Below are 72,089 nucleotides of genomic sequence, written 5' to 3'. Positions count from 1 at the left end.
TTTTTAAGATGAAAGTCTTTCCAAGGTCACTCTGAGCCTTCCCTTAGAGCTTCTGTTTGTTCCAAAGAGGGTTTCCAGATACTGAAAGTTTCCACAGGAAACAGCTATATTCCTGCCCCTATCAGTTCTTAACCAAATAGCCTTCAAGAAAACAGCTTCTGGACGACTTCCGGTCCACGAAGGCGACGGACCTGTGTGCCCACCGCTCGTCTCTTTGGTGGGCTCCTTTTAGGAGCACAGGTGGACTTGGAGGGGCTCCCTGCCATAGGACGGCTCGTTGGGACCCCCTGGATTGGCGGCAGCCGCAGAGGGGTCTCCAACCTTGCCCCAGGAGCCAGGGAGCATGGGGGGTGCATGGCGGCGTTTGCTGTCGCTGTGCGCCTTTGCCAAACAGAGCCTGGGAGGAAACAATTAACCAGATGCTACAGCTGAAGTGCGGTGATGTGGGAAGTTTCCCTCAATCTCTTTTAAATCTATCTGATGAGCAGCAGCCTTTCTAAATTGTGGATTCAATCCTTTGAAGTGTTAAGATTGGAGGGGGGATTTTCCACCGCCCCCTCGGAAAAGTGGCACTCGGAATATCTCTCTCTCTCTGAATAATGTTTATAGGCACAGACAAAGGGAGAAACAAAGGGAATTAGAGGAAGAAATTTAAAAAAAAGAGCAGGAGTTAATGTCTAAACCAGATGATAAGAAGACAAAAGAGGTAATTACTTTATTGCGAGGGCAGTTTAACATGTTAATGTCAGACCAGATAGCCACTAATCTTCTATATGCTAAACATAACACTTTTTACAATGCCAATAAACCAGGTCGATGGTTAGCATATATGTTAAGGAAAAAACAAAGATCCCGTAATATAGAGAAAGTAGAATATAAAGGGAAAGAAGTTTTTCAAAAGGATATGATTAAAAAGACTTTTTTAAAATTTTACACCAGATTGTATGCTGGTGACAAAATACAAGGGTCAGACATAGACCGATATTTGGAGGAAGAGAAAATTCCTATACTTACAGATGAGCAAAGGGGAAGATTGAATCAACTTGTAACTACAGAGGAAATCTTCCTGGCAATTAAGCAGTTAAAATTCGGCAAAGCTCGGAGAGACGACTTCCGGTTCCTGAAGGCGACGAACGTGTTGTCTGCTGCTCATCTCCCCGGCTGGCTCTGTAAGGAGCACAGGGGGCCCTGAAGGGGTTTCCCTGCCAAAGGGTGGCTTGCTGAAGCCCCCCGAAAGGCGGCAGCCAGCGGGGGTGTTTTTCAGCTTTGCCTAGGGGCTGGGGAGCGGAGGGGGGGCGAGGGACAGCACTGCACTGCCCGCCTCTTTGCTGAATGGACCCGGAGGAGAGAATGTACTTGGAGAAATGCGGCAGGATCCTGGTGTTGGGGGATCCATCCTGAACCCTCTGATTGATCAAAGGAAAAGCAGCAGACTTTTGTAAGTTTGTGTTCAGCCTATTTGAATGGAGATTAGAGGGGGGTGTTTCTTTCTTCTAACCCCCCCTCGGAATAAGTGGCATTTGAACGATCTCTCTTAAAAGAGAGACAACAAAGGCTGAGCCGTCACTTGAGCTAGCCAATGGTGAAAGATCTTTATCACGATTGTGAACTGTGAACTGTGAACGGCCGCTTTCGGCTTTGTTTTGTACTTTGGAGATCGGCACAGCTGCGCAATCCTCGGACACCATTTCCTTGGAAAAAGACTGACATCTCTGAACTTTAAACAAATGGGGCCAAAGAAGCCTCTGACGGGCAAGTCACTCTCAGCCCCCGCATCTGCCTCCTTCAATTCCAGTATGCAACAGACAAAGATCACATCATTGTTACAGCAGGAAGGGGCAGGAGAGGGATCAAAAGAACTATCTGTTACTCAAATGTTTCAAGAACTGATGAGAGGGCAGAATGACTTGAAAAAAGAAATGACAGAGCTAAAAGAAGAACTCAGAGACGTTAAACATCATATTGCAGAAAATAAACAAAAGATTTTGGTGTTAGAGGAGGGAGCAGCTGGACTGGGGGAAGAAATTAAAACAATCCGGAAGGGAAATGTAGACTTGGAAAACTTTTTGGCAAAAATAGAATTTGAAAGAATGTCCTTTTTTCTTAGATTCCAGAACCTACCAGAGACAGAAAATGAAGACCTTAAGGATATTATGAGTACAATATTAGCAGACTATATTAAGAAAGACAAAAATCAGCTGTGGTGGGATATGGATCTAGTCTATAGGATAAACTCAGCATATGCTAGAAGTCATAATGTTCCAAGGGAGGTACATGTTAAATTTCTCAGGAGGACCACAAGGGATGAGGTACTTGGGACCTAAAGGGAGAGACCACTGAAATATAAAGATGAAGAAATCACCATTCTTAAGCGGATTCCAAAAAAGATAAGAGAGAGAAGGAGGAAGTTTTCCTCCTTAGCAAAGAAATTATATAATAAAGGAATCTGGTTTAAGACCCACCTATTCCAAGCAGCTGGCCTGGCTCAACTTTGATCTAACCATATCGCTCCTGACGGGTTTTTAACCGGGTATTTTAATTATATTTAATTTCTAGGGGTTTTATATTTTGTATTTTAATTGTTTTTATCAATCGACCTCCTCCTTGTGTATGTCTCAGTGTATGTTTTTGCTTTATGTTTGTTTTGTTTACATATTTATTTCGTATGTTTTGTTGTACGCTGCCCCGAGTCCTTCGGGAGAGGGTGCGGCTAAGAAATAAATATATTATTATTATTATTATTATTAAATGGTTATTGCCAGAAGGAATGTTGATCTTTTGGGAGGGAAATAGGATTAGAATCAATACAGTGCAGGAGGCGGAAGCCTTCATCAAAAAAAACATCTCTCCTCCTAGAGGACGAACATAGTGAAGGTGGAGGGAGGGGCAGCATGGTGCAGGATAAGAAGGGGGGGTGAAGGCTCCTCTGGGAACAGAGAGGAAGAAGCAATATCGAAAAGGCTCAGATCGCAAAAATAAAAATATTTGAAATAAACAGCAATTGGTGATATTCTAGAAAGTGACAAAGGAAAATGAATGAACACATGGTTAACATTACAGAATAAGATCTTGTTTTCTGCTTATCTTTTGTATTTTGTTTTTAAGATTGTGAAAACTGGGAGTGCTGGATGGGTTACTAACACCAGTGTGGGAGCTGCCAACATTTTTTTGTATACCCATTTACCTTTCCCCATATATGTGTAAAAACCAATACAATTTTGGGGGGGGGGGGGAAATCGGCAAAGCTCCTGGCACAGATGGCTTGACAGCAGTTTATTATAAAAAGTTACAACTAGAAATGATGGAACCTCTTAGGGAACTATTTAATAAAATCCAAATGGAAGGCAGGGTCCCACCATCCTGGAAACAGATTTTATTTCATTGATTCCAAAAGAAGATCAGGATCCTACCTAGCTAAAAAACTACAGGCCTATTTCATTACTTAATACAGATTATAATTTTTTTTTGCTAAAATATTGGTAAATAGGTTAATGCCAATTGCGCAACAAACGATTCACAATGATCAGTCTGGTTTTATACAGGGGAGACAAATGAAAAGTAATATAAGACAAATCATCAATATAATGGAATACTTGGGAAAGTATAACAAAGTCCCGGCAGTGCTTTTATTCTTAGATGCAGAGAAAGCGTTCGATCAAGTCAATTGGCAATTTTTAATAAAAATATTACAAAAGATGCAGTTCGGAGAGCATTTCATGAAATCTATTAAAGCAATATACCAGAAACAGACAGCACAAATTATAGTTAATAGAGGCTTAACAGAATCTTTTAAAATTGAAAAAGGAACAAGACAGGGGTGTCCCTTGTCTCCATTATTGTTTATTTTAACCCTGGAATTGTTATTGAACAGAATACGTGGGTCTGACGAACTACAAGGAATTAAGATTAGGCACTACGAATACAGAGTAAGAGCATTTGTGGATGACTTGGTTGTAACTTTAACCCAGCTGGGGGAATCAGTTACAGGTTTAATGAATATAATTAATCAATATGGTCAAGTATCTGGGTTCAAAGTAAATTTAGGGAAGACAAAGATGATAGCTAAAAATATGACTACGAACCAAAAAAAAGAATTAGAAAGAGTAACAGGATGTCAGATAGTAAAAAAGGTTAAATATTTAGGAATTTATATTACAACCTCAAATGGGAAATTATATAAGTACAATTAGGAACCATTATGGCATAAAATACAGATAGAAATGAATAAATGGAAAAAACTACAATTGTCTTTGTTGTGAAGGATAGCAGCAGTTAAAATTAATGTTTTGCCCAAGTTTCTATTCTTCTTTCAAATGATACCAATACTTAAAAAAGACGCAAATTTGGAAGAATGGCAGAAAGGTATTAATAACTTTGTTTGGGCAGGAAAGAAACCGAGAATAAAAAAATAATGCAAGATATACGTAAAAGAGGAGGCTTAAAAATGCCCAACTTAAAATTATACTAAGAAGCAGCAGTTTTAACAACAATTAGCAATTGGATTAACCTAACAGAGGATAGAATATTGAATATTGAAGGTTATGATCTGATATATGGCTGGCATGCTTATCTAATATATGACAAGAAGGCCGACAAGACTTTAAAAGTCATATTTTAAGGAATGCTTTACTGCGTGTTTGGAAAAAATATCAATATAGGCTAAAAGATAAGATAACTATGTGGATGGTGCCCAGACACGCTATAGAGAACATAAGTATAGAACAAAAACAAGATGTAACTACATATGCAGAACTTCTTAGTATGGATAGAAGTGTACCACAGTTAAAATCTTTGAATGCATTAAGAGACGAAAGGGTAATTCAAACCTGGTTTCAGTATGATTAGTTACAGGCTAGATGGAAAAAAGATCAGAAATCTGGTATTATCCAAAATGAGGCTAATTTGATAAAACAAATTAGGGACCAGGGTCAAATGCACATAAAAAGGTTGTATAATGTATTGATAGAAATAGACTCAGAAACAGAATTAGTTAAAGATTGTATGATAAAATGGGCACAAAATTTTGAAGAACCAATAGTGATGGAAACATGGGAAGAGATTTGGGTAAGAAATGTAAAGTTTACACAAGCTCAGAACTTGAGAGAGAATTTTTACAAGATGTTGTACAGATGGCATTTAGATCCAAAAAGGCTAGCCTGTATGTATCGGAATCTACAATCTAAATGTTGGAGATGTGACTGTGTTGGTGCCACGTATTACCGTATTTGATGGTATGTAAAAAAGTTAAAGCATTTTGGATAAAAATATGGTGGGTTATTCAAAATATTTTGAAAAAGAGGATAAAGTTCATACCCCAGTTGTTTTTGTAAGGTATAGTTTCAGATTGTACTGTTATAGAGACTAATTTGATTTCGAACCTAACAACGGCAGCAAGATTGTTGGTGGCGCAATATTGGAAGAAGGAAGAGTTGCCCACTATCCAAGAATGGACGTTAAAAGTAGTAAACTTAGCAGAGATGGCCAAAATTTCAGCGTATCTGAAGGACCACTCAGATGAGAAGTACAAGCTGGACTGGAGAAGATGGATTGACTATATTCAAAACAAATACTGGACTAAAAAATTTCAGTTAGTTTATGAATGAAGGCATAAGGAATGCTACAATTTATTCAAAGCTAGTTTAATAAAGGGGGAGTTGAAGCACAAGAATAGTAACATGTTAAAATTAGTTAGCTTATGTTAGCATATGGTTGTTAAATGTTTATACCCTGTATTTTCCTCTGGGAGGTCAGGGGGAGGGAGGGAGGGAAGAGGGGTAGGGATGGGGGAAGAGGGAAGGGTAAGGGGGGTAATAATTGTAAAACTTATTTAAAATTTTAAGAATAAAAAAAAGAACTATCTGTTACCCAAATGTTTCAAGAAATAATGAGGGGTCAAAATGATTTGAAAAAAGAGGTGACAGATCTCAAAGATGAACTCAGAGATGTTAAACATCATATTTCAGAAAACAAACAGAGAATTGTGGGAGGAGGGAGCAGTTGGGCTGGGTTAAGGCAATCCGGAAGGGAAATGTAGACCTAGAAAACTTTATGGCAAAAATAGAATTTGAAAGAATGTCCTTTTTTTCTCAGATTCCAGAACCTACCAGAGACAGAAAATGAAGACTTTAAGGATATTATGAGTACAATTTTAGCAGAATACATTAAGAGAGACAAGGAACAGCTGTGGTGGGATATGGATCTGGTTTACAGGATTAATTCAGCATATGCTAGAAGTCATAATGTTCCAAGGGAGGTACATGTTAAATTTCTCAGGAGGACCACAAGGGATGAGGTGCTTGGGGCTCAAAGGGAGGGACCACTAAAATATAAAGATGAAGAAATCACCATTCTTAAGCAAATTCTGAAAAAGATAAGAGAAAGAAGTTCCTCCTTCCTCTTTATTTTATACTTTAAGTATTCCTCTTTGTCAAAGAAATTATACAATAAAGGAGTTTGGTTTAGATGGCTATTGCCAGAGGGAATGTTGATTTTTTGGGAGGGAAATAGAATTAGAATTAATACAGTGCAGGAGGCTGAAGCCTTCATTAAAAAACACTTTTCTCTCCTAGAGGACGAACATAGGGAAGGTAGTGAAAAGGGTAGCAAGGTACAAGATATGAAGGAGTGGGGGGCTGTGGCCCCACCTGGGGACAGGGAAGAAGGAGCAATATCGAAAAGGCTGAGGCAGATGGTTGGCATATAAATAAACCTGGCAGATGGTTGGCATATAAATTGAAAAAAGAGAGAGAGGCAAAGAAAATACTCCAACTAAGAGACGAGCAAGGACAAATTCATTATGGAAATGCGGAGAAAAAGAAAATTATACAAGACTACTATGCTAAGCTGTATCAACAAGAGGAAATGGAAGAGGGGGGAGTTAAAAAATATTTACAGGATGCTAATCTTCCCCAGATACCAGATGAAACTAGAATAATGCTGGAAAGTAAAATAACAATGATGGAGCTAACGGAAGCACTCAAAAAACAAAATAATGGAAAAGCCCCAGGTTCGGATGGATTTCCGGTGGAATTCTACAAAACATTTGAAGAAAAGTTTTTTTTAATCAAAGAGACAAATTAAAGATAATATGAGAATGATTTTGAACACTTTGGAATATTATGAGGCCCATCCTGAAAAACAAATGGCTTTGATGTTCCTTGATGCACAGAAGGCCTTTGACAATGTGAATTGGCAATTCATGTTTTCACAATTGGAACAGATGAATTTTGGTAAGAAATTTATCCAAACTATACAAATGATATATCACAAACAAACCGCAAAGATAATGGTAAATGGAGAATTGACAGATTCTATTGAAATAAAGAAAGGTACGAGACAAGGTTGCCCATTATCACCGTTACTTTTTGTCTTAACATTAGAAGTCTTAAATAGAAAGATTGGAGAAGAAGAAGAAGAAAAAGGAATGAAAATTAAAGAAGAAGAAGAATACAAGCTACAAGCATTTGCAGATGATTTGGTATTTATTCTTGAAGAACCATTTGAGACAGCACCCAAATTGTTGGAAAGAAAAACTGGGATTGTATATGTAATTGAAAATACGGATGCAAAAGCACTTGTAACCAAACGACATGCTGTATGTAATGGATGAAAATTTTTAGCTGGGCCCTATGGAAGGCAAGATGGCAGATGTGTTGCCCATTGAAGGGTATACCTCTGGCTTGAACTGTGGAGTCCTAGATGCTCTCTGAGCTTGGTGGTTCTGTCACTTAGCCTTGTGACATTGTGGTGCCTGCATGGAAACAACCAAGTTCAGGGAGCAGCAAGGGCTCCACTTGCTGGATTGTTGAGTCTCTGAGCTCCTCTGTGAAAATGGCTGCTGACTTCTGAGCTCCGTACTACTACGGAGCTCTTTGATGGGGGAAGGGGCGCCCCCAGCCCTCTTTCCATCGTGAGGGTCGGGAATTAAGAGCAGCAACCACCCTGGCTTTCCATGGAGTCTTAATTGGCCCTCCAGGGTGGTCGAACAGCCAGGAGAGATGAGGAAATAGCCCCAGCTGGAGCCGAAATGAGAGTTGGAGGTGGAGTCGGTATTGGAGCTTCAGCTGGAGGTCAGCGATAGCGGCGGCGGCGACTGCGGAGATAGGGGCAGAGGCAGGATGAACGGGTGGCGGCGACGGCATCCCAGCGGCATCCCAGCGACCCGGGCGGCACAACGACAGTATCGGCGATGCTAGCAAGGCCGAATTGGAGGGTGAGGACCGCAGAAAGGCCGTTCAGGGGTTTGCATGAGGCTCGAGACGCTGGAGGCCGAAGAAGGCCTGCGGGAGAGCCGTAGGCCGGCCGGAGCAGCGCTCGGGCCAGGACTAACAGCGGGGGGGCCACTGAAGCTGGCGGAGGCAGGCTACGATGGGGCTAGCCCTTAAAGAGCTATGCTGGAGCCTGGCAGAAGGAGGAAGCCCTGTGGCACCAAGGGCAGGACGGGTCTGTGCCCAGGAGATTGGCAGGAGGCTTCCATTGGCAGGAGGTTTAGTGCCAGGAAGAGAAAGGATTTATCAACCCCTGCCATTTGCCATCTACCTGCCATGGCTAACCTGCCCACTTGTCACTTGTTACTTGTTATTTTGACTATCTATAACCATTGACTACTGTGTGTGCCTGCGGGACTACCCCCCACCATCTTTTACCAGCTTTCACCCGCTTACCATCAAATTTACCATCAATTTTACCATCAAACTCCATCAAATATCTACTTAGACTGCCTGCCCACCCACACCACAGATTGCCTCCTGGCCTCCACCATTTACCATCTACTTTCCACCTATTCACCATCTATCTACCATCCACTTATCATCCACGTACTGACTTACCATCTGATGTGGAACCTGGCTTGCTGACTTAATTAACATCTACAGCACCCTGGCCCTTGCTGCTGCTCCCCCTAGTATATACTCGAGGTCAGACTTGCTCCTGCTGCGGGAGTCCCCCCTCTCGCAGACATGGCCCTCTGCCCTTTCGAGGGCCCACCTTAATGACGGGTTTGCTAACCCCGAGAGGTGGAGGAAGCGGAGACTTAGGGGGTTTTTAGTTAAATGTTTTTTAAATTCTTTTAGGGGTTCAGGGGTTGGGGGGTGGGTGGGTCAGATCAGGAGCGATGACAGAGCCAGGTCACCAGGTGGGGTCTTGAGCAGAAGGAGCAGAGAGGAGGAGGGGGGAGAGGATATCATTCCTATACAGGGCTCCTTGATTCCAACAGTCGTAGGGAGGGGCAGATACGAGGACAGATTAACAACTCGCAGTCGGTTGGGAGACCGTGGGTGCTGGTTACACCTGGTCGCTTGTACCAACCCCCGCGTTCTAGGTGGTCAGGATCTGCAGGCCCAGGGCCTGAGGCTGTTGTTATGCAATGCGAGGTCCGTTGTCAATAAGGCCCCCCTCATTCATGATCTAATTTTGGAGGGGGAGCCGGACCTCGCGGGAAAAACGGAAACCTGGTTGGGCCACGAGGGAGGGTTACCCCTCGTGGAAATGTGCCCACCAGGTTACCAAGCATTTCACCAGCCCCGGGCCCGGGGAAGGGGCGGTGGGGTAGCAGTGATTATCCGGGAGGATTTAGAGCCGAGGGAGTCCACTGTGCCACAGACGTCCGGATGTGAATCCCTTGTTGTGAAATGGGGCCCTGGGAGGCAGTTGGGCCTGCTGATAGTGTACCTGGCTCCCCGCCATACATCAGCGACCCTGCCTGAGCTCCTCGAGCTGATCTCATCGGTGGCGGTTGAGACCCCCAAACTTTTAGTGATGGGGGATTTTAACCTGCCGTCGGTGGGAGAAGCATCAGAGGGGGTTCGGGAGTTCATGGCTTCCATGATAGCCATGGACCTGACTCAAATGATTCAGGGCCCGACACACGAGGGAGGTCACACCTTGGACCTTGTTTTTGTCTCTCGCCAGTGGTTGAGTGATCTGGGAGGAGTGAATTTAACCATCACTCCTCTGTCATGGTCAGATCACTCACTCCTCCGACTTGACTTCCCTGGTGCTACCCCTCGCTGTGGGGAGGCGGAACCGGAAAACACTAGATGGTTCCGCCCCAGGCGCTTGATGGAACCAGACAGGTTCCAGACGGAGCTTGGGCCACCTCCTGCAGCCCTGACCCGCCCTCGGGTAGAGGACCTGGTGGCCGCGTGGAATAATGCGACTACCGGGGCCTTGAACTGGGTGGCGCCTTTGCGGCCTCTCCGGCGGCAACGATCCACCCTGGCTCCTTGGTTCACCGAGGAGCTAAGGGTGATGAAGCGCCGCAAGAGATGCCTAGAGAGTCATTGGAGATCCTCCCGATCCGAATTTGACCGAGCACAGGTACGAGCCCATTTAAGGACGTACCTAGTGGCATTGAGAACGGCCAAACGTCAATATTGTGCCGCTCTCATTGCATCCGCAGTGAACCGCCCTGCCGCCCTGTTTCGGGTGTCCCGCTCTCTCCTGTTTCAGAGGCCGCGGGAGGCCCCTCTCCAGGGTAGGGCAGAGGAGTTTGGGAAATATCTGCAGGATAAAGTCGCTCAAATCCGGAAGGATTGGGTCCCCTTCAGTGGCCCAGTCGAGACGCCAGTGGCGAGTCTTGAGAAACCTTTTTGGGAGGAGTTTGACTTGGTTGTCATCGAGGATTTGGACAGATTGCGTGGACGACTGCGACCTACCACATGTTTGCTGGACCCGTGTCCCTCCTGGCTTGTACTGGCTTCCTGGGAGGTTACACGTGACTGGCTCCTGGGCCTAGTGAACGCTTCGTTGGGTGAGGGGTCTCTCCCGGCCACTTTGAAAGAGGCTGTGGTGAGACCCTTGCTCAAGAAGCCTTCCCTGGACCCTACGGAGCTGGCCAATTATCGTCCTGTCTCCAACCTTCCCTTTTTGGCGAAGGTTGTAGAGAGTGTGGTGGCTTCTCAGTTTCCACAACATCTGGAGGAGAATGATTATCTAGACCCGCGCCAGTCCGGCTTTCGCTCTGGGCACAGCACAGAGACGGCCTTGGTCGCGTTGGTAGATGATCTCTGGAGGGCCGGAGATAGGGGTTGTTCCTCTATCCTGGTCCTATTAGACCTCTCGGCGGCTTTTGATACCATCGACCATGGTATCCTGTTGCACTGACTGGAGGGGTTGGGGGCCCTGGGCACCGTTTTGCGGTGGTTCGGCTCCTACCTCTCCGGCCGGACGCAACGTGTGTTGGCAGGGGAGCAGAGGTCGACCCTAAGCCCCCTTACTTGTGGGGTGCCACAGGGGTCGGTCCTCTCGCCACTCCTGTTCAACACATACATGAAGCCGCTGGGTGAGATCATCCGTGGTTTCGGGGTGGGATATCATCTGTACGCTGATGATACTCAGCTGTACATCTCCACCCCGAACCACCCCAACGAGGCCGTTGAAGTGATGTCCCGGTGTGTGGAAGCCATACGGGTCTGGATGGATGACAACCGACTCAGGCTCAACCCTTCCAAGACAGAGTGGCTGTGGGTTCCGGCTCCCCGATTCAACCAGATAATTCCATCTCTGGCCATTGGGGGCATTCAACTCGCCCCCGTGGAGCGGGTGCGCAATTTGGGCGTCCTCCTGGATGCCAGGCTGTCCATGGATGAACATGTGACAGCCGTGGCCAGGGGGGCGTTCCACCAGGTTCGCCTGGTGCGCCAATTGCACCCCCTATTGGACCGGGACGCCTTACGCACAGTCACCCATGCGCTGGTGACGTCTCGCCTGGACTACTGTAACGCTCTCTACATGGGGCTTCCCTTGAAATGCACTCGGAGACTGCAGTTGGTCTAGAATGCGGCCGCGCGGATGATTATGGGGAGTACTAAGTACTCCCATGTGACACCTCTCCTGCGCGAGCTGCACTGGCTTCCTGTGGTCTATCGAGTGCGTTTCAAGGTCTTGATTACGATCTTTAAAGCGCTCCATGGCTCAGGACCTAGTTACCTGCGGGATCGTATTCTGCCCCATACATCCCTACGATCCATCCGCTCGCACAGAGAGGGACTTCTCCAGGTGCCGTCCACCAGACAGTGCCATGGGGCGGCGCCTAGGAGCAGAGCCTTCTCTGTGGCGGGCCCAGCCCTGTGGAATGACCTCCCCCCGGATATTAGGACCACTACTGACCTCCGCTCCTTCCGTGTCAAGCTCAAGACCCACCTTTTCCAAATAGCTGGCCTGGCTCAACCATAACTTCGTAACGCTCCTGATGGGTTTTTTAATTTAGTAATTTTATTTAAGGGGATTTTAAATTGTGTTTTTAATTGTCTTTCACTTATAAGTCAACTCTCCTCCATGCACATATGTATATGTCTCTGTTCTTTTTGTATATATGTTTGTCTTATGTGTATTTTTATCCGTTTTGATTGTATGCCGCCCCGAGTCCTTCGGGAGAGGGTTGCGGCTAATCAAATAAAATTATTATTATTATTATTATTAAAAAGGAGGAATCCCCACATCTGAACTCGGTCCCAGGTGACCCCAGACATGCTGTTGTCTTGTGAAGATGACACAGGCGGTTTCCCACCTTCAGAGACTTTTGCACTTCCTGGTCAAGCTCAGCTTTGAGGCAATTCTTTGCGATGCTCTGGAGTGCCATTAGAATGGTACATGCAGTCCATCTTCCTTTAAGTTCTCTAGGAGAGGCATAGAGGGGTTGGGTTATGCTTTGTCCCCTAGTAAGGGCGTTTACATGACCCCCCCCTCTCTGTTTTTGCACAGTGTACAACCTGTGTGAGGTTTTTGTTTCCATTTATCACCAGGAGAAGTTGAATGGTAAAGGCCATTCTGAAGGAACTGCAATGCACAACTCCCTGGAATACCACTGAGCACCAGGACTCAGTGGTCCTAAATCGAATGTACTTTACATAAAGTAGTCTTGTTAAGTGTGAAGGCCTGTGACTCTGTCCGTCCGTCCGTCCATCCATCCATCTATATATCTATCTATCATCTATCTACCTGTCTTACCTATCATCCATCCATCCATCCATAGATACACACAGTCATCATCTTAAATGCAAAAGTCTATAAGTTCAGTTCCCAGCAGAGGTTGGAATCTTGACAACTATCCCTCTCTGAGGAGTCCCAATAAGGACAAACTGGTCACACAGGGATTCCTGGGGATCAATAGATCAGATGACCTGAAAGGTGCATGGAGGAGGAGTGATGAGGATCAGGGAATAATTCCCTCAGTAGATACAAAGGTCTCCCTTTTAACCAAAGAACAAACAGAGGAAAGCTAGCGATGCCTCCTAGGAGATCATTTATTTGGAGATAAATTGACATTTCGTGGGAGCATTGATTTCCCCCCCCCCCCATGAAAGGTGTGGCTTCTCTACTTGGGGCCGTAGGCCTCCAGTTCACAGATGGTCAAGTAGTTCTCCCCAGGTAAGTGGACACTGATGTAGCGGCCTTGCTTCCCGTTGCAGTAGATGGTGGTGATGGAGCCTGGGCTGGTGTTCAGGATAATCCCACACCTGTGGGGCACGAGAGGTCACGTTAGGAGAGAGGTCCTTCTGGCCACCACCTGCTGGTCACCCCAAGCTCACCCTGAGGACACAGCCCCCCTCAACTCTTGTGGGCATGAAGGGACACGAGACTGATGACGTGTTTGACCCCTCCCTTCCTCAGGCTCAGCCTGGTCATCTCCTACAGCTACGGACATTTTTTTGGTCCTGCTGTGAAGAATGCTACAGTGGTCATCAAGGGCCACATGGATTTACCCAACCCAGTTTTCTCCCTGACCTGGATGGCTGCCTTGGCCAAATCCATCCATTGCCCCTGGGCAGCTAATCAGTTCAAATAAAGAAACCTATCAATAAAATCCCAGATCTAACAAGAGAGAGAAGGGAAACCTGAGCAATGTATTCCCCCACAACTGAAAATCTCTCTTTTGCTCCCTTATACAACAATTCCTCTAAGTGCAACCAAATGATCGAGTCCACCTGGATTTGCTGTTCTTTTCTCCTGATTTATTGTTTTTGTTCTAAGTCTGGCCCAAAATACAGTTCCCAGTTCAGAGGGAACCCACGTTCTAGATTTGCAACATAAATGATAGCAAAAATGACCAATCAGGTGGAGTTCGCACAGTCCCCACAACAATTGAGACCACAACTTAGCCAGTTGGTATCAGGTCTTTCCCTGTCTCTTGGGGGAGCAAGGAGGGAGGTGATCTCACAATCTCCACACCAATGGACTCAGGACACTTTGGTCCCCAGGACAAAGTTGGCATCTCATACTCAACAGCACCCCAAAATCACCTGCTCTGGCTGTGGATTCTGTCCCTTCCGTCAATGCCCCAATTGCATGGAGGACCCCAGTTGGGGATGACTCAAAGTGACTTACAGAGGGTTGGCTCTTCCATGGTCCTCCAGAGAGTCTCCTAAGTGGACCTCCGCTTCAAACAGCCTTTCACCACAGCAGTCCTGCCGGTTTGTCACCAGCACCACGGAGATTTTATGAGACTCCCCCAGGTCCACCAACCACCAGGGGTTTCTCTCTAGGTTAGTGTGGGTACAGGAGGCATGGGTCCACATCCCGTTGCAGTCCCCATCCACAGCTTTCTCTGGTGTTCCACCATACCCATTGGAGGACTGGGAGGTCGGCTTCCCTAAGGCCAAATTATTTGGCTTTGAATCTGCAGGAAAGAATGGAGGAGACCTTTCAAGCAGAGAATAGTTGGGAGAAGAAGAAGAAGGAGAAGGAGTAGGAGAAGAAGGAGGAAGTGGAGGAGAAGGAGATGGAGGAAGAGGCGGAGGAGGTGGAGAAGAAGGAGGAGGAGGAGGAAGTGAAGGGGGAGGAGGGGGAGGAGGAAGAGGAAGAGAAGGAGGAGGAGAAGGAAGAGGAGGAGGAAGAGGAGGTGGTGGAAGAGAAGGAGGAGGAAGGATGAAGGAGGAGGAGGGGAAGGAGGAAGAGGAGGAGGAGGAGGAAGAGGAGGAGGAAGAGAGGAGGAGGAAGAGGAGAAGGGGGAGGGAAGGTGCAAAGCCACAAGGGCAATGTTTTGGGGACACAAAGGGTAAGTTTTGAAGACTGCCAAATGGGTTGAAAGAAGTGAGCTAAGGGCAATGCTACGTTCCTTTGCTATTGGGGGAGGGAACCCCTTGGCCTCCTTTTCTTCCACTCCCAGAGAAGATCCGGACCTCATCACAGTAGATTCAATGAGATCTCCAACAAATGCCCTTTTACCATTTGATGTTAGAACCTGAGTGATGGGTTCATAGCCACTGGACAGATTAGGAGAGCAAATATCCGGCTGGCCTGAAGTGCTGGGGGCAATTACACCCCTTCCCCAGTTTATCTTCTATTGGCTTGTTCCCCTGCAAGTGCCTCCAGGGGGCACCCAGATGCTCTGAAATGTGGGCATGGGTTAGAGATGGGTTAGAGAAACAGAGAACACACATCATGAGAACAAAATGCCAAGGGCCCAGTTTGTTGGGAAACATACACGCTGAAGTCCCTGCTCCCAAGGACATCTCACAATGGCTGTGCAACAGACCACTGAAGTTCTGGGATCTCGTGGCCCTTGTTCCCTTCGGGCATTAACCATGGGATGTGTTGCAGGCAGTGTGGTGGTATCTGAAGGTGCTACAAGATTAAGAGGAGAGACTGGGAGAGGATGACTGGATGTTGAGATGGCCAAGATCACACCAATATCCACACACACAAACACACAAAGGTCTTTACGCGGTTCTTACCTCTAGGTGGAGGCCTGCAACTCTGAGCTGCTGCAGGGCCTGCCAGGAGAGTCAAGGCCAGCAAAGCCCCCCAAATGATGAGCTTCATCCTGCAAGTGAGGAGGGGAGAGATCAGGAAAGATATGGCAGGGCCACGTAGGGACAATGATGGCTTCTTCTACTCAACACCCCTGAGTATCAGGACTGGCCATGGAGACCCAGAGGAAGGTTAGAGTACTTCAAGGTTCTGCCATTCTCCCAAAGGATCATCAAGAGCGTTCCAGAAATTATACAATAATATAATGATACAATAGCAGAGTTGGAAGGGACCTTAGAGGTCTTCTAGTCCAACCCCCTGTCTAGGCAGGAGACCCTATGCCGTTTCAGACAAATGGCTATCCAACATCTTCTTAAAGACTTCCAGTGTTGGGGCATTCACAACTTCCGGAGGTAACTTCTGTTCCACTGATTAATTGTTCTAACTGTCAGGAAGTTTCTCCTCAGTTCTAAGTTGCTTCTCTCCTTGATTAGTTTCCACCCATTGCTTCTTATTCTACCCTCAGGTGCTTTGGAGAATAGCTTGACTCCCTCTTCTTTGTGGCAACCCCTGAGATATTGGAAGACTGCTATCCTGTCTCCCCTAGTCCTTCTTTTCAATAATAAACTAGACATACCCAGTTCCTGCAACTCTTATTTATCTGTTTTATTCTCCAGTCCCCCTAAATTGCTCCTCTGCCTCTTCCCTCACCTGGCCTTTCCTACACGCTGATGATGTCAATCCCATTGAAAAAATCAGAGTGGGTTTATTGGAGTCTCTTTCACTTTCTCGGGCCATCCCATAATTTCACCCACCCCTCCTTCAAGAGCTCGCTCGGTGGTTCCTTCTTCCTTCTTTCCCCGCCACTCACCTCCTTCGGTCTCTTGGTGATGCCCAGAGGGCTGGAAGTCCTTCCTGGAGGGTGAACAAGGAGAGCTTCTTTCCACGCGCAGGTGCTTCAGGTGAGTGCGGACCTCCCTCTGACCAGCCTCGGTTTTATCCCCTTCCTCCCAGGTAGGACTGACCTGACTCACAAAGTCCAAGCCAATCAGGAGGGCAGAGCTAAGGTTGGCCCCTTTCCCAACTCAGGTGGACCTTTTGGTTTGCTTTGCTACAAGATCTCTCACCAACTTAGCAAACACGATCTTCTCTCCAGTATTCTCAGCCCCGTGACCATGACCCATCTCCAGCAGGGGTTGGCTCTCTCCCATAGCCAAAGACGAAACGCTGGCTTTTAGCAGGAAGCTCTGCTTTCCCTTCCAGCTCACAACAAGCTCTCAGCAAACACTAAAACCAGCACTGAATTTCACAAGGGGGGCAGTTTGCTTAGTTTTACAAGCAGATCAAAATCAAGGTTTTTATTTTTAAAAAAATCATGGCTTCATCAACTAAGCCAACTTTTTATTATTTTCCCCATAATTCTCTTCTGCAACCCCATTTCCTTCTCCACATAAATAGAAAGATTGGCTATCGCCTCTGTGGTTATTGCCTCTGTTGAAGACCCAAGGGTGAGGAGCAACGTTCTCCAGCAGGTTCTGGTCTCCTGCAGGATCCAGGATCCTCAACGATTGGACCCTTCCAGAAGAGGACCCTCAAGGTCCCTTGAGCCCCGCCCCATCATCTTCAGAAGATGCCAAAGCAACAGAGCCACAGCTACAGAGCTTCAAAGTACCTGGGTCAAGCTCTGCTCCAGCAATGTCCATCAAAGTGGGGACTCCCTGTTCATAGGAGACCAGGAGGAAGGTTCTGGTCTGAGGCATTGTCTCCACAGACTTTCTCACCTGGAGTCTGCCACCAACCAAATGAATTTTCACAGCCGCTCCTCTTCAAACTGCGATTTCTGCAAAAAATTGAACTTCTTCTGTAGCAGATATTTTTCACTCCCTTCCTGGTGGGGCAGCTCTTCCTTCAACCAGCCAGTGGAAAGCGGCAGAGCTCCTGCTGAAAACCAGGGACCCAACCAAGACCGGGTTTCCCCCCTACTTCCTGGGTGTTGGCAGCGGGGGGAGAGGACACGTTACACAGTCCTCGTCCACCTGATCCCCCCTCCTCTTTCCACGCGTTCAGGGATTCTTCTGGACAGGAACATAATAGTCTTCCTGGCCAGATGCCAACTGGTTTCCACATCAGAACCTCATCAGAGTCTGTCAGCAAAGAGCAACATGGATATTGTTTTTGCAAGAACCAACCATGCTCACACCTCCAAAGTCAACAAAATTTCTGGTAGCTGAAAGAACCAGATGGCTTCCTCTGAATCCTGAAAGGAGCTATTACGTAAGAAGTGATTGCAGTCTCTTTCGGAGTATAAGAAGCACCAAGATTTTGAAGAGGCAAACTTAAAAAAAAAGTTTTTGCACTCTGCAGACCTCCCAAAAATGGCCTGTTTTTTTGCGAAAACGGGCTTGGTTTTTGTTTTTTTTAAAGGGCATGCATAACCTTTAGCTTGTAGAGTGCTCCTGGGGGCTGGGGGCCCCCATCAACGAGGGGGAAAGGGTCTGTTTTTCACTCATTTTTGCCATCCTCAGCCCCCTGGAGCACTTTTGACAATCTCAACCTTACAAGGGAAAAGACCCGAATGCAACAAAACCAGCATATATATATATATATATATATATATATATATATATATATATATATATATATATATATATATATATATATATATGTGTGTGTGTGTGTGTGTGTGTGTGTGTGTGTGTGTGTGTGTGTGTGTGTGTGTGTGTGTGTGTGTATGTGTGTGTGTGTGTTTTCGTAGATTTTCACGGGTGTAGGTATGCTGGTTTTGTTATATTCGGGTCTTTTCCTGTGTAAGGTTGAGATTGTCTTTGCAACGTTTCGGCAGGATCTCACCTGCCATCTTCAAGCGTGGGCTTAAAATGGGAACGGAGCTGCCGTCTTTCTGTAAGTCTTGGTGGGAGGGGATGGGGTGCTGGCTTTGTTTCAGTAAGTGGAATGATTGGTTGTGTGGTTGTATCATGATTGGTAGATTGGTGCTGATTGGTGCTGGCTGTAAACAACAATGCACACACAGCCAGCACCAATGTATTTGTGTTACAACCCCTGGTATGCCTAAATATGGGAGGAAGGTCACTGCTCCCTCTTTCTGTCCTTCGGCTTATCACAGAAGACCATGCAGACAGAAAACCATATTTTTATTTTTAATGTTGCCTTTTTATATTTGTGTTGTATTTGTACTGATAAATAAATAAAGGGAGACTAGTATAGATCTATTTCGAGCTAATTATATATATCAGTGACGTGCAGTCAGGGGAGGCAGGGGAGGCGGAGCCTCACAGCTCTCATCATGAAAATAAAAAAGAATTACTCCAGGAAGCCGTGAAAGTGGCTGGGAGAGGCGCACGGCTTGGTTTAGCCTCCCTGGACATCCCAGCAGCAGCCCCAAGTGTGCCGATCTCGCCATTTTTTTACATCGGGCGAGCCCAGGATCCTTGCAAGGGGAATGGGACGTGTGCAGGAGGCTCCTCAGCTCCAGCCTCAATCAGCGCAGCCGCAGTCCCCTTCATGTTGGCTCAGGAAGGAGGGGAATGGGACCAGGTGTGCAGGGGAAGGGGATCGCGGCTCTGCTAATCTGAGGCTGTGCGCTGAGGAGCCGCCTGCACACGTGGTCCCATTCCCCTTGCAAGGATCCCGGGCCAAGTTACAGGAGCCGGGGGGGGGAGCGCTCACATTGCTTGCCGCCTTCGGTATACTGCTAGGTTGGGGAGTGGCGTTCTGTCTGGCCAGAGGGGAGAGTTGCCGGGCGACTGCTCCCTTGTGAACTGGCTCCCGAAGAGCCGGGCACAGCCTCAGGGGCGAAGCAGCCATGAGGTAACCATGCTCACAAGCAGCCGCCCGGCAAATCCCCTCTCCAGCCGGGAAAAGCGCCATTCACTGACCTAGGGGGTATCCCTAAGGTGCCAAGCCATGTGGTGCTCTGCCCACCCCCCCAGCTCCTGCAGCTTGGCACATTCGGGATACTCCCTAGGTCAGTGCATGGAGCTCTGCCCGGCTGGAGAAGGGGGTTGTGCGAGCACCTGTTTCACCCGCAGCTTCACCAAGCCCTTGCGCAGCTCTCCCAGGCCACCGCCGCCGGCCGCTGGCTGCTGGCCGCTGCTGCCCGCCGCCGACCGCCGCCCCCCCCCGCTCCGAGCATAACTTTCAAACTCCAAAACTCGGGGCCAAGTCTTCCAGCATCGGCCGCTCTAGGAGTGCTCTCTATGGTGGGCCGGCTGCCGTACAGAGAGTTTTCCGGACAGAGTCTTGGCCCACCAGCCCCAAAACGATAAGCCCTCCCTGATAATAAGCCCAAGGGCATATTTCGTGGGGCAAAAGAAAATAAGCCCCAGTCGTATTTTCCAGGAAACACGGTAACATCATCAGTGCTAGGAAGGGGGGGGGAGGAGGAGAAAGGAGAAGTTTCTCTTCTCAGAAATGTCTTCTCAGTGGAACTGCGGCAGCCTGCCTGCCTCTTTCTGACATTTCTGAGAAAAGAAACTTCTCCGTTTGGGCTGCGCCCGTGCGATCGCAGCAACCACGCGGTTTGATGACATCACCAGCCTCACCAGTCATAAACCTCACCGCACGTCACACACACACACACACACACACACACACACACACACATATATATATATATATATATATAATGTTGTATTTGTACTGATAAATAAATAAAGGGAGACTATATATATATATGTTTTCGTAGATTTTCACGGGTGTAGGTAAGTCTTGGTGGGAGGGGATGGGGTGCTGGCTTTGTTTCAGTAAGTGGAATGATTGGTTGTGTGGTTGTATCATGATTGGTAGATTGATGCTGATTGGTGCAGGCTGTGTGTGCATTGTTGTTTTGTATTGTAACGGCTTGGGTGGTGGGTGGTGTTCGTTTGTTGGCTAGGGCTGGTTTCCAGATGTTTGGTAGGCGGGAGGTATCATCACGTTTATTCATGTTGTGGGGGTGTTTCTCTATTTCGATGGCTTCCATAATTATTCTCTTGTGGAGGTGTTCTGTTTTGGAGATTAACCTGGCTCCTTCAAAGTTGATTTCATGTCCTGTAGCTTTAGGGTGCTGGAAAAGGGAGGAAGTTTTTGCTTTTTTTTCTTACTGTGTTCTTGTGTTCTGTGATGCGTGCATTTATCCTCCTGTTTGTTTGTCCTATGTATATTGCCGGGCAGATTTTGCATGGTATTTCGTAGACTCCTTGGTTTTCTAGCTGGGTTTTGTCTTTGGGGTTTCTTAAGATGTTGGCTATTTTTTGGTCAGTGGTGAAGGCTGTCCTGATATTGTGCTTGTGGAGAATTTTGCTGATCTTATCTGTGGTGCCTTTGATGTAAAGGAGGAGGGCAATGCCATTGTCCTGTTCTGTGTCTTGGTTTTTGGGGGGAGTCTCCTTTTGGATTAGGTTGGTGATTGTTTTTCTTTGGAATCCATTGGAGATTAATACATTTGTGAGTTTGTGTAATTCAGTTTTCAGGTGGTCTTTGTCGGCTAGGCGTTTGGTTCTGGAGATGAGGGTCTTGGCTACAGAGTTGATCTGTGCAGGGTGGTGATGGGATTGTGCATTTAAGTAGCGGTTGGTGTGTTTTTTTTTCTGGTAGATGGTGTGTCCTAGGGAGCCATTGGGTTTTTTGTAGATTAGGACATCCAGAAAGGGAAGTTGGTTGTTTGCTTCTATTTCCATGGTGAATTGTATTTTGGGGTGTAGGCTGTTGAGATGTGTGAGGAAGTTGTCCAGTTTTTCTTTTCCGTGTGGCCAAATCATGAAAGTGTCATCAACATATCTAAGCCAGAGTTTGGGTTTGTGTTCAGATTTGTCTAAGGCGTTGGTTTCAAAATGTTCCATGTATAAGTTTGCAATGACAGGTGAGAGGGGTGATCCCATGGGTGCTCCTTCTATCTGTTTGTATCTTTGTCCATTATGGATGAAGTATGTGTTGGTTAGGCAGTGGTTGGTCAGGTCCAGGATGTGTTTAGGTGGGTTGTGTTTTTTCTGGATGGCTGTCAAGGCTTCTTTAATAGGCACTTGGGTGAAGAGGGATATGACATCGAAACTCACAAGTAAGTCGCTGGGTTGTAAGTTTTGTTTCTTTATTGTTTCTATGAAGTGGAGTGAGTTTTGTACGTGTGAGGTGATGGATTCTGCGTAGGGTTGGAGTTGTTTGGTGAGGAATTTGGCAAGATTCTGTAGAGGTGAGCCTATGGAGCTGACTATGGGCCTGAGTGGTATTCCTTCTTTGTGTATCTTGGGGAGGCCATAGAGCTTGGGGCATCTGGAAGATTTCTCTCTGGGGATGATTCTTTGCTGGATCTCTTCACTGATGGCAGAGGCTTTTATTTTGGATTTGGTGGTTTTTTCCAGGTAGGTGGTGGGGTCTGTGTTTATAGGTTTGTAAGCAGGGTCTTGGAGTAGGTTGGATAGTTTGGCTTGGTAGTCAGATGTGTTCATCACCACTGTGGCATTTCCTTTGTCCGCTGGGAGAATGATTATGTTGCTGTCTTTCCTCAGGTTGGAGAATGCTTTTTCTTCTTGTTGCTGTAAGTTGCTTCTGGGTGGATTGCTGGAGCAAAGGACGTTGCTGACTGCAAGTCTGATTTTATTGGCTTCATTGGGTTGATTTTGATGAGTGTAGCTTCAACTCTGCATATGATGTCTTCAGTGGGGATGCGTTTAGGGGCAACTGCAAAGTTGAATCCTCTGGAAAGGACATTGGTTTCAGCTGTGGTGAGGGTTCTGTCTGATATGTTGTGTACTGTTTGTTTCATGAGCTGCTGAGGAGGGGGGTTGGGCTTCTGTCGTTTTTCTAGTCTGTAGAGTTTGTTGGAGTGTTTTTCTGTCTTATAGGAGGTTTCTGTTTCTGCTCTCCAGAGGGCTAGTTGTTTGAATTTGTCCCAGAGTGCTGGGTGGATTTTTTTTGCTGAGTTTGAGGTGAAGAGTGAGTAGGTCCCGGTTGGTTTGGTCTAGTAGGAATCTTTTCCTGTGGAGTTCGTTTCTGATTAGGGCTAATTCAGTTCTTTTCAGGATCCTTTCGGTGGCTGAGGTTTTAGAATGGAATTTTAGTTGGAAGCATGTGGGGATGAGGCTTTTGTCTCGGCAGTTGCGTAGGAATGTTAGGTCACATAAGATGGTGGCTCTTCGGACTTCAAGCCTTTTGTAGGATCTGGTGAGCAAGAAGGTTTCCTCCCCGTAGAGGTAAGATATTTGTTTTCGTAGATTTTCCACGGGTGTATGTATGCTGGTTTTGTTGTATTCGGGTCTTTTCCCGTGTAAGGTTGAGATTGTCTTTGCAACGTTTCGGCAGGATCTCACCTGCCATCTTCAAGCTTGGGCTTAAAATGGGAATGGAGCTACCGTCTTTAAGTCTTGGTGGGAGGGGATGGGGTGCTGGCTTTGTTTCAGTAAGTGGAATGATTGGTTGTGTGGTTGTATCATGATTGGTAGATTGATGCTGATTGGTGCAGGCTGTGTGTGCATTGTTGTTTTGTATTGTAACGGCTTGGGTGGTGGGTGGTGTTCGTTTGTTGGCTAGGGCTGGTTTCCAGATGTTTGGTAGGCGGGAGGTATCATCACGTTTATTCATGTTGTGGGGGTGTTTCTCTATTTCGATGGCTTCCATAATTATTCTCTTGTGGAGGTGTTCTGTTTTGGAGATTAACCTGGCTCCTTCAAAGTTGATTTCATGTCCTGTAGCTTTAGGGTGCTGGAAAAGGGAGGAAGTTTTTGCTTTTTTTTCTTACTGTGTTCTTGTGTTCTGTGATGCGTGCATTTATCCTCCTGTTTGTTTGTCCTATGTATATTGCCGGGCAGATTTTGCATGGTATTTCGTAGACTCCTTGGTTTTCTAGCTGGGTTTTGTCTTTGGGGTTTCTTAAGATGTTGGCTATTTTTTGGTCAGTGGTGAAGGCTGTCCTGATATTGTGCTTGTGGAGAATTTTGCTGATCTTATCTGTGGTGCCTTTGATGTAAAGGAGGAGGGCAATGCCATTGTCCTGTTCTGTGTCTTGGTTTTTGGGGGGAGTCTCCTTTTGGATTAGGTTGGTGATTGTTTTTCTTTGGAATCCATTGGAGATTAATACATTTGTGAGTTTGTGTAATTCAGTTTTCAGGTGGTCTTTGTCGGCTAGGCGTTTGGTTCTGGAGATGAGGGTCTTGGCTACAGAGTTGATCTGTGCAGGGTGGTGATGGGATTGTGCATTTAAGTAGCGGTTGGTGTGTTTTTTTTTCTGGTAGATGGTGTGTCCTAGGGAGCCATTGGGTTTTTTGTAGATTAGGACATCCAGAAAGGGAAGTTGGTTGTTTGCTTCTATTTCCATGGTGAATTGTATTTTGGGGTGTAGGCTGTTGAGATGTGTGAGGAAGTTGTCCAGTTTTTCTTTTCCGTGTGGCCAAATCATGAAAGTGTCATCAACATATCTAAGCCAGAGTTTGGGTTTGTGTTCAGATTTGTCTAAGGCGTTGGTTTCAAAATGTTCCATGTATAAGTTTGCAATGACAGGTGAGAGGGGTGATCCCATGGGTGCTCCTTCTATCTGTTTGTATCTTTGTCCATTATGGATGAAGTATGTGTTGGTTAGGCAGTGGTTGGTCAGGTCCAGGATGTGTTTAGGTGGGTTGTGTTTTTTCTGGATGGCTGTCAAGGCTTCTTTAATAGGCACTTGGGTGAAGAGGGATATGACATCGAAACTCACAAGTAAGTCGCTGGGTTGTAAGTTTTGTTTCTTTATTGTTTCTATGAAGTGGAGTGAGTTTTGTACGTGTGAGGTGATGGATTCTGCGTAGGGTTGGAGTTGTTTGGTGAGGAATTTGGCAAGATTCTGTAGAGGTGAGCCTATGGAGCTGACTATGGGCCTGAGTGGTATTCCTTCTTTGTGTATCTTGGGGAGGCCATAGAGCTTGGGGCATCTGGAAGATTTCTCTCTGGGGATGATTCTTTGCTGGATCTCTTCACTGATGGCAGAGGCTTTTATTTTGGATTTGGTGGTTTTTTCCAGGTAGGTGGTGGGGTCTGTGTTTATAGGTTTGTAAGCAGGGTCTTGGAGTAGGTTGGATAGTTTGGCTTGGTAGTCAGATGTGTTCATCACCACTGTGGCATTTCCTTTGTCCGCTGGGAGAATGATTATGTTGCTGTCTTTCCTCAGGTTGGAGAATGCTTTTTCTTCTTGTTGCTGTAAGTTGCTTCTGGGTGGATTGCTGGAGCAAAGGACGTTGCTGACTGCAAGTCTGATTTTATTGGCTTCATTGGGTTGATTTTGATGAGTGTAGCTTCAACTCTGCATATGATGTCTTCAGTGGGGATGCGTTTAGGGGCAACTGCAAAGTTGAATCCTCTGGAAAGGACATTGGTTTCAGCTGTGGTGAGGGTTCTGTCTGATATGTTGTGTACTGTTTGTTTCATGAGCTGCTGAGGAGGGGGGTTGGGCTTCTGTCGTTTTTCTAGTCTGTAGAGTTTGTTGGAGTGTTTTTCTGTCTTATAGGAGGTTTCTGTTTCTGCTCTCCAGAGGGCTAGTTGTTTGAATTTGTCCCAGAGTGCTGGGTGGATTTTTTTTGCTGAGTTTGAGGTGAAGAGTGAGTAGGTCCCGGTTGGTTTGGTCTAGTAGGAATCTTTTCCTGTGGAGTTCGTTTCTGATTAGGGCTAATTCAGTTCTTTTCAGGATCCTTTCGGTGGCTGAGGTTTTAGAATGGAATTTTAGTTGGAAGCATGTGGGGATGAGGCTTTTGTCTCGGCAGTTGCGTAGGAATGTTAGGTCACATAAGATGGTGGCTCTTCGGACTTCAAGCCTTTTGTAGGATCTGGTGAGCAAGAAGGTTTCCTCCCCGTAGAGGTAAGATATTTGTTTTCGTAGATTTTCCACGGGTGTATGTATGCTGGTTTTGTTGTATTCGGGTCTTTTCCCGTGTAAGGTTGAGATTGTCTTTGCAACGTTTCGGCAGGATCTCACCTGCCATCTTCAAGCTTGGGCTTAAAATGGGAATGGAGCTACCGTCTTTAAGTCTTGGTGGGAGGGGATGGGGTGCTGGCTTTGTTTCAGTAAGTGGAATGATTGGTTGTGTGGTTGTATCATGATTGGTAGATTGATGCTGATTGGTGCAGGCTGTGTGTGCATTGTTGTTTTGTATTGTAACGGCTTGGGTGGTGGGTGGTGTTCGTTTGTTGGCTAGGGCTGGTTTCCAGATGTTTGGTAGGCGGGAGGTATCATCACGTTTATTCATGTTGTGGGGGTGTTTCTCTATTTCGATGGCTTCCATAATTATTCTCTTGTGGAGGTGTTCTGTTTTGGAGATTAACCTGGCTCCTTCAAAGTTGATTTCATGTCCTGTAGCTTTAGGGTGCTGGAAAAGGGAGGAAGTTTTTGCTTTTTTTTCTTACTGTGTTCTTGTGTTCTGTGATGCGTGCATTTATCCTCCTGTTTGTTTGTCCTATGTATATTGCCGGGCAGATTTTGCATGGTATTTCGTAGACTCCTTGGTTTTCTAGCTGGGTTTTGTCTTTGGGGTTTCTTAAGATGTTGGCTATTTTTTGGTCAGTGGTGAAGGCTGTCCTGATATTGTGCTTGTGGAGAATTTTGCTGATCTTATCTGTGGTGCCTTTGATGTAAGGGAGGAGGGCGATGCCATTGTCCTGTTCTGTGTCTTGTTTTTTTGGGGGAGTCTCCTTTTGGATTAAGTTGGTGATTGTTTTTCTTTGGAATCCATTGGAGATTAATACATTTGTGAGTTTGTTTAATTCAGTTTTCAGGTGGTCTTTGTCGGCTAGGCATTTGGTTTTGCTTGACAGCAGGACTGATAATCTTACCCGCACAAACATCTCAAGAAGCTTGGGAAATTTTGAAAAATGAGATTACAAAAGCCCAGTCTAGCACAATACCAATGAAGAAGAAAAATAACAGCTCCCAAAAGAAACCAGCATGTCTGCATAAAGAACTCTCTGACAAATTGAAAGACAAAAAAGTTAAGTATAAAAAGTGGAAAGAGGGGGACATAACCAAGGCAGAATGTCAGCAAATAGCCCGAGCCTGTAAAGATGAAGTAAGGAAAGCCAAGGCTCACAAAGGCTTGCCACAAAAGTAAAAAATAACAAAAAAAGCTTCTTCCAACATGTTAAAAACAAGAAAAAGGTTAAGGAAACAATTGGTCCATTGCTGGGGGAATGTGGCAAGAAGGTGACAAGCAGCAGAGAGAAAGCAAAACTATTTAACTCATGTTTTGCATCTGTCTTTACACAAAGGGCTAAAACAGTCCAACCTATCAAAAACAGCACCACAAAAATCAGTTTATGAACACAAATTGAAATAGGGAAGAAAATGGTAAGTGAGCAACTGTCTACCCTAGACGAGTTCAAATCACTGGATGGATTACACCCCAGGGTTCTGAAGGAACTGGCAGATGAGATCTCAGAACTACTGAACTATATCTTTCAGAGATCCTGGAGCACCAGGGAACTGCCAGAGGACTGGAAAAGAGCTGACGTGGTTCCCATCTTCAAAAAAGGAAAAAAAATGATCCAGGAAACTACAGACTTATCAGCCTGACCTCAATACCAGGAAAGATTCTGGAAAAGATAATCAAGCAACGAATTGGCGAACACCTAGAAGTAAACAAAGTAATAGCCAAAAGTCAACATGGGTTTGTCAAAAACAGATCATGCCAGACTAATCTTATTGCATTCTTTGACAAAGTAACAAAATTAGTGGACCAGAGAAATGCTGTCGATATAGTTTACTTGGATTTCATTAAGGCATTTGATAAGGTAGACCATAACCTACTACTAGATAAAGTAGAAGAATGTGGGTTAGACAGCATCACCACCAGATGGATTCGTAACTGGCTGACCAACCGCACTCAACGTGTAGTCCTCAATGGAACTGCATCTACATGGAGGGAAGTATGCACTGGAGTACCCCAAGGCTCTGTTTTAGGCCCAGTACTCTTCAACATCTTCATGAATGATTTGGATGAGGGAATAAATGGGGAACTCATCAAATTTGCAGATGACACCAAGCTGGCAGGAATAGCCAACACTCCAGAAGATAGGCTTAAGATACAGAAGGATCTTGACAAACTTGAACATTGGGCACTATCTAATGAAATGAAATTCAAGGGTGAAAAGAGTAAGGTTCTACATTTAGGCAACAAAAATGGAATGCACAGGTACAGTATAGGTGGTACCTTGCTCAGTAGTAGTAACTGTGAAAGGGATCTTGGAGTCCTAGTGGACAACCATTTAAATATGAGCCAGCAGTGTGCAGCAGCTGCCAAAAAACCCAACACAGTCCTAGGCTGCATCAACAGAGGGATAGAATCAAGATCACGTGAAGGGTTAATACCACTTTATAAGGCCTTGGTAAGGCCACACTTGGAATACTGCATTCAGTTCTGGTCGCCCCGATGTAAAAAAGATGTGGAGACTCTAGAAAGAGTGCAGAGAAGAGCAACAAAGATGATTAGGGGACTGGAGACTAAAACATATGAAGAACGGTTGCAGGAACTGGGTATGTTTAGCTTAAGAGAAAGAAGGACTAGGGGAGACATGATAGCAGTGTTCCAATATCTCAGGGGTTGCCACAAAGAAGAGGGAGTCAAACTATTCTCCAAGGCACCTGAGGGTAGAACAAGAAGCAATGGGTAGAAACTAATCAAGGAGAGAAGCAACTTAGAACTGAGGGGAAATTTCCTGACAGAACAATTAATCAGTGGAACAGCTTGCCTCCAGAAGTTGTGAATGCCCCAACACTGGAAGTCTTTAAGAAGATGTTGGATAGCCATTTGTCTGAAACGGTATAGGGTTTCCTGCCTAGGCAGGGGGTTGGACTAGAAGACCTCCAAGGCCTTATAAAATGGTATTAACACTTCACGTGATCTTGTGAAGGAAAGATTCCTTTCACAGTTACTACTACTGAGCAAGGTACCACCTATACTGTACCTGTGCATTCCATTTTTGTTGCCTAAATGAAGAACCTTACTCTTACTTGGAAGGTTTGTCTTTTCTTTGTATTTCTTTTCCTTGTATCATCTATTATCAAGCCTCTGACATAAGCCTTCATTGTGTCCCAAAGGTTCTGCGTTGGTGTGTCTTCTTTTCTATTTTCTTTGAAAAAGAAAGCAAGTTCTTTCTCCATTTTCTGTACAAAGTCCTTCTCTTTTAGTATAGCATTGTTTAACGTCCATCTAGATCTTCTCCTTTGTCCTTTCCATTTGTCATTGGATTGTGATCTGCCCAAGTACCTGCTTCTATATCAATTTCTTGTATGTTACAGATCAATTCCGTTGTAAACCATGTCATATCAATTCTGGACCATGATGAATGTCTATTTGAGTAGAAGGTGTATTGCTTATTTGTGGGATTTCTTTCTCTCCATACATCTTTTAAGTCTATTTCATCAATCATTTTAAAGAAGGGTTTTGGAAGAATCTTTCTATTTAGTTTTGTTGTTTTTTGTGTTTTATAGTCCACGTTCTGGTCTACAATTCCATTAAAGTCTCCCATCATGCAGATATTAACATAGTCCAATTCAATTATTTTCATGTGCAATTTCCTATAAAATTCATCTTGATTGTTATTTGGAGCATAAATTGCTATTAAAAGTATTTTCTTATTGTTATCAATAATTTCCACCATCAAAATTCTTCCATCATCATCTGTATAAATTTGTTCTGCTGGGATTGTATCTTTAATGTAAAAAACCCCTCCTCTTTTCTTACATCTTGCCAATGATGTAAATATTTTCCCAACTTTGGCTGAACCAATATTTATTCATATTGCTTTTGGATATGTACTTCTTGTAAGAAAATTATGTCCAATTTTAATTTCTGTAATTTATGAAATATTTTCCTTCTTTAAATAGCTGAATTAAGTCCATTTATATTAATTGTAATCCATTTTTTTCTTTTTCTTTTATATATTTTATAAGCAGGATTTATTGCTCTAGTGGATCTCAGTTTTCGTTCTCTCATGTCAATGCCTCCTTCTGCCCCTTCTTCTTTCTCAGTCACCACTGTACACTCCTCTTACAATTAAATTAATAATTCTTCTTTTCCTGTCTCCTCATCTTTTCCCTTCAGATGTTCTGCATAGAATTGTTCTGCTCTCTCAAATGAATTTATTCTGTATCTTTGTCCTTGCCATGCAAACATAAGACCTTCTGGTATCAGCCATCTATAATTCACACCTTTTTGAGTAGAATTTTAGTCAAAAATTTGTATTCTCTTCTCATCTTTCGCACTCTTCTTGGTACTTGTTTCAAAACTACAATCTCTTTGCCCTTATACTCCAGTTTCTTGTCTCTTGCCTTTTGTAATATTTGTATCTTAAATGCTTCCTTAGTAAATCTTATATGAACTTCTCTAGGAAGACCATTTCTCACTGCATAACTTGTATAGACTCGAAACACCTCGCCTATACCATCCATCACCTTCTCTTTGGTTATCTCCAGGGCATCAGCCAGAATTTCTATCATTATTTCTGCCAAATTTTCTCCCTTTTCCTCTTTAATATTTTGGAATCTAAGACAAAATTCTGATCAATCAGTTTCCAATTCCAATGTCTTTTTCCACTACATTCAATTGGCTGTCTATATCTCCAATTCTCTTATCTCTTTGTTCGTCTTTTTTTTTTAATTTTTTGAAGTCTTTCCTCATATTTTATCATCATCTGGTGAATATTCTCAATTTTTCATCTGTTTTTTCTATTCTTTTCTCAATATTTTCTGTTTTCACTTGAATTTTTTGTATTCCTTGCATAATTGTCTGGAGTGTCACTTCCTTGTCCTTGTCCTTGTCCTTTTCCTGTTGCAGCATCGTTTGTATTGATCTTTGTCCTCCTGATGGTGAAGAAGAGGAAGTTGGCATTGCAGAGCCGACGGTCGATATCTTTTTACTCATTTTCAAAAGAAAATTGAGCTAGCCTAGGTCCACATAGGAAAGGCGGTTATGGTCCCAAACAACCCTAGAACGAGAAGAAGGGAGGGACAAGAGAAAAAAAGAAAACAGAAAACAAAATCCAGCAGAAAAAGGAAAAAAATGTAGAAAAAAAGAAAATAAATGTCTATGTAAGCTTCCCCCCCCCAAAAAAAAAAAAATAGGAAGGAACAGACAAAAAGAAAACACCTCTTCTTCTGGTGGCAGTGTTTACTTCTTTTGGATGTGAAGTTGGGTCCCTTATCTGGTTGTTTTCAATTTTTGGCTTTTTCAATTGGATTATGGCATAGAAAAGATTGAAGATTTTTATTCTATTTTTTGGGTTATTTCTTTTTTCTTCTTACATTTTTGATAGTAGACTCTTTTTATCTTTTTTCTACCTTGGACCATTCTATGATCATTTTGGATTATAACTGATTTTTCTACTTTCTTCTTTTTACCTTTGACCATCTTACAGTCACTTTGGATTATAATTGACTTTTTCTTTTCTTTTTCCTTTTTATCTCTATACCAAGTGGATTACAATTAGAAGAAATTGGAGATGAGTAAAAGAATAATAACCACCGGCTCTGCAACACCTTCCCCAAAGATCGATACAGACAATGTTGCAACAGGAAAAGGAAAAGGGAGAGAAGGCTTGGAGATGATTATGCAAGGAATTCAGAACTTACAAGCAAAAACAAACACCATTGAGAAGAGGACAGAAAACATGGAAAAAAGAATTGAAAGTATAGAACAGCGATGGCGAACCTTTTTTGGCTCACGTGCCATAAGTGGGTGGAGCGCAGGGGGGTCATGCGTGGATGTGCTGCACCCATAATGCAATGCGCCACCCTCCCCCAGTGCGCATGAGCACACTCCAGGCATGACCCCCCATTTTTTGCATGCTTTTTTCACCCTCCCCAGGCTCCAGAGGCTTTATAGGAGCCTGGGGAGGGTGAAAACAGCCTCCTGCGCCCCCCCCCCCCCGGAGGCCTCCAGAGGCTTCAGAGACCTTCAGGAGGCTTCCTTGAAGCCTCCAGAGCAGTCAAAATGACCCTCCAAGTTGCTCAGAGGGTCATTTTGAGCACTCCAAAGGCATCTGGAGCACTTAAAATGCTCACGCGGTCCTAGCCCGAAGCCTCATGACACACACACCCGCCGAGCCAAGTGCAGCTCAACTGCGTCAGGAGGCACCTGGCAACAGCAGCGGTCTCCCTGGTGGCCAGTTGCAAGTGCAATGCCCCTGATGTCCAGCGCCTTCCACCAGCATGAAAAGGGTGTTTGGTGGGGAAACAGGTTCCCGGGGTGGGGGGTGGGGGTGTGAAAGTGAGATCGGACCAGCAGGGGGGGGCATTTCCCCCTGTTTGCTACAGGAGCAGCGCTGGGCTGAAGCGCCTCACCGGGCATTTTCATTCTGAGGGAGGTGGAGCTTCCCTGAAATCTCCCTCCATGGACTTGAGGGGAAAGCCCCCTTTCCCCCCCTTCTCAAATTCCGGGAGAGTGGCACATCTCATCAAGTTGACAAGCTCGCCGGCTAGCTGGAGAGACTAATCCACCAATGAATCCTAATCGTAGCCTCGCCGCCTCTCCCACCCTCCCTCCCTCTCTCTCGCCAGGCATGCCATGATTTGAGAAGGGGGAAAGGGAGGGCTTTCCCCCCCTCAGGTCCACAGAGGGAGCAGTGCTGGGCTGAGGCGTGAGGAGCTTTGCTTTTCATTTTCACTGACATGGGGATAGTAACTCTGACAGTTTTGCAAAAAAATCATGGCAAAACCTCAAGAGTGTTTTGCAGATTTCAGCCCAGCCTCTCCTTTCAAGCTCAAAGCAGAGGACGATTAAAAAGATACAATTGAATAAACATATGTACTGCTGTTCATAGGAATTTTAAAAAGGAGTCGGGCGTTGAAGGCGCTCTGAACAGTGTTTGACTCGGAGGGGGAAAATACTGAGTTCTTTCCAAGGTAACTTGAGAGCAACGGCTGCACTAGAAACTGAATGCTTTGCACAGATTGTAGAAAAGGAAGGGGAAGAAAAAAAAGCAAAGCTCCCCACGCCTCAGCCCAGCTCCGCTCCCTCTGTGGACTTGAAAGGGGGAAAGCCCCCCCTTTTCCCCTTCTCAAATCGGGGTGTGCCTGGTGAAAGAGGGAAGGAGAAGGAGGGAGAGTGTGCATTACCTCCGATTAGCTCTCTAAGCTTGGCTTCTCGCCTCTGCGGCCCGCGCTTCGCGCCCAGCCGATGAGTGGGTCACCACGGCTCTTAAGCGAAGAAATCCATGCAGTCCAAGGGAGCCAGGGAAAGAGAGAGAGAGCGCCTGTTTGCCCACCCACCTGCTGGGTCGAGGCTATGATTAGGGTTCATTGGTGGATTAGTCTCTCCAGCTAGCCGGCGCGCTCGGTAACTTGTTGAGAGGTGCCGTTCTCCTGCAATTTGAGAAGGGGGAAAAAGGGGGGCTTTCCCCTCAAGTCCACAGAGGGAGATTTTAGGGAAGCTCCAAATGCCCAGCGGAGTGCTCCAGCCTAGCGCTGCTCTTGAGGCAAACAGGGGAAACTCCCCCCCGCCCTAGTCCAATATTTCTCTCTCACACACATTTCTGGGAACCTGCTTCCCTTCCTGTTATGGGAATGAAGAGGAGAAAAAAATTATACAAGATTACTACGGTAAACTATATGACCAAGAGAATATAGAAGAGGCAGGAGTGAAACAATATTTACAGGAAGCCAACATGCCACAGATACCCAAAGAAACTGCAATAATGTTAGAAGGCAAAATAACCATGATGGAGCTAACCGAAGCACTTAAAAAACAAAAGAACAGGAAGGCCCCAGGCCCGGATGGGCTACCAGCGGAATTTTATAAGACTCTGCAGGAATCATTGTCTCTTCCATTTCTAGAAGTAATGAACGAGGTGCTGTTAGAGAGGAGAATACCTAAATCATGGTCTGAAGCAAATATTACACTTTTACCAAAAGAGGAGGCCGGTTTACTACAAATGAAGAACTACAGACCAATTTCCCTGTTAAACTCAGACTATAAGTTGTTTGCCTCAATATTGGCAGAACGACTTAAAAAATACTTAAGCAGTTTTATTCACTCTGATCAAAATGGGTTTCTACCAAAGAGACAAATTAAAGATAATATGAGGATAATTTTAGACACTTTGGAATATTATGAGGCACCAGTGGCGTAGCGTGGGGGGTGCAGGGGGGGCCAGCCGCACCGGGCGCAACATCTGGGGGGGCGCCCTGACTCGCCCCGCGCTGCCCTTTGCCAGACTGTGGCCGCCTCTTTCCGCGCCCGGCTCAGCCCGCGAACTAAGCTCCCTGGCCCCGGCCCGCCCAGGCCCCTCCTGCGCACTGCCTACCTCCCAGCGGAGCCACCAAGACCCGCCGTGCCGCCCCCGCGGGAGCTGAAGGAGAGCGGCGCTGCGCTCTGTCTGCCCGCCGCTGCAACGCCACCGTGTCCTCCCGCTCCGCCTGGAGTGCCCTGGGGAGCCGGTGCCTTCCCAAAGCCCCCGGTGCGCCTCCCACCCCCGCGGCACCTGCTTCCCTTCAGTCGAGCCTTTTCCCGCTGCCCTGTTGAGCTCCTCCTCGGGAGGAAGGCAGGAGGCCAGCATGGAGAGCCTCACTTGACTGATGCCGACCCAGGAGCAGCTGCAGTTGGGCCGCCCTCGGGTTAGGGGGCGCAAATTACTTGCCCCGGGTGCTGACAACCCACGCTACGCCACTGTGAGGCACATCCTGAAAAACAATTGGCATTGATATTCTTGGATGCTCAGAAGGCATTTGACAACGTGAATTGGTGTTTTATGTTGTTACAACTGGAACAGATGGGTTTTGGTGAGAAATTTATTCAAACCATGCAAACTATATATTATAAACAAACTGCAAAGATAATGATAAATGGAGATTTGACAAAGCCTATTGAAATAAAGAAAGGAACGAGACAAGGCTGCCCATTATCACCATTACTCTTTGTTTTAACATTAGAAGTTTTAAATAAAAATGTCAGAGAAGGAAAAGAAATAAAAGGAATGAAAATTAAAAAGGAAGAATACAAATTACAAGCATTCGCAGATGACTTGGTCTTCATCCTAGAGGATCCATTAGAAACAGCACCTAAATTGATAGAAAGAATAGAAGAATATGGGAAAGTAGCAACTTTGAAAATAAATAAAGACAAAATGAAGATCTTGACAAAGAATATACCAACAAGACAAAAGGAAGAGTTGGCAGAAACTTTGGAGATGCAAGTTACGAATAAGGTTAAATATTTGGGGACATATTTAACAGCAAGATGCAGTGCTCTCAAAGATAAAAACTACCATAAACTTAAATAACAGGTTGCAATGAACTTGAAGAAATGGGAAAAATTATAATTATCAATGATAGGGAGAATATCTACAATTAAAATGAACATTCTACCTAGAATCTTATATCTGTTCCAGACGATTCCAATTAGAGTAGGGAAGGAATTTTTCGACTTAAATAAAATAGTGTTGAAGTACATATGGCAGGGGGGAAAAACAAGAATAAAACTAAAATTGCTATAAGATGCAAGAACAAAAGGAGGATTGGGCCTGCCCAATTGGGAACTATACTATCAGGCTGCAAGTTTGATGTGGGTTAAAGAATGGATAACACTAAGGAATACCAGATTATTGACCCTTGAAGGATATGATCTATTGTTGGGATGGCATGCCTTTTTATGGTACAAGGGAACTAAAACACAGGGGTATTTTAGAAGACATTATCTACTGTTATTAAATTGGGAGAAGGTTAAAGGACAATATTATATAAAAATTCCAATTTAGCTATCAACAATTGAAGCTTTTTCATACGCAATAATTTACAAAAAGGAACAAACAGTTAGATATGGTGAAATATTGAATGCAGAGGGTGAACTTAAATCTTTGCAAGAATTGGAAAAAGAAGGTATAAAGATGAATTGGTTTTCATATATGCAAATACAAGCTAGATATGACAAGGATTGTAAAGAGGAAGGTTTTTATGATAAAATGACAGAGTTAGATAAAATTTTGATGGGTACTGATGAAAAGGTAATTTAAAAACTCTATGGGCACTTACTAGAGGTTAAGTTAGAAGAAGAACAGGTTAAAGAATCTATGATAGCCTGGGGGGGGAATTTTGGGCATGGGATTGAACTAGAGAAGTGGCAGAAACTGTGGTCTCAAAACTACAAAATGACAATGTCAACAGCATATAAAGAAAATTGGTATAAGATGTTTTACAGGTGGCGTTTACCCACGACGAGAATTGCAAGAACATTCAAGAACAAATCAGAAAAGTGTTGGAAATGTCATCAGATACCGAATTCATATTACCATATGTGGTGGACTTGCGTAGAAGGTAAGAGATACTGGACTAAGATCCACATGTGGTTGGAGAAAATGAAAAAAAAAACGCATAGACTTTAAACCAGAGACTTTTTTATTGGGAATTATACCAGAAATATACAACAAAGATTTGAAATATTTGATTGTAAATGTTTTAACAGCAGCTAGAATTGTATTTGCAAAAAATTGGAAAAATAAGAAAATGCCAACGCAGGAGGAAATTATCCAAAAAATAATGGAATTTGCGGAAATGAGTAAATTGACATTTGAAATTAGAGAACAAGAAGATGAACAATTTTATAAGGTTTGGGATTTGTTTTATCAATGGTTAGATAAAAAAATCATGGTAACGGAAAATATTGAAGAATTTTTTACATTTTTTTTGAACAAAGTTTTATTGGTTTTTTTTAGAAATTTACAGGGAAAAAGGTAGTGGAAAAGTATACAAATTTTGGCAGTTGCGAAGTGCGGTAGGTGCCCCCTCCCTCCATACTCATAATATACATCTAAACAAAAATCATTAGTACATAGTAGTATATAGTCAGCATATTAATTCAATTGGTAATTTCGATCAGTTTATGTCAAAAGGATTTTCTTGTTCATTTTTGTGATCTGAGCTTTCTTGGTATTGCCCCATCTCCCCCCGCCGACCGAGCTCCAGCCCCTCCCGTGTCCTGCGTGTCAGTTGTAGAGTCATCTGATTTTTCTAGGTGTACTTTGTTTTTTTCCATAAAGGCCTGCACCTCTATGGGTGTGTTGATTCTAACTCTTGTCTCCTCCCAGAATATCAGCATACCTTCAGGCATCAGCCATCTGAACCACACCCCCTTCTGGTATAATTTATTCGCTAATTGCGAATAACTTTTTCTTTTTTCCCTCACTTTCTTGGGGATCTGCTTCAGAATGGTTATTTCCCTATCTTGGTATGTCAAGGCTTGCCCCCTTTGTGCACTCAGAATTTCATCTCTTGTACTTTTTCTGAGAAATTTAATGTGTACCTCCCTGGGTACGTTGTGTGTTCTAGCATAGGCTGAATTTACTCTATAGACCAGGTCTATCTCCCACCCCATCTGTTGTTTTTCTTTCTGGATGTATTCAGCCAAAATACTTGTCATGATGTCCCTTATGTTTTCATCATCTGCCTCCATCACATTTTGGAATCTAAGGTAAAAGGACATTCTCTCAAACTCTATTTTCATCTGTTGGGTATCAAGTTCTTTGTTTCCCTTCTGCACCCCTTCCACCCCCTCCCTCATCTCAGCCGTCCCACTCTCCAAAAGATCCAGTCTCTGTGAGTTCTTATTAATTTGAGCCTGATTCTCTTTAATTTCTTCTTTCATCTCCTTTAGCTGTTTCTTTATTTCCTCTTGTCCCTGTAAAAGTTGCTGGAACATTTGTTGAAACTCCGTCTCTGTACCTTTAGGTTGCATCAAAGCTGTTATCGTTGATTGTGTACTAGCACTGGAGGTTGCAGATGTCGGGGCAGAGGTAGCAAAGCCAGGCTTTCCAGGAGGTGGTCTTTTAGGAGGCATTGTGTTAGGGTTTTAAATACCATGCAGAAATAAATCATTGTCCAAGGCAAAACATCCTTTAAGGTCCAATTTATTCCGCAGGCAATTTAGCACGGCTATGGAAAATTTCAACTCTGAATTACATCCTGTAAGTTCACCCAGTTGAAAGTTCATGATCTCTCCCCACACCCACAAATCCATCACATGTTCCAATCATCATCTTCCACGCTGGCATGTACACCCATCTTCTTCCGGCCAGATGTCGAGATGCGAAGACAAAAGATGACCTTGGCTTCTACAAAAGAATGTCAACAATCCATTCTACAATCCTACTCCTTTCTATTCCCCCCTCCCAACTACTACACTAATGAAACAGCATAGAAAATTATAAGAAAGTGTGGCAGGCCAAAGATCCTAAAAAGAACATAAGTACAGGCCTGACAGGCAGCCTCTCCTCGAAAGAAAAACGTTTCCTGCAAAGAGAATAACATAAAAGTTAACATAACAAAATTAACCACCTTTTCTCCACCCAGGGGAACCCCTTGACTTCTCGGGAAACTTCCCATTGACTTGCTTTCCTAACTTCTCCACTTTTAGGTTCCCACTGTTCACCCAATTAGCTTCAGACCAAGGGTAACCCTTCCAATGCACTAAGTACTGTAAGCAACCCCTATTCAGCCTGAAATCTACAATTTTTTCCACCTCAGATTGTGTTTCCCCTTCCATCACTACAGGAGGAGATTGAGCTTGGGTGGATGCTCTTATGCTAGACCCAATTACTGGTTTCAACAAGCTACAATGAAATTCTGGGTCAATTTCCCCTAGACTTCTGGGTAGACTGAGTTGAACTGTAACTGAGTTAACTATCTTCACTATTGGGAATGGACCTAGAAATTTTGGACCCAATTTCTTGCTAAGCATTTCTAATCTTATGTATTTGGTAGATACAAAAACATTGTCCCCCACACGGTAGGGGTTTAGGAGTGAGCGGCGTTGATCATCTTGCTTCTGGTAGGCTTCTGCTGCAACTGCTAGAGCCTTCTTCGTATTCTCCCATCCTTTCTTTAGCATGTCCATCCATTCACTCAAAGACATGAAAGAAGGAGGTTCTCTAGGCAACTCAGGCATGGCAACAACTTCCATGCCACTGGTAATCTGGAAACCCGCTAATCCTCTGCTGCTGTGGACCACATCGTTGTACGCCACTTCGGCGAAGGGTAGCAAGTCCGACCAGTTGTCGTGCTGATAGTCCACAAAACACCTGATGTATTGTTCCACCACCGCATTGGCTCCCTCTGCTGCGCCGTTCATGCTGGGATGAACCTCTGAGCTCAGTTCTTGTGTGGACCCAATAGATCTCAGGACCTCTCTCCAGAACTTGGCTGTGAACTGGACTCCGCGGTCTGAAATGATCCTCTTGGGTACTCCATGCAGGCGATAAATGTGTTTCACAAACATTTTCGCTAATTCGTTTGCGGATGGCAATCCTGAGCAAGCAATGAAGTGTGCCTGCTTAGAAAACAAATCAATAACAGTCCAAATTACTTTATGCCCACTGCTGTCTGGGAGTTCCATGATGAAGTCCATTGCGACCTCTTCCCATGGCCGTTTCGGGCTCTCTGCTGCAGGTGCTGTAGGTTCTGGGCTCTTGGATCCAATCATCCATGGCTGGCCTTGTTCCTCCTCCGAGGCCTCCCCTTGGTAGGACTCTTCGTCACCTGAAGTTGGGGGTCCTCTTCCAGAGGCTGTTGGCCCAGATGACTTTTCTGCGCGGGCATCTGGGGCCCTCTCTTAACCACCGTGGCAATTGGTACACACGTTTGTTCTTCGGCAATTCCCTCCTCCGAGGCCTCCCCCTTGGTAGGACTCTTTGTCACCATAAGTTGGGGATCCTCTTCCAGAGGTCGTTTAGGCTTTTCCCCCTCCGAGGCCTCCCCTTTAGTTGGACTCTTTGTCACCTTAAGTTGGGGATCCTCCTCCGGAGAATGTCTGCCCTTTTCCTCTTCCGAGGCCTCCCCCTTGGTAGGACACTTCCTCACCTTAAGTTGGGGATCCTCTTCCAGAGGTTGTTGGCCCAGATGACTCTTCTGTGGTGGCATCTGGGACCCTCTCTTTACCGCCGTGGTGGTTGGTGCACACGTTTGTGGCATTGGGGCTGGAGCCAAGCACTCTGACGCTCTGTGGCCAAGTTGACAACAATGGTGGCATTTAATTGGGCCCCACGAGGAATGGAACCTAGTTACATCTCTAAACTCAGGAACCGTTTCATCACACTGCCTTGCTCTCCAACTTGCAGCTGCCCCCTTGGTAAACCCTTCTTCCATGGTGGAGATTGCTTCTCTGTAGGAAGGTGTAGTAAGAACCTTTTGGGGCATTGCAGATGCACCTTGTTCCGCTTCCCATCTTGCAGGCCTGGCTTTGGTAATCCCTTCTTCCATGTTGGTGATTGCTACTCTGTAGGAAGGTGGGGTAAGAACCACTTGGGGCCTTGCAGGCGCACATTTTCCTGCCATCCACAATGCAGGCCTCTGTTTGGTAATCCCTTCTTCCATGGAGATTTCTTCTCTGTAGGAAGGTCTGGTAAGAACCTTTTTGGGCCTTGCAGGGGAGACTGGAACCGGTGGGGAGGTCAATCCCTCGGTTGGCCACTGCCCAGCTTTCTGCCATGGTGCCATCTGCTGAGGGAGGGCAGGTGCCCACTGGCATCCCTCCCATCCATGACCTGGGGTTAAGACCCATCCCGGGGTTGCCTGCTTCACAGGTTGCAGCTCAACCAATGATGGCTGGCTAGGGGGTTTTACGTGCCAAGGACCCTCCTGCTGGCTTGGAGGAGTTATGTGCCAAGTAGGTGCCCTTTGCTGGCTTGGATGAGTTATGGGCCAAGTAGGTGCCCTCTGCTGGCTTGGAGCATTTCCCCATGCTGATGGCAAAGGAGTTGGTAAGTAGCATCTCTTCCATCCAAGTCCTGGGAGGAAAGCCCAATTTACTGCCCAATTTGCTTCATTTACTGGTTGCAGCCCCATTTGTGGTAGCTTGCAAGTGACAGATGCTGGAAAAATTCCTTCTTCCTGCCTCCTTTGAAATTCCCATTTTGAAAGGGAATCCTTCTCCCAGCTAATTGCAGGGTGACAAGCCATTTCATTTATTGCCGTCTGGAAGGAGCCCAAACCTCTGTTCTAGGGGTTTTTTTTCCCAAGCCTTGTTTCCAAGCTGGGGGGAAGGAGGGGGACCATGCACTCACAATTTGCTGAAGAAATATTTCTGCGACCTTCCTTCGTCTTGTCGTGTCTCCTCCTGCATTCCTCCTGATGCAATTAAACTGGAAGCAGCATTCCATTGCCTTTGAAGTTCCGCACTCAGCTTCTTATCACCAAAAGCTTCTCATTTATTCTTCGCTGATATTTACGCTGTCCCGGTCAGCGTTGGGAATGCCGAGACCCCATCACCAGATCTTCCATCACCAGCCCTTCCCTCTTGATAGGGGGAGGGAGCTAGTGAAATATTTTTAAAGTAGAGAATTGAAATAATGTTAGGGTTCTAAATACCATGCAGAAATAAATCATTGTCCAAGGCAAAACATCCTTTAAGGTCCAATTTATTCCGCAGGCAATTTAGCACGGCTATGGAAAATTTCAACTCTGAATTACATCCTGTAAGTTCACCCAGTTGAAAGTTCATGATCTCTCCCCACACCCACAAATCCATCACATGTTCCAATCATCATCTTCCACGCTGGCATGTACACCCATCTTCTTCCGGCCAGATGTCGAGATGCGAAGACAAAAGATGACCTTGGCTTCTACAAAAGAATGTCAACAATCCATTCTACAATCCTACTCCTTTCTATTCCCCCCTCCCAACTACTACACTAATGAAACAGCATAGAAAATTATAAGAAAGTGTGGCAGGCCAAAGATCCTAAAAAGAACATAACTACAGGCCTGACACATTGTTTATGGAATAAAGAGTTCAGTCAGTGTAGGGAATGGTCAGTCAGAGCAGCAGAACAGCCAGAAGAGTCCAGGGGGCAGAGGGTCCAGGCAGAGGAGAGTTTTTCTAATCATCCTGGCAATAGAGCAAAGTTTTTCACGCCAGGGAGTTCAAAAGGTAGCAATCAACAAGAGATTTGTCTGAGTAGCACGGAGACAAAGACCGGAAGCCTGAGGCTTTAAAGGTGGAGTCAGGTTTCACAGTTCATAAAGACAATGGAAGTGTGCCATCTTGCCCTGTCAGCTTCGGGTTTAGAGGCATAACAAAGTTTTCAAAGTTCAAAGTTCCAAAAGTTCCCAGATCATCAATCTATTATGGGGTTAAGTCCAAAAATTCACTTTTAGTAGGGGCGTGACATCATTGGTTGGCTCTCCCGCCTCCTCCTTCCCCTGGGGCTGAGAGCAGAATTGTTCCGCCTATCCTCTCCAAATCCGCCGAAAGGAAAAGATTTAAGCTGCTGACAGTTTCTCCACGTTGGTAAAAGGAATGAAAAGGAGACTACGCCTCACCGCACCGCAGCCGCATCCTTCTGCTTGCTCATTCTCCGCACAGCCTCGCAGCGAAGACCCCGGAGCGTCTCCCCATCATGCTCCCCAGTGCTTTGTTAAACAGATTAAAATGATGTAATGGGATGATGTTGTATGCATGAATTCAATATTTAGAATATTCTATTTAAAATTAAGGAATAATAATTATAGTTGAAGAATTGATATATAACAATAAGGTACTTATGTTTATCTATTGAACAATTTGTGATTCGATATATAATTGTAAGTGGTTACCATGAAAAGGACGCACAAAATTTTGTAACCAAACGACACACTATATGAAATGGCAGAAGGTTGTATATGTTTATGTTTTTGTTTGTCTTTGTCTGTTTAAAAAATTAAAAAAACTTTTCAACCCCCCCCCTTCTTTTTTTAAAAAGAACCAAACTTCTACTATGTGCAACATTGTCTTGTTCAGTGTGAAATCCTGTCAGTTCATACATACAATTAATAGTCTTCTTCAATGCAAAAGTCTCTAAATTCAATTCGGAATAAAGGTTGGGACCTCCACAGATCCTCTCCGTCTGTCTGTCCTGAGGCCTCCAAATAAAGGCAAATGGGTAACACAGGCCTCCTGGTGGCCAATAGATCAGGTGATGGGGGAGTCGAGGGCCAGCATGGGCATTGGGGAAGGATGGGGAGTGTCGACCCAGAAGTGAACCGGCTGAGGCCATCTCAGAGGCTCTGAGGTTGCCCCACAACAGGGGAGGGGGGAATAGATAGATGGGGTTTTGTAGCCAAAACAATAAAGCTTTCCTGTGGGAACCAAGGACATTCTCACAGGGGGCTGCCCAGAGGAGGAGGGAAGTAACCAAGCAACTGGCCAGCCACTGGATTGGACAGCGTAACCAGGGACTTGGGAGGGAAAGGGAAACTTTTACTTTTTAATTGGGTGAAAGGCACGGGAACATTCAGAGTTGGCTTTCCCCAGTTGTGCCAATATGATGCATCCAACAAAACTGTTCTTTGAGGAATTTGCCTGCCTAGGAGTTCTACTTTCTACGGGTGCATTACTTGGAACACTGGCAGAGAGCAAGGATGGTTTGAGGGGAGGGCTTGGATCTCCCCCAACAGACACAAAGGTCTCCCTTTTTTAAAAAGTTTTTTATCTATTTTTGTTACATAATAAAGATTATTTATTTATTTATTAATCTTCATAATAAAGATTTGGATTCTTCATTTTCCGAGTTCCCCCTTTAACATTCCCACCGAAAGACATAATTCATTTTACATTGTATTTCCATTATTTCCAATTTTAGCCGTATTACTTTTCTTCTCATGTTTTCCAATTTCTAGTTTTTAACATGTATAAACAATATAATTTTTCTTTCTCTTTAAAAATAAAACAATTTATCTTTTCTTTTTGATCAATATGAATCTTCAAGTTTCAAATTTCATTTTTATATAATCAACATAACATAATTATTTAACAGCTTTAAAGTTCTTAATATAATTCCCACACATTCTAATTAAAACATATTTTTACCTTGTTAACAGTATTTCTTTCTACTGGATTATATCATTCTACTATTCTACTATTTTTAAATTTCCTTTTCTCTTTTTCTTCTTTTTATGTGTCATATCTTTTCTTCTGTATTTTCCCTCTCACTTTCCGACAGATTTTTTGGATATCTCTCCCCCAAGATTCTCTTTCCCATCTCCTGTTATTTCTCTCTTTATTTTTGACTAATTTCTTTTTCGGATGTCATTTCCCTTTTTTCCTCTCTGCTCTCTTTGTGCCTTTATCCCACTGAGTTTTATTCTCCATTTCTACCTTGTTAATTCCTTGTTCATTTATATTGCTTGTCTGTTCCCCTCCATTGTCTCCACTTTCAACCATTTTTCTGGTTCCTTTTCTACCTCTTTGTTACACAAAGGTCTCCCTTTTAACAAAGCCTCTTAGGAGCTCATTTATTTGGAGAGTGATTGGCATTTTGTAGGAGTGTCCCCCCCCTCCCCCAGCAAGCTGTGGCTTCTCTACTGGGTGCCGTAGACCTCCACTTCACAGATGGTCAAGTAATCCTTCCTGGGTATGTGGACACTGATGTAACGGCCTTGGTTATTGTTGCAGTAGATGGTGGTGATGGAGCCCAGGCTGCTGTCCTGGATTGTCCCACATCTGTGGGGCAAGAGAGGTCACGTTAGGAGAGCAGTCCTTCTGGACCCCAGCTGATGGTCACACCAAGCTCACCCTGAGAACACAGCTCCCCCCCCCCCTGGCCCTTCAAGCTCAGCCCTCCCGAGCAGTAAATCCTTCCTCCCATCCTCTGCTCCCTCTCTCTGCCTTCATTTTGCCTCTGATACTCCATCAATTGGAAACATTAACCTCGTTGGACAAACGATTGGGGGTGAATCTGCAGGGGATGTTGTTGTCATTTTTAAAACTTTGATTGCTTTCTCAGGGTCATCATCTTGAGTTTTTGCAACCAACCTTGAAGAATGCTGCCATCAAGCATGAGGAATCAGGAGATCCGGGCAGTTCAAAAGATTATACAGGTTTATTGCAAACTTAATCTCTCTACAAAAATCTGAACTACTAACAGTCAAATCAAACTGGCCGTAGATAAAAGTCAGCAGAATTCAAGGTGGGCTGGACTTGGATCTCTTGTGGGCATAAAGGGACACGAGACTGATGACGTGTTTGACCCCTCCCTCCCTCGGGCACAGCCTGGTCATCTCCTACAGCTACGGTCATTTTTTTGGTCCTGCTGTGAAGAATGCTACAGTGGTCATCAAGGGCCACATGGATTTATCCAACCCAGTTTTCTCCCTGACCTTGATGGCTGCCTTGGCCAGATGCATCCACTGTATTTGCTGTTGTTTTCACCAGATTTATTGTTTTCGTTCTAAGTCTGGCCCAAAATACTCTGGAAGCCTCTTTTCCACTCCGAGAACATCATTTTTGAGGTGCTGAGACCAGAACTTACTTACTTACTTTACTTTTATTTAGATTTCTAGACCGCCCCCTCTCCCAAAAGGGACTCGGGGCGGTGTACAGTCAAATTAAAACACAAATACATAGGAATAAATATAAATACACAAATCCTTAAATTAGATGAGGAGGTTAAAAGACTGTATCTTAAAGTAAAGCTATTAGAACAAAAATCCAAGCAGAGAAACCCCCTTTTCTAGTACCACAGCCAGGTGGCCTCATCTCAGGTGCTCAGTTCAGAGGGAACCCATGTTCTAGATGTTAGCAGAAATCCACCAATCAGGTAGAGTTCCTACAGTTCCCCCAAACTAATTGGGGCCACACTGTAGGCAGGTTAGCAGGTGTTATCAGCTCAGGTGGTTCCCTGTCTCTTGGGGGAGCAAGGAGGGAGGTGATCTCACAATCTCCAAATCAATAGAGCCATGACAACTTGGTCCCCAGGCCAAAATTGATGCCACAAACTCAACAGCACCCCAAAAGCACCCATACTGGCTGTGAATTCTGTGCGTGGGAGACCCCAAACACCTGGAAGTCCCAAACATTGGGTGACAGCAGGCGCAGAGCAACTTACAGGTGATTGTCTCTTCCATGATTTTTCAGGGAGTCTCCTGAGCGGACCTCAGCCCCAAAGAGCCTCTCACCACAGCAGTCCTGGCAGTTTTTCACCACCACTGTGTGGATTCTATAAGATTGTCCCAGGTCCACCAACCACCAGGGGTTTGTTTCCAGGTTGGTGTGGGTGCAGGAGGCGCGGGTCCAGGACCCATGGCAGACCCCATCCACAGCTCTGTCTGATGGTCCACCATACTCATTGGGGTAGATGGAGGACTGGGAAGTCAGCTTCCCAAAGGCCAAGTTACTTGGATCTGCACCTGCAGGAAAGAATGGAGGAGATCCTTCAAGCAGAGAATGGTTGGGAGGAAGAGGAGGAGGAGGAGATGAAGAAGAATCAGAAAAAGAACAAGTAGTAGCAGTAGCAGAAGCAGTAGCAGTAGCAGAAGAAGAAGAAGAAGAAGAAGAAGAAGAAGAAGAAGAAGAAGAAGAAGAAGAAGAAGAAGAAGAAGTAGCAGCAGCAGCAGCAGTAGTAGTAATACTAGAAAAGTAGTAGTAGAAGAAGAAGTCGAAGATGATGATGAAGAAGAAGAATCAGAAGGAGGAGGAGGAAGCTGCAAAGTCACGAGGGCACCCTTTCTGGGGGGGATTGTGGGGTGAGGTTTGAAGGCTAGGAAAGGGGTGGAGGGAAGGGGCCTGAGGGCAGATATCCATACGTTTGCTCTTGGGGGAGAAAACCTCCTTGGCCTCCTCTTCCTCCTCTTCCTCCCTCCCCACTTGGCTGCAAATTGGCATGCAAAGAACTGGGCATCATCACCACAGATTCCATGAGACCTCAACGGAGTAGCCATTGAGCAGGGTTTTATTCTGACTGGTGAGATCTCTCCCTAGGCATAAATACAGTATGGAAGGTTGCTCCACCGGAGACCTCCTGGGCGATGGAACTGTAGCCAGTGGGCAGACGCGGGAAAGGAAAAGGTCCAGGTGGCCTGAAGTGCCATTCCCCACCCCACCCCAGTTTCCAGTCTAAATTGATCTCCCCAGTTCTCTCCAGGGGGCACCCAAACGTTGTGCAGCGGGAGTTTGTAGAATAGGAAACCATAGAAGGTATGACCTAGAAGGAACCTAGATTCCTAGGGCTGGAGGGGGCCTTGGAGGTCTTCTAGTCTAACCCTCTGCTCAAATAGGAGACATCCTATCAAGAAATGATGAAATGTTGAATAATTAGGATAAGTAAACGTGATGATTAAGAGAATTACAGCATAATGGTTAAAATGTGGTGTTCATGTGATGTCTTTAATGTTTGATATTAATAACCAATTATGGATAAAGCTGAATAGAGTGTTTAATTAAATAATGGGGAATGTTTAATAAGGATAAGTGAAGATCATGGGGAATAGATTTTGAGTATAATAGTTGTAGTTAATGTATGTATAAGATTTATTACTTGTATTTAAAAGAGGCTGTACCCAGACAGTACACTGCCATTGTAGACATGAAAATTTTATACATAACAAAGAAAATTGCATAATAATTGTTAAGTAATTAAGCTCCCCATTGGGAGAGCGAGTATGCAGAGAAGCGTAGTGAGAGTGATATGGAATAGCACACACAAACCAGCATAGAGAGACACTAAATAGTATAAAAATATAGTAGTTTACTATGTAGAAATATAGAGGTATTCAGAGTCTGGTTAACAGTCCAAGTCATACACGGTTCAGTAATTCAGTTATCAATATTAGTCAGTCTAACACATAAAGTATAGCTAAACAGTAGCAAACCACAATACCTCAAAATACACCCGATCAGCTTCTAACAAAACAGAGAGAGCTAACAGCCATCTGACTCCCTCTTATAGCTGCTTGAGGTAACAAACCAATTACACGTCTTAAGCATTTAAAGTATCAATAAAGTAATCATAGCTTATATACATTGCCAAGCCAAGCCTAGGGTTACATACCTAACAATAATAATCAAAAATTTAAAAGATAGGAGACCTTATACCATCCTGGTCAAATGGTTGTCTAATCTATGTTTGAAAAGAGCATCTACAACTCCAATAGCACTGAGACTTATATCCCATTTCACTGGGCTTTACAGCCCTCACTAGGCCCTCTCAAGCAACCGCACAGCACCTTGATTGGAGTCAGCCTCTGGCCCCCAAGAATCTGGGTCCTCATTTCACCTACCTCAGAAGGACGGAAGGCAAAGTCAAGGAAGGATCAGACTGTTAACAGTGGGCAGAGCTAGCCTGCAATGCTGAACTCTAAGTATTGTGTCACAATGGCCCTTTCACCCACCTCAGAAGGATGGAAGGCAAGGCCAACCTTTAGCCCGTCAGGATTGAACTGCCAATGAGTTAGCCTGCAATACTGCCTTCTAATCACTGTGCAGATGGATGGGTGGATAGGTAGATGATACAGACAGAGCAATAGGACTTAGACTTATATACCGCTTCACAACACTTTCCAGCCCTCTCTAAGCGGTTTACAGAGTCAGCCTCTTCCCCCAACAATCTGGGTCCTCATTTTCTCCACCTTGGAAGGATGGAAGGCTGAGTCAACCTTGAGCCAGTCAGGATCGAACTCCTGGTACTGGGCAGAGTTAGCCTGCAGGACTGCATTCTGGCCACTGTGCCACCAATGAAAACGAAAGGGCCAAGTGCCCACTTTGTTGAGGAAACATACAAGCTGGAGCCCCTGGTCTCCCAAGGCAGACCCTTCCTTCCCCCTCTTCCTTTCAAGCAACCAGGCACGGCCCCAGATATGTTGGAGGCTGCTGAAGGCCTCTGGAGATTCTCCGTCCTCCAGGTCCTGGTTGTTCCAAAGGGGGCTAAGGAGACTTTGAAATGGCCAAGGGGAACAACTACCTATATCTATATATACGCAGCACAAGTGGCTGTTCCGGTGCCTCTTACCTATAGGTAGGGGTTTGCAACTCTGAGCTGCTGCAGGGCCTTCCAGGAGGGCCATGGCCAGCAGAGCCCCCCAGACGATGAGTTTCATCCAGCAAGCGAGGAGGGGAGAGTTCAGGGCCACGTAGGGACAATGATGGCTTCCTCTACTCAACACACCTGAGCATCAGGACTGGCCATGGAGACCCAAAGGAAGATTAGAGGTACTTTCAAGGTTCTGCCATTCTCCCAGAGGACCATCAAGAACGTTCCAGAAATTGCTCCTCTGCCTCTTCCCTCACCTGGCCTTTCCCACACCCTGACGTCAATCCCATTGACAAAATCAAGGTGGGTTTATTGGAGTCTCTTTCTCTTCTGCCCACTTTCTTGGGCCATCCCATAATTTCACCCACCCCTCCTTCAAGAGCTCGCTCGGTGGTTGGTTCTTCCTTCTTTCCCCGCCACTCACCTCCTTCGGTCTCTTGGTGATGTCCAGAGGGCTGGAAGTCCTTTCTGGAGGGTGAACAAAGAGAGCTCCTTTCTTCCAAGAGGGCTTAATTCTTCAGAGGTAGACCTCTTTCTGGCCGGCCCTGCTTTTTTCTCTTTCCTCCCAGACAGGACTGGCCTGACTCAGGAAGTCCAAGCCAATCAGAGGGAGGCCAGGCCAGAGGTTGGACTGCAACCTGACTCAGATGGACTTTTAGACTTGCTTTGCTACAAGATCTGTCCCCAACCTAGCAAACATGGCCTTCTCCCCTGTATTTCCAGCACCGTGACCGTTCTCCAAATGTTGTTGGCTCTCTCCCACAGTGAAAAACCACACACAGGTTACTTTCCGGGAAAGTCTGCTTCCCCGTACAACACATGATCAAGCTCTCACAAACACTAAAATCAATACTGAATTTCAGAAGACCAACCTGTGCATCTTACGCATGGAATGGGGCCATGATTTCAACAGGGTCGTTTGCTGAGTTCATCCAGCAGACCAAAAGCAAACTCAATCTTTGATGCATCAGCTCAGCCAACTATTCATTGATTTTATTTTCTCCATAATTATCTTCTCCAACCCCACCTCCTCGTCTACATAAATTAAAAAATGGCTATCATCTCTGTGGCTATGGCCTCTGTGGGAGATCCAAAGGTGAGGAGCAATCTTCTCCAACAAGTGTAATATTACCCTTGAAATATTGGATTGGATTTATTGAATTTATATGCCGCCCTTCTCCCAAAGGACTCAGGGCGGCGTACAACATTAAAAAACACATATCACAAAATTTAAAAGGAAATTAGATAAGTATCCAAAAAAATAAACCCAATTAATATAACAATGACGATTTTAAAAATGAGTTAAAATTAACAGGCCAGGCCGGCTTGCTGGAAAAGCCAACTTTTTAGGGCGCATCGGAAGGACCGGAGGTTGGGGATTATGCAAAGCTCCGTGGGCAGCTCATTCCAGAGGGAAGGCGCTCCCACAGAGAAGGCTTTCCCCCAGGGGGTCACCAGCCGACACTGCCTGGCTGACGGTACCCTGAGGAGGCCAACCCTGTGGGACCGTACTGGACGGTGGGAGGCTACTGGTGGCAGTAGGTAGTCTCACAGGTACCCTGGGCCTAAGCCATGGAACGCTTTAAAGGTCATAATTAATACCTTGAATCGCACCCGGAAAACAACTGGCAACCTGTGCAGGCCGCCTAAAAGGGGTGTAACATGGGAGCACCTAGGTACCCCCATGACAACCCGCGGGGCCTCATTTTGGACCAGCTGAAGCCTCCGAGTGCTCTTCAAGGGTAGCCCCATGTAGAGAGCGTTGCAGTAGTCCAGGCGAGAAAGGACGAGGGCATGAGTGACTGTGCATAGAGCATCCCGATCCAGGAAGGGGCGCAACTGATGTACCAGGTGAACCTGGTAAAAGGCCCCCCTGGTCACGGCCATCAGGTGTTCTTCTAAACCAAGCCGTGTATCCAGGAGGACTCCCAGATTGCGAGCCTTCTCTGAGGGGGCTAAAATTTCTCCCCCTATCATCAAAGATGGAACAAGATGTACAAATCGGGATGACGAAAACCACAGCCACTCAGTCTTGGAGGGATTGAGCTTGAGCCTGTTCCTCCCCATCCAGATCCGTACAGCCTCCAGGCATCGAGACATCACGTCGAGGGCATCGTTTGGGTGGTTTGGGGTAGAGATGAAAAGTTGGGTATCATCAGCATATTGATGATACCGTACCCCAAAACCACGGATGATTTCGCCCAGCGGTTTCATATATATGTTGAACAGGAGGGGTGAGAGAACTGATCCCTGGGCCACCCCACAAGTGACGGGCCTCGGGGTCGATCCCTGCCCTCCAGTCAACACGAACTGCGACTAATCTGACAGATAGAGGAGAACCACTGTAAAACGGTGCCCCCCCTCCCAACCCCCTGAGTCGTCGCAGTAGGATACCATGGTTGATGGTATTGAAAGCCGCCGAGAGGTTTAATAGGACCAGGACAGAGGAGCAGCCCCTGTCTCAGGCCCGCCAGAGATCATTGACCAATGCAACCAATGCTGTCTTCGTGCTGTACCCAGGCCTGAAACCTGACTGAAACGGATCCAGGTAGACAGCTTCATCCAGGTACTGGGGAAGCTGATGTGCTACCACACTCTTGACAACCTTCAAGCGAAGGTTGGAGACCAGACAATAGTTGACTAAGAAGCTGGGTCCAGGGAAGGCTTCTTGAGGAGGGGCCTCACCACCGCCTCCTTCAAGGCGGCGGGAAAGAACCCCTCTCTCAATGAAGCGTTGGTAATCGCCTGGAGCCAGCCTCATGTCACCTCCCAGGAAGCCGAAACTACCCAAGAGGGACACGGGTCCAGCACACAAGTGGCAGCACTGAGTCTCCCCATAATCCTGTCCATGCCCTCGGGGGTCACAGGGTCAAACTCATCCCAGATTGTCTCCCCAAGATTCATCCCTGTTGACTCACCCAAATCTACCCAGTCAGAGTCCAAGCCTGTCCGGATCTGAGCGATTTTATCCTGCAGATACTGAACAAATTCTTCAGCCCTACCCTGCAAGGGGTCTTCCCCAGTTCCTTGGTTAAGTAAGGAGCGGGTCACCCTAAACAGGGCGGCTGGGCAGTTATCTACGGACACGATAAGAGCGGAAAAACGTTCCCGTTTTGCCGCTTTTATCGCCACTAAATAGGACTTAATATGAGTTCTTACTAGTGTTCAGTCAGATTCGGACCGGCTGGCCCTCCAGCCACTCTCTAGGCGTCTTCTCCAGCGCTTCATCTCCTGGAGCTCCTCGGTAAACCAAGGAGCTACCTGGGATCGGCACCGAGTCAGAGGCCACAAAGGCACAACGCAGTCCAAGGCCCCAGTGGCCACCCTATCCCAGGCTTCCACTAGGGCTTCGGTCGAGTTGTGAGCAAGGGATTCAGGAAAAGTCCCAAGCTCCATTAGGAACCTTTTGGGGTCCATCAGGCGCTTGGGGCGGAACCATCTAGTCGGTTCTGCCTCCCTGTGGTGAGGGGTAGCAGTATGGAAGTCAAGCCTGATGAGGAAATGATCAGACCATGACAAGGGTTGAATAGAAATATCCCCTAAATCTAGATCATTCATCCACTGCCCAGAGACAAAAATCAGGTCGAGCGTGTGTCCCCCATTATGGGTGGGGTCTTGAATTAACTGAGTTAGGTCCATAGCTGTCATGGAAGCCATGAACTCCCGAGCTGACTCGGATGTCTCGTCAATGGAAGGCAGATTGAAATCCCCTAGGATCATAAGTCTGGGGAAATCAACCGCCAATCCAGCTAAGACATTCAGCAGCTCCGGCAGGGCCGATGAAACGTAGCAGGGAGACAGATACGTAACAAAAAGGCTCACCTGAACTCCAAGGCCCCATTTCACAAAAAGGGACTCACACCCGCCTATCTGAGGCATAATGACCTCCTGAGGTCTGAGACTTTCCCTGATAACCACCGCCAGCCCCCCACCCCTGCCCTGGGCTCTCGGCTGGTGAAACGCCCAGAAGCCTGGTGGGCATAGTTCACTAAGTGGAACACCCCCCTCATCGCCCAACCAGGTCTCCATAATGCACGCCAGGTCCGCTCTACCCTCTTGTATGAGGTCGTGAATGAGGAGAGCCTTATGTACCACAGACCTGGCATTAAGCAACACCATCCGGAGACCAGGGTCCTGTAATCCCGAGCACCCGGGGGTGCAAGAAGGGTGATGAGGGTCGGAATGCGCGATCGCTCTTAAACAGTGAACCCGCATCCCCCAAACATAATTTGGCCCTCGGCCCCCACCATATCTGCCTCTCCCACAAACAGTAGAAATGGTGAACCCCCCAATGGAATGGCTTAATGTCTCCCCCGGAATCCCAACCCTTCCCAGCCCTCCCAACCCCCACCTATTAGTTAGTTCTGGCCTGTGCCCTAGCAGACTCCACCCCAAGCCTGTCTGAGCCATCCGAATCAACCCCCCGCCCCCCCCTTAAAATTTGATTTTAAAAGCCCCTGTAAGAAACCCCTAAGAAATCTCTTCTTCGCATGCCACCTCTCGGGATCCCAAGATCCGCCATTAAGGAAGCGTCTTGATAGGCAAGGAGGCCATCCCCGGGAAAGGGGGAGTTCCCGGAGGGAGTAAAGTTCTGTCGCAGTATAACGTAGAGGAGAGTGTGGCATCAACCAAACGGGATGACATCATGGGGAGATGGAACGAGGAGATGACATGTCCACGGGGGGGGGCAGCCAACAGTGTTCAAGGGGGGAGCGGGGAGCTTATGCCCATCATAGAAATAGTCGGTGTTTAGGACAATTGGTCACCAAAATATAAAGATGTTGAGACTCTATTGTCGCAAAAATATCCCTAAATGAAAACAAAGGGAAACCACAAGCAGCCACAAGCAATAAATCTTACTTTAAGATCAGAGGTTTATTGTTTCATGAGCAATTTTGAACATGAATAGCAAACATAGCATTACTTAGATTAGCATCTTATTGCAATAAACTCCACTGACACAGCTGATTCCAGCAAGGATTGGCCAGTTGCCCTCAACTCTTCCCACGACATCCTTTTTATACTTTTCTCCATGCATTTCACAACTTCCCTCCTTGTTCTGTCTTACTTTCTCACTGACTGTTCCTGACCGTCACTCTCTGTAAACACCTGCATACATTTGAAGTTCTCAGACATTTGTTCCTTTCAGTTCCTCATTTCCCACCATCTCATTCTTCCTGCTCTAAATACATTAGATATACATTGCATATCCATACAAGTACAAACTTTGCAGGAAATGCAGACACAAGTCAGCACATTAGAAATATTAGTCAGGTACATTTTGCAATTATGTTAGTTTAAAACTTTGGTTCAGTGAGGCCTGCAAGCTCACTCCTGGGCCTATTACCTGCAATATTTTCTCTTCTCACACTAGAAGAGTACAGAGAAGAGCAACAAAGAGGATTAGGGGAGAGGAGGAGCCGAAGTCATGACGACACGACGTGCGATCTCAATACTCTGAGATTGCAGTCGACACTTTTGCCACTGGGTGGTCCAAACGGACCTAAACCGTCCCGCAGAGAAGGTAAACAGGAAGAATACATTTTGCTGATCTCAGGGACATCGCAAAGTCCCTGATTGATCCAAGAGAAGTTCTTCAAGCTGGTGACAAAAAATCCAGGCATTTGGCTGATGAAGTCAGGGCGGCTCCAAAACGGAAGGATATGGAAAGAGAAAGTATTTCCAGCTGGTGAGGAATTTTTACTGCTTTAAAAGTGACTACCTGGAGGAGGAGCCACGCGTCGCTGCGCTACCACGGGTTTTCTGGTTACTCCAGATGACCCGTTGAATCCTGATCGTTTGGACGGTCCATTGGACCCAAGCTGTCCCGAAGAGACAGTGGGAGGTAAGGGGAAATTCCGGGGGACCCAGAGACACTCGCAAAGTCTCTGGAAACCCTGGTGAAACCCCTTTTTGCCTGCGGTCAGGAGCCAGCCCCCGGGCTGCCAAAGCGGCTGACGGCTCCGTGAAGCAAGAGCAGGAGAGAGAGAAAGCATGCCGTGGTTTGGTGAGAGTACTTGAAGAAAGTTTTTCTTTTTTGCTTAAATTATACAGAGGACACTCTTAATTTGGAAGATTAAAGGAAATAGAAAATAACCGAAGACTTAGCGGCGGGTTTGAATAGAGCTAATTGAAACCATTTGGGCTTTTTGTCCTTCCCTTTTTATTTACTGGAAACCAGACGGGACTTTCATTACTGTTGTTACAATTGCGGTTGAAGCTCTCTTTATTTTTAACTCCCCCTTCCTTATTTTTTCTTTTTTTTTTAAAGCGACTTTATCAGAGCCTTTTTTCTTATATACCTTTTAATGCCTGAAAGATTTTTTATTTTTTTCCTCTTTGTGCTGAGTTTAACTTTCTCTTTTAGGCAGCGCTTCGAGGGGCTAGGGACTGGATACATTTTAACACTGTTACTTTAACACTGCCATCTAGCGGACTTTGAAACATTGTTGCCAATTCCTACAGCTGGGATTATTTTGAGAAAAAGACATTTATTCAAGGTCAGGACCTGATAAGAAGCAAGGAACACAGATGGTTTTGCAGGCTGTTCCTTGTGGAGTTGTAAGGTCTGGAAACTTATCTTGGAAGACTTATAAGAGAAAACTGGAGTGACTTTGGAAATTACATCAAGTGTTTATACTATTCTCCTGGGGATGTGATGACTTTTTCCTTTTTCTAGTTGGTGTGTGTGTTGTTTGTTTCTTTCTTTTTTTTTTCTGAAGTCCTGGAGCCTGGAAGCGCTGAACAATTTTTTCCTTCTTTTTTTTTTTCTTCCTTGGTCTGCAATTTTTTCTTTTTCCATCTTTCTTATTTCCCCTTTTTTTTTCTTCTTGAAATAACAGAGATACATTTTTTTTTCTCTCCCCCCGCTCCATTTACCCACCCTTATTTTTCTTATACAGATTGTCTTTTTCTTTCCCTTTCCACTCACTTTCTCTTTGTGCCCCTCTCCCTCTTCTGCCTCTCTCTTATATCCTATATCAAACCTTGCTTTCTCCCCCTATTACTTTTATCTAACTACCATACACTCTCTTCCCCTATTTCCCCCCCCCTCCCTCTTTTCCCCTTTCTACCTTCTTTTTTTTTCTAGTGTTAACTGCAATTGGACTGAACCACAAAACGAAGAAGAAGAGAGAGTAAAATAGCAAGATGAGTAGAAAGCCAACACCAGTGGGTTCTACAACAACAACCCCTGCCTCCTCACCGGCAGGAGGACAAAGATCAATACAATCTATGATCCAACAGGAAAAAGAGAAGACCATATCATTAGATTCAATTATGCAAGCAATACAGAAACTTCAAACAAGCTCTGATGAAAAATTTGATACACTTGTAAAGAAGTTGGACAATGTGGAAACGAAGATGGAGAACATAGAAAAAAAAACAGACGAAGCAGAGAGAAATATAAAAGATATACAACAGTGGGTCAAAAAACAAGAAGATGTTATGCAAAAAATTGCTGAAAGAGAGAAGCAGAGAGAGAAGAGGGACGAAGAGTTTGATTCCAGATTGAATGAAGTGGAAACAGAAAGCAGTGTAATAATTGGACTGGAGATGGAGCGCTCTGAATATTTTTTGAGGTTTCAAAATATAGTAGAAGAAAAGGGTGAAAATCTGCCACAAATAATATCCCAAATTCTCATAGAAATATTAGGGATACCTGAGGAGAAGATAATGGACGGGATAGATGAGACATTTCGAGTTAACACAAGATATGCAACGAGGAACTCCCTCCCAAGGGAGGTCCATGTAAGATTTACGAAAAAAGCACTAAAACTACAAATCCTGCAAAACACAAGAGATAAAAAATTGCAATACAAAGGCAAGGAGATTGCAATTCTTAAGCAAATACCAAGACGGGTGAGAGAGAAAAGAAGAAAATATCAATTCTTGACTACAGCCTTACTTAAAATAGGAGTTAACTATAGATGGTTGATTCCGGAAGGCCTCATGTTTGTATGGAAAGGACAGAGATATAGAATTGATACAATTGAGAAGGCAGAAGCTTTCTACACAGAACATTTGAGAGGAAAGCCAGAGAAGCCTGGAAATGAAGAGCCACCGGTGCAACTGCTGGATCTACCCATAACCGAAATTGAGAGGACAGAGGGTGCTGTAGGTGGAATTGACATTGAAGAAGGTGCTGTTGGGGGTGTAGAGAGTAGAGCACAACGGGAACCAAGATCAACTAGAGCTATAAATCCTATATATAAAACATAAGGATGGAAGGAATAAAATTACTCTCAATTAATATAAATGGACTTAATTCGCCATGTAAACGAACGAAAATATTCCACAAATTAGGAAAATTAAAATTAGATATAATTTGCTTACAAGAAGTACATATTCAACAAAGTAATAGTCATTTATTAGTACAACCAAAACTGGGAAAAAACTTTACTTCGTTAGCGGACTGTAAACAAAGAGGTGTGACCTTCTACATTAAAGATAAAATCCCTGCGAAACAAATCTACACAGACGAAGATGGAAGAATTTTAATGGTGGAAATAATGGACAATGCTAGGAAAATACTGCTAATTGGAATTTATGCCCCTAATGAAAAACAAGATGACTTTTATAAAAAAATCCACAAGAAAATTTCTGATCTAGACTATGCTGACATTTGCATGATGGGAGACTTCAATGGTATTGTAGACCAGAAACTGGACTATAAGACCCACAAAACAACAAAACAAAATAGAAAAACACTCCCAAAGTCCTTCTTCAGGATGATGGATGAAATAAATCTAAAAGATGTGTGGAGAGAAAGGAACCCCATTAAAAAACAATATACCTTTTATTCAAATAGACACTCATCGTTCTCTAGAATTGATATGATTTGGGCTTCAACGGGCATATCCAGCAGCGCACTAGATGTGGAGATTGAACCAAACATCTGGGCAGACCACAATCCAATGGCAATAGGTTGGAGACAACAAAGAAGAAGATCGAGATGGACACTAGATAACAGGATATTGAAAGAGAAAGAATTTGTAAAGAAAATGGAAAAAGAATTGACTTTCTTCTTTAAAGAAAACAAAAAAGAAGATACGTCTTTACAGAATCTTTGGGATACAATGAAGGCCTTTTCTAGAGGTTTGATAATAGACTATATAAGAAAGAGAAACTTAAAGAAAAGACAAGTGTCTAAGGATCTAGAAAAAGATTACAGCACATTGGAAAAAGAACTACAGAAATCTCCACAAAAGAAAGAGATTAAAATAAAGATGGACACAATAAAACACAAACTTGACCTATTGGAAAAGGAGGACCTGGCCCAAAAAATCAAAGGCGCCAAACAGAACTATTTTGAAAATGCAAATAAACCAGGCAGATGGCTGGCTTATAAACTGAGAAAAGAAAGAGAGACCAAGAAAATACTACAACTAAGAGATGAACAAGGACAATTGCATCATGGAAATATGGAAAAAAGGAAAATTATTCAAGATTACTATGCCAAGCTGTATGAACAAGAGAACATAGAAGAGAAAGAAGTGAAACAATATTTACAAAACGCCAAACTCCCCCAAATACCAAATGATACTAGAACTATATTTGAAGATAAAATAACAATGATGGAATTAACTGAGGCCCTTAAAAGACAAAATAATGGGAAGGCCCCGGGACCGGATGGCCTTCCTGTGGAATTCTATAGAACATTAGAAAAATCCTTGGCCGTTCCATTACTAGAAGTCATGAATGAAGTAATGATTGAAAGTAAAATACCTAATTCATGGTTGGAGGCATATATTACATTAATACCCAAAGAGGAGGCAGACCATACGCAAATTAAGAACTATAGACCTATCTCCTTGTTGAACTCAGACTATAAACTATTTGCCTCAATACTGGCAGAGAGACTGAAAAAATACCTAAATGGGTTTATCCACCCGGACCAAAATGGTTTTTTACCAAAGAGGCAAATTAGAGATAACATAAGGACAATTCTAAATACCTTAGAATATTATCAGGTCCACTCTGAGAAGCAAATGGCTTTGATTTTCTTGGATGCGCAGAAAGCCTTTGATAACGTGAATTGGACATTTATGACTCAACAAATGGAACAAATGAATTTTGGTAAGAATTTTATTCAAGCCATACAAACGATATATCACAAGCAAACAGCCAAGATAATGATAAATGGAGAGCTGACGGATCCAATTGAAATTAAAAGAGGTACGAGACAAGGCTGTCCACTGTCACCACTGCTTTTTGTTTTAACATTAGAAGTACTAAATAGAAAGATTAGAGAAGAGGAAGAAATAAAGGGAATGACCATTAAAAAGGAAGAATACAAGTTGCAAGCATTTGCTGACGACTTAGTCTTCATTCTTGAGGAGCCATTTCAATCTGCACCTAAACTGATAGGAGAAATCGAGGCGTATGGAAAAGTTGCAGGTTTAAAAATAAACAAAGACAAAACAAAGATTTTAACAAAAAATATACCCCGAAAACAAAAAGAAGAATTGGCGGAAAATTTGGAAATGCAAATCACAAATAAAGTTAAATATTTGGGGATTCACCTAACAGCCAAGTGCAGCACTCTCAAAGAAGATAATTATATTAAATTGAAGCAACAAATTGTAACAGACTTGGCGAAATGGAAGAATCTTCAATTATCAATGATTGGTAGAATCGCAACAATTAAAATGAATATCTTACCTAGACTGTTATACCTGTTTCAGACTATTCCAATTAAGTTGGGGAAAGGATATTTTGAAGAATTAAATAAAATAGTGTTGAAATTTATATGGCAAGGGAAAAAAGCAAGAATAAAATGTAAATTGTTACAAGATTCCAAATCAAGGGGAGGGTGGGGTTTACCTGATTGGGAGTTATACTATCAGGCAGCTAGTCTGATGTGGATCAAGGAATGGATAATGCTAAGAAATGATAGGCTTTTGAATCTAGAAGGTCATGACTTGCTGTTGGGATGGCATGCATACTTATGGTATAAAGGAACTAAAAAACATGGTTACTTTAGAGACCATTCTATAAGAGAGGCTCTGTTATTAAACTGGCAGAAGGTTAAGAGGTCGCACTACTTGAAAATTCCAGTCTGGATATCAACTATTGAAGCCTTTTCATATCCAATAATATTTAAAAGGGAAGAAGCAGTTAGATATGCTGAATTATTGAATGCAGAGGGTGAACTTAAATCTATACAAGAATTGAAACAAGAAGGTATTGAACTCAATTGGTACTCATATGTGCAAATACATTCTAGATACAATGAAGATCGAAAAAATGAGGGTTTTTATGATAAACTGACTGAATTAGATAAAATTTTAACAGGTAACGATGAAAAATTAATTAAAAAATTTTATGATTATTTATTAGAGGTGAAATTATATGAAGAACAAGTGAAAGGAACTATGTTAGCCTGGGGAAAAAACTTTGGACATGGGATTGATTTAGAAAAATGGCAAAAATTGTGGACTCAAAATTATAAAATGACAATGTCAACTGCATATAAAGAAAATTTGTATAAGATGTTTTATAGGTGGCATTTATCCCCATCGAGAATAGCAAGAATGTCGAAGAATAAGTCTGAAAAATGCTGGAAATGTCAACATACACCGGGCACATATTACCACATGTGGTGGACTTGTCCTGAAGCTAAGAGATACTGGACTAAAATACACATGTGGTTGGAGAAAATGATACATAAACATATAGACTTGAAACCAGAACTTTTCTTATTGGGAATAATACCAGAAACATACAATAAAGACTTGAAATATTTGATCATAAATGTCTTAACAGCTGCTAGAATTGTATTCGCTAAATACTGGAAAAATGAGAAAGTACCAACAGAGGAGGAAATTGTTCGGAAGATAATGAACTGTGCAGAAATGAGTAAACTTACATTTGAAATTAGAGAATTAGAGGATGAGCAATTTTATAAAGTATGGGACTTGTTTTATCAATGGTTGGATAAAAAAACTTGGAAGTGAATCTTTTCTTTTTCTTTACCCTATCTTATATGTAATAATAATAGAAAGTTATACTTAATGTTTTGAAAAAATCTCTCTCTTTTTTCTTTCTTTTTTTTTTCTCTTTCTATACATATTAAGCCTTTATTATGAAATAGACCATTTACTTATACGAGATAAGAATAATAATGTATTTAATATATAAGAGTGAGATGATTTAAATTGTTAGGTATGATTATGGCTGGTGACTATTTTATAATATAAAATGGAATAATGATGATGTAATGAACAATGGATGTGAATATAGATTAAAATATTTAATGACTACATGGATTGACAAATAATAATGGGAAATTAAATTTGGAGTTGAGGATGATTGGAAACTTTAAGATTAATGGAAAATAGAAATGTCTTATATGAAGTAATGAGTTTCTCTTTTTCTTTGACTTAATCTCCACTTTTATCTTTGAGAGAATGGTGATACAATTTTATAAAGACCTATCGCTACCTAGCACATAATTGTAGAGATAAAGAAATAAGGGTTGTCATAAAAGAAAGAATACTATGGTAACTTGAACATGCAATGCTCAATGAAATATTTAACTATATTTAATGGATAATTAGTGAACGCATCCTTAATTGTAAAAACCATCGCACAAAAACTTGTAACCAAACGACATGCTTGATGAAAATGTGTTTTTTTTTTTACTTCCCTGCTCTTGTACCTTATGTGTTGTCTTGTCTTTTTAAAGAAAAATAAATAAACATTTATAAAAAAAAAAAAAAAAGTGACTACCTACAGACTTCCGGTTCCGGCGGCTGACGGCGACGGGCAAGTCGTTTGCCTGCTCCGGCTTCCCTTCTTGGGGGGCACAGGACGCCCCGGAGAGGCGTCCTGACGGAGGAGCGGCTTCATGGGGGATCCCTGCATCGGCGGCGGCTGGTGGGGGGCCCCCCGCTTCGCTCTAGGCATCGGGGAGCAGTTTCGGAGGGCGCTTCGCGTCTTCGCAACAGGCTGATCGGAGAATGAAAAAACAGAAGGAAGCAGTGGCGGTGTGGTGAGGCGCTACCCCCCTTCATTCCCTTTCTTGACTTGAAGGACTTTTCAGCATTTTAAAACTTTTACTTTCGGATTACTTTGGAGGCGCGGCTGGAGGGAGGGGGATTTCCCCCCCCCCTTGGACAAGCGGCTTGGAACAATTCTGCTCTCAGCCCCAGGGGAAGGAGGAGGGGGGAGATCCAACCAATGATGCCACACCCTTGCTAAAGTGACTTTTCATTGAACCTAGCTCCATAACTTATTGATGATCTGAGGACTTTGGGAACTTTTAAAACTTTGTTATGCCTCTGAGCCCAAAGCTGGCAGGGCAAGATGGCACACTTCCGTTGTCTTCATGAACTGTGAAAACTGACTCCACCTTCAAAATTCAGGCTTCCGGTCTTTGTCTCCGTGCCACCCAGAAGAATCTCTTGTGGATTGTTATTCTTTGAACTCTCTGGGGGGGAAATTTTTCTCTATTGCCAGACTGACTAGAGAAATTCTCTTCTGCTTGGATCTTCTGCCTCCTGGACTCATCTGGCTGCTCTGCTTCTCCAGCTGTCCATTCTCCATACTGACTGAACTCTTTATTTTATAAACTATGTCTCCTAAAAGACCACCCCCTGGAAAACCTGGCTTTGCTACCTCTGCCCCGATATCTGCAACATCCAGTCCTGCTACACAATCAAAGATTACAGACCTGATGCAACCTAAGAGTACAGAGATGGATTTGCAACAAATGCTTCAGCAACTTATACAGGGCCAGGAGGAAATTAAGAAACAATTAAAGGAAATGAAAGAAGAAATTAAAGAGAACCAAGTCCAAATCTATAAGAACTCACAGAGACTGGACCTTGTGGAGGGTGGGGTGGCGGAGGTGAGGGTGGGTAGAAGCGGTGCAGAAGGGAAACAAAGAACTTGATACCCAGCAAATGAAAACAGAATTTGAGAGAATGTCCTTTTATCTTAGATTTCAAAATGTCATAGAAGTAGATGGGGAAAATATAAGGGACATCATGACAAACATTTTGGCTGAATATATACACACAGAAAAACAACAGATGGAATGGGAGATAGATCTGGTCTACAGAGTGAACTCAGCTTATGCCAGAACACACAATGTACCCAGGGAGGTCCATATTAAATTTCTTAGAAAAAGCACAAGAGACAAAATTCTGGGTGTACAAAGGGGGCAGGCATTGACATACCACGATAGGGAAATAACCATCTTGAAGCAGATCCCCAAGAAAATTAGGGGAAAAAGGAAAAATTATTCGCAATTGGCGAATAAATTATACCAGAAGGGGGTGTGGTTTAGATGGTTGATGCCTGAAGGTATGCTGATATTCTGGGAGGAGACAAGAATTAGAATTAACACACCCATAGAGGCACAGGCCTTTATGGAAAAAAACAAAACACACCTAGAAAAAACAGAAGATCCTACAACGGATATGCAGGACACGGGAGGGGCCGGAGCTCTGCCAGTGGGGGGAGAAGGGGCAATACCAAGAAAGCTCAGATCACAAAAATGAATAAGAAAATCTCATTGTTATAAACTGACTGAAAGTAGTAATGGAATTATATGTGGATTATATATTACAATGTATAAACTGATTGAAAATACCAATAGAACTAATATGCTGATTATATATGACTATGTATCAATGTTTTATACTCAGATGTATACTATGAGTTTGGAGGGAGGGGGCGCCTGCCACACTTTGCAACTGCCAAAATTTGTATACCTTTCCATTACCTTTTCCCTTATAAATGTTAAAAAAACCAATTTTTTTTTTTTAAAAAAGTGACTACCTATAAAAAAACCTTAAAATTAATTTAAATTGGAGAACAGAAGAAATAAGCAGCGGAATTAAATTTGGACTGGTTTTGGACAGTGGGTTATCTTACTTTTTAAATGCTATCTTCACGGATGGAATTTATGCAAGCCTTTTAAAACGAATGGATTAAGTTTCCTTCTATTTTTTTTTCTTTTACTATTCTCTGTAATCTATGGACTAAAATTCTCCTCTTTCATTACTGTGGGTGTTTTTCTAACTCATTTAAGAATCGGACTTTTTTTTAACTTGAAATACAAAAAAGATACAAAAAGTAGCAAAGAAATTGTAAAGAAATTGTAACATTGTAACACTGCTACTCAGAGGCTGGAGGTTTGTGTATTGGAAACTAAACACTTTTTTCACTGATTCTCCTGGCTTGGCACTTCAAGGTCTCACAGCTTGTTTATAGAGAGTGATAAGAAGAAAAGCACACACGGAACAAAGTTAGATATGTTGAAATATTGAATGCAGAGGGTGAACTTAAATCCATCCAAGAGTTGAAACAAGAAGGAATAGAAATGAATTGGTATTCATATGTGCAGATACATTCTAGATATAATGAAGATAGAAAATCAAAAGGTCTTTATAACAAAATGACTGAACTAGATAAAATCTTAACAGGTACTGATGAAAAAGCAATTTAAAAATTATATGGATATTTATTAGAGGTTAAACTACAAGAGGAACAAGTTAAAGAAACCATGATAGTGTGGGGGGGGGATCTTGGACATGGGATTGATTTAGAGAAATGGCAGAAATTGTGGTCACAAAATTATAAAATGACGATGTCAACGGCATATAGAGAAAATTTGTATAAGATGTTTTACAGATGGTATTCCCCCAATGAGAATTTCAAGAATGTTTAAGGATAAATCCGAAAAGTGTTGGAAATGTCATCAGATACCGAGTTCTTACTACCACATGTGGTGGACTTCCATTGAAGCTAAAAGATACTGGACTAAGATTCACATATGGTTGGAGAAAATGATACACAACCACATAGACGTTAAACCAGAGATTTTTTTTAGTGGAAATTATACCAGAAACTTACAATAAAGACTTGACATATTTGATTATAAATGTCTTAACAGCAGCTAGAATCATATTTGCAAAAAACTGGAAAAATGGAACAATACCAAAACAAGAGGAAGTTATTTGAAAGATAATGAAGTGTGCTGAAATGAGCAAATTGACATTTGAAATTAGAGAATAAGAAGATGAGCAATTCCATAAGATATGGGATTTGTTTTATCAGTGGCTTGATAAAAAAAAACTGGAAATGAAAAATGTTTTATTTATGTTTCATTTGCAGGAGATAAGTGATAATAACAATCATTTTGTTAAATAGATTAATAATGATACAATGAAAGATACACACATATATGAATTGAATAATTTAGAATATTTTGTTTTAAAATGAAGGATAAGGATAATAATGAATCTGTGTTCATTTGATAGATGATTGGTAATATTATGCATAATACTAGATAGTGAGGTATAATACAAAGATATTTTGTTGTTGAATAGATTAGTAAGGAAGTAATGAAGGATTGGTATATTTACGAAGTGAGCATTTAGAAAACTTTATTTAAAAATGAAGGAATAATATTTTTGTTTGAATGTATGACATACAAGGATAACAACAGTGACATGCAGTCACGTGAGGCAGGGGAGGCTCAGCCTCACCACTGTCATCATGAAAAGAAAAGAAAAATAATGTAAAGGGAAAAAGGCGAGAGCTGAGGTCAGGCTGAGCTAGTTGCTGCCTGAACCTGCCTCACCATGGATGACTGCTTAACTGTTTTAAAAAGCCTCTAAAAAGTGCCCTCTACTATGAGGCAGGAGAACTCCGTGCCGCTCCTACATCAGGAATTTTTAGGCCTTTAACCCTTAAGTTAAGCAAGGGTTAAAAGCCTAAAAATTCCTGATGTAGGGGAGGCACCCAGTTTTCCTGCCTCCTAGTAGAGGGCGCTCGTTTGGGTGGGGCTTCTTTGTGCAGCTTTGTGTGTGTGTGTCTGTGTGTGTTTGCTTGTTTGAGTGAGTGAGAGAGAGAGGGAAGGGGGTAGGAGAGGCAGGGAGAGCAGCCCGCCGTACCAGGCCGGAGGGGCATCGCCTCCGGCTCCAGTCTAGCCTGCGGTGCTTGCAGCCCCCGCCAGCTCCTCCAGGGACTCCCAGGCTCGGTGCCGGAGAACTGCCGCGAGAGATGCCGGCCAGGTTGCCCCGGCAACAGCAGAAGTTCCCTTTGTTCTTTCGGGTGGGGGAAGTGGGGGGGAGAGGCTTCCTCCACTCTGTCTGCGCCCCACCTGCACTGCCCTCACCTGACAAGCGCACCCCAGATGCCGCGCAACTCTGGAGGACGGTGCTGTGGCCGAATTCCTGGGTGGACGGCGGCAGGGAGGCCGGGCTGGACTCTTCACGGGGTGGCTGGCCTTCCCCGAGCTGGACTGGCCTTGGTTGACCCCGAATGGAGGGCTCGGGTGCCGAGGGCCCAGTTGGGGGAGCCGGGCCAGCGCCGCTTGGCTCTTCTCTGCGGAGTGAAAGGCAGGTGGTGGCAGGTGGATGCCCCTTCCACTGAGCATGGTGCTCCCTCACAGCTTCCATCACCCCGTCTGGCAGGCGCCGCTGCCCGGGAAGCAGCTGAGCTGAGGAGTCCTGGCTGGCAGTTCGGCTTCCAGAGTGGGCGGTGCGGGCGCCAGTGGGCTCGTCCGGGCTCCTGCCTTCCCAAAGCGCGTAAACCTCACTGCACGTCACTGGATAACAATGAACATAAACATATTTGATGGATGATTAATGGGACTATGCATAATTGAAAGTAGTGATGTATAAACATAAATAGTTGGGGGGGAAATTTTTACACTGTAAAAATAATTAGAATGTGATAAAGGTATATTGTTATTAAATAGATAATTAAAAATGCAAGGAAACTAGCCTTGCTGAAAGGAAGGGAATTTTAAATTGTAATTGACCATATGATGCAAAATGAAAGTAAGGTACCTGTTGTGACCCAGCAGGATCCTTTGCAGCTGCTGAGCGACTCAGATAGTGGCGAACCCTGGGAGTCGGCTATGGAGGAGGTGGAGGACCCTGGGCAAGGTTCAGAAGCAGAGCAGGGACCAGAGAGGCTGGTTGGCCACCAGGAGGCGCCTGAGGCATGGAGCAGTGGGGAGGATCAGAGGGAGTTGGTCTCTGATGCCCGGCAGAGGAGGGCGGAGAAACGAAGGCCACAGCTGCTCAGGAAACAAGCTCATAAAAGATAATGAAGCTCAGATGGTTGTGGCATGGCCCCTCCCAAGAGCTTATATAAACAGAGATGTTGGGAGGATAATTCTTGCAGGACACAACCGTTTAAAGCAATCTGCAGTACTTCTGGTCTGAACTATTTTGGATTCCTGTTTGTAACACTGGAGAAGCTGTTATCTGTAACCATCAGAGTCTGGGTTGCTGGCAAGGTTCTTACCTGTTAGTTTCGTGTTTGGGCTTTCAGCCACCAAGATTTATAGTCCTGCTAATAAAATGTTGTGGCATTCCAGATAAGCTTGTGTCAACATCTGTTACTGGACGGACGGACGGACGGGGTCAGAACAAGTACCTATTCATATTAAATGAAAAAATTGTGATTGTATAGGTAATTGAAAATATGGATGCACAAAACCTGTAACCAAACGACATGCTGTACGTAATTGATGAAAAAAAATTTATGTTTTTTTTATGTTTAAAAAAATTTAAAAAATTATATAAAATAAAGAAGAAGAAAAGCACACAGATGTTCCTTTGAAGTATATTTTTAACCAGAGAAAGGCTGAAATGTTATTGTGATGCTTAATCCTGTTAAAACCTTCTTGTTAGGGTTCTAAATACCATGCAGAAATAAATCATTGTCCAAGGCAAAACATCCTTAATGGTGCAATTTATTCCACAGGCATGTTAGTACAGCTATGGAAATTTCAACTCTGAATTACATCCTGTAAGTTCACCCAGTTTAAAGTTCATGATCTCTCCCCACACCCACAAATCCATCACATGTTCCAATCATCATCTTCCACGCTGGCATGTACACCCATCTTCTTCCGGCCAGGTGTCGAGGTGCTGAGACAAAAGATGACCTTGGCTTCTACAAAAGAATGTCAACAATCCATTCTACAATTCTACTCCTTTCTATTCCCCCCTCCCAACTACTACACTATTGAAACAGCATAGAAAATTATTAAAAAGTGTGGCAGGCCAAAGATCCTAAAAAGAATATAATTACAGGCCTGACAGGCGGCCTCTCCTCAAAAGAAAAACGTTTCCTGCAAAGAGAATAACATAAAAGTTAACATAACAAAATTAACCACCTCTTCTCCACCCAGGGGAACCCCTTGACTTCTCGGAAAACTTCCCATTGAATTGCTTTACTAACTTCTCCACTTTTAGGTTCCCACTGTTCACCCAATTAGCTTCAGACCAAGGGTAACCCTTCCAATGCACTAAGTACTGTAAGCAACCCCTATTCAGCCTGAAATCTACAATTTTTTCCACCTCAGATTGTGTTTCCCCTTCCATCACTAAAGGAGGAGATTGAGCTTGGGTGGATGCTCTTCTGTTAGACCCAATTACTGGTTTCAACAAACTACAATGAAATTCTGGGTCAATTTCCCCTAGACTTCTGGGTAGACTGAGTTGAACTGTAACTGAGTTAACTATCTTCACTATTGGGAATGGACCTAGAAATTTTGGACCCAATTCCTTGCTAAGCATTTCTAATCTTATGTATTTGGTAGATACAAAAACATTGTCCCCCACACGGTAGGGGTTTAGGAGTGAGCGACGTTGATCATCTTGCTTCTGGTAGGCTTCTGCCGCAACTGCTAGAGCCTTCTTCGTATTCTCCCATCCTTTCTTTAGCATGTCCATCCATTCACTCAAAGACATGAAAGAAGGAGGTTCTCTAGGCAACTCAGGCATGGCAACAACTCCCATGCCACTGGTAATCTGGAAACCCGCTAATCCTCTGCTGCTGTGGACCGCATCGTTGTACGCCACTTCGGCGAAGGGTAGCAAGTCCGACCAGTTGTCTCGCTGATAGTCCACAAAACACCCGATGTATTGTTCCACCACCGCATTGGCTCCCTCTGCTGCGCCGTTCATGCTGGGATGAACCTCTGAGCTCAGTTCTTGTGTGGACCCAATGGATCTCAGGACCTCTCTCCAGAACTTGGTTGTGAACTGGACTCCGCGGTCTGAAATGATCCTCTTGGGTACTCCGTGCAGGCGATAAATGTGTTTCACAAACATTTCCACTAATTCGTTTGTGGATGGCAATCCTGAGCAAGCAATGAAGTGTGCCTGCTTAGAAAACAAATCAATCACAGTCCAAATTACTTTATGCCCACTGCTGTCTGGGAGTTCCATGATGAAGTCCATTGCGACCTCTTCCCATGGCCGTTTCGGGCTCTCTGCTGCAGGTGCTGTAGGTTCTGGGCTCTTGGATTCAATCATCCACGGCTGGCCTTGTTCCTCCTCCGAGGCCTCCCCCTTGGTAGGACTCTTCGCCACCTGAAGTTGGGGGTTCTCTTCCAGAGGTTGTTGGCCCAGATGACTTTTCTGTGCAGGCATCTGGGCCCCTCTCTTAACCACCGTGGCAATTGGTACACACGTTTGTTCTTCGGCAATTCCCTCCTCCGAGGCCTCCCCCTTGGTAGGACTCTTTGTCACCTTAAGTTGGGGATCCTCTTCCAGAGGTCGTTTAGGCTTTTCCCCCTCCGAGGCCTCCCCCTTAGTTGGACTCTTTGTCACCTTAAGTTGGGGATCCTCCTCCGGAGATTGTCTGCCCTTTTCCTCTTCCGAGGCCTCCCCCTTGGTAGGACACTTCCTCACCTTAAGTTGGGGATCCTCTTCCAGAGGTTGTTGGCCCAGATGACTCTTCTGTGGTGGCATCTGGGACCCTCTCTTTACCGCCGTGGTGGTTGGTGCACACGTTTGTGGCATTGGGGCTGGAGCCAAGCACTCTGACGCTCTGTGGCCAAGTTGACAACAATGGTGGCATTTAATTGGCCCCCACGAGGAATGGAACCTAGTTACATCTCTAAACTTAGGAACCGTTTCATCACACTGCCTTGCTCTCCAACTTGCAGCTGCCCCCTTGGTAAACCCTTCTTCCATGGTGGAGATTGCTTCTCTGTAGGAAGGTGGAGTAAGAACCTTTTGGGGCATTGCAGATGCACCTTGTCCCGCTTCCCATCTTGCAGGCCTGGCTTTGGTAATCCCTTCTTCCATGTTGGTGATTGCTACTCTGTAGGAAGGTGGGGTAAGAACCACTTGGGGCCTTACAGGCGCACAATTTCCCGCCATCCATCCCGCAGGCCTCCCTTTGATAATACCTTCTTCCATGGAGATTTCTTCTCTGTAGGAAGGTCTGGTAAGAACCTTTTGGGGCCTTGCAGGGGAGACTGGAACCGGTGGGGAGGTCAATCCCTCGGTTGGCCACTGCCCAGCTTTCTGCCATGGTGCCATCTGCTGAGGGAGGGCAGGTGCCCACTGGCATCCCTCCCATCCATGACCTGGGGTTAAGACCCATCCCGGGGTTGCCTGCTTCACAGGTTGCAGCTCAACCAATGATGGCTGGCTAGGGGGTTTTACGTGCCAAGGACCCTCCTGTTGGCTTGGAGGAGTTATGGGCCAAGTAGGTGCCCTTTGCTGGCTTGGATGAGTTATGGGCCAAGTAGGTGCCCTCTGCTGGCTTGGAGCATTTCCCCATGCTGATGGCAAAGGAGTTTGTAAGTAGCATCTTTTCCATCCAAGTCCTGGGAGGAAAGCCCAATTTACTGCCCAATTTGCTTCATTTACTGGTTGCAGCCCCATTTGTGGTGGCTTGCAAGTGACAGATGCTGGAAAAATTCCTTCTTCCTGCCTCCTTTGAAATTCCCATTTTGAAAGGGAATCTCTCTCCCATCTAGTTGCAGGGTGATATGCCATTTCATTTATTGCCGTCTGGAAGGAGCCCAAACCTCCATTCTAAGGGTGTTTTTTTTCCCAATCTTGCTTCTAAGCTGGGGGGGAAGGAGGGGGAGCATGCACTCACAATTTTGCTGAAGAAGTCCGTCTGAGATTTCCTTCGTCTTGTCGCGTCTCCTCCTGCATTCCTCCAGATGCAATTAAACTGGAAACAGCATTCCATTGCCTTTGAAGTTCCGTACTCCTCTTCTTATCACCAAAAGCTTCTCATTAATTCTTCGCTGATATTTACGCTGTCCCGGTCAGCATTGGGAATGCCGAGACCCCATCACCAGATCTTCCATCACCAGCCCTTCCCCCTTGATAGGGGGAGGGAGCTAGTGAAATATTTTTAAAGTAGAGAGTTGAAATAATGTTAGGGTTCTAAATACCATGCAGAAATAAATCATTGTCCAAGGCAAAACATCCTTAATGGTGCAATTTATTCCACAGGCATGTTAGTACAGCTATGGAAATTTCAACTCTGAATTACATCCTGTAAGTTCACCCAGTTTAAAGTTCATGATCTCTCCCCACACCCACAAATCCATCACATGTTCCAATCATCATCTTCCACGCTGGCATGTACACCCATCTTCTTCCGGCCAGGTGTCGAGGTGCTGAGACAAAAGATGACCTTGGCTTCTACAAAAGAATGTCAACAATCCATTCTACAATTCTACTCCTTTCTATTCCCCCCTCCCAACTACTACACTATTGAAACAGCATAGAAAATTATTAAAAAGTGTGGCAGGCCAAAGATCCTAAAAAGAATATAATTACAGGCCTGACACTTCTAAGCTAGAGCAGCAGTGTTTGTTAGCTGGAGATAATGGCACAATTTCAACAGCAGAAAGAAATTTTAAGTCTGCAAAAGATACTTTCAGAAATACAGAAATTATCAGATACACATGAGAGAATAGAGAAGAAGTTGGAAGTTTTAGTGCACCTAACAGCAAAATATGATGAAGAAGTTGAAGATGTTAATCAAATGGAAAAAATGGCGGTTAAAATCCTAAAAATCGAAGAGGAAAATGACTATAAAGAAATTAAATTTGCTGATATTTATGGTGATTGGTTTGTCTCTGAAAAGGGAAAGAGTGGAATACTGAAAGAGGAATTAAATGGAGGGAAACTCTACCCCAATGGCAAGATACAGAAGTAGAGAAAACAAAAGAATTTATGGATTTAAAGAGAGAAATTTATTAGCAATATCATTGATAACACTACCGACAATCAAAGATAAGCTGATTAAGAAAACAGAAGAAGGGCATCAAAATTACCTGAGAGATTTTATAAGCAAAGAGTTGCTAAGAGGAGTTCACACAAGTTGATTAAGGAGATGATTAGAGGACTGACACCACAAATGGCAGAAGATATGAGACTGTTTTGCTACTGGAAAGATACAGGTTGATAGAGTATAATTTAAAACTAGCTAAACTTAGTGAAATTTAGTGACAATAGATATAGTAAATAAATAATTGATAATGATAATAATGTATACAATGTGTAGTGTTATGATAAGTAATAACTGGATATGAATATTGAATGGTACCCATGAAAGGAAGATTGGAAACCCTTTTGGATTATATATAAAGGTTAATTTAAAAAAAGAGGATTGAGTTAGATTCAATTAAGTCTTGATTATTAGGGGGGGAAATGTTATGATGCAGGATATAGTCAAATAAAGCAGGGATAATGATAACAACGTGTATATATATATATGTATGGGTACAACATAAGGAAACTGGATGTAAATTCTAAACAGTGATTTGGAAAGGAGGATTAGAAAACTTTGTTATTAAATATTATGGATGTTTAGCTAGAATAGGACATAAGAATGCTGTGTCATTGGAGGATTTTAGAAATAGTAAATGAAATGCTAGTATGTGGTTGTGT

General features: G+C 44.2%; 1 protein-coding gene across 1 annotated transcript; it reads right to left on the bottom strand.

The window, feature by feature from the left end:
* Positions 1 to 13,233: 13,233 nt before the first annotated feature.
* Positions 13,234 to 48,888, bottom strand: LOC309392076 (fucolectin-like). The gene is made up of 4 exons (XM_081953043.1): positions 48,830 to 48,888; positions 15,675 to 15,763; positions 14,326 to 14,617; positions 13,234 to 13,457 (listed from the first exon to the last, which is right to left on the bottom strand). Exons 2-4 carry the CDS (start codon positions 15,760 to 15,762, stop codon positions 13,316 to 13,318), a joined length of 522 nt encoding a protein of 173 aa, XP_081809169.1. The 5' UTR covers position 15,763; positions 48,830 to 48,888; the 3' UTR covers positions 13,234 to 13,315.
* Positions 48,889 to 72,089: the final 23,201 nt, after the last annotated feature.

The sequence above is a fragment of the Natrix helvetica genome (genome assembly GCF_964273705.1).
Source record: "Natrix helvetica genome assembly, chromosome: 4".
Taxonomy (NCBI): Eukaryota; Metazoa; Chordata; class Lepidosauria; order Squamata; family Natricidae; genus Natrix; species Natrix helvetica.
Note: the sequence above shows the minus strand (reverse complement) of the source record. Positions and strands in the feature narration are given on the sequence as shown.

Excerpts from the sequence above, each read along its gene's own strand:
- LOC309392076 (XM_081953043.1), bottom strand. The coding sequence starts at position 15,762 with ATGAAGCTCATCATTTGGGGGGCTTTGCTGGCCTTGACTCTCCTGGCA. Across the intron at positions 14,618-15,674 it reads TTGCAGGCCTCCACCTAGAG|ATTCAAAGCCAAATAATTTG; the intron begins GTAAGAACCGCG and ends TCTTTCCTGCAG. Across the intron at positions 13,458-14,325 it reads CATGGAAGAGCCAACCCTCT|GTGTGGGATTATCCTGAACA; the intron begins GTAAGTCACTTT and ends CGTGCCCCACAG.